The sequence below is a fragment of the Oncorhynchus mykiss genome, chromosome Y, assembly GCF_013265735.2.
Source record: "Oncorhynchus mykiss isolate Arlee chromosome Y, USDA_OmykA_1.1, whole genome shotgun sequence".
NCBI lineage: Eukaryota > Metazoa > Chordata > Actinopteri > Salmoniformes > Salmonidae > Oncorhynchus > Oncorhynchus mykiss.
Genome location: NC_048593.1, coordinates 36,244,877 through 36,316,965, shown reverse-complemented (window position 1 = coordinate 36,316,965; position 72,089 = coordinate 36,244,877). Strand labels below are relative to the sequence as shown.

General features: G+C 43.1%; 2 protein-coding genes and 1 pseudogene across 2 annotated transcripts; all 3 read right to left on the bottom strand.

The window, feature by feature from the left end:
• Positions 1 to 41,141: 41,141 nt before the first annotated feature.
• On the bottom strand, positions 41,142 to 42,333 carry LOC110509386 (claudin-4-like). Its single transcript, XM_021590283.2, has one exon. The coding sequence runs from the start codon at positions 42,271 to 42,273 to the stop codon at positions 41,200 to 41,202; it is 1,074 nt and encodes a 357-aa protein (XP_021445958.2). The 5' UTR covers positions 42,274 to 42,333; the 3' UTR covers positions 41,142 to 41,199.
• Positions 42,334 to 54,250: 11,917 nt separating this feature from the next.
• Positions 54,251 to 55,642, bottom strand: LOC110509385 (claudin-4-like). The gene has a single exon (XM_021590282.2). It carries the CDS (start codon positions 55,578 to 55,580, stop codon positions 54,591 to 54,593), a length of 990 nt encoding a protein of 329 aa, XP_021445957.2. The 5' UTR covers positions 55,581 to 55,642; the 3' UTR covers positions 54,251 to 54,590.
• A 14,221-nt stretch (positions 55,643 to 69,863) lies between these two features.
• LOC110509449 lies at positions 69,864 to 70,480 on the bottom strand (annotated as a pseudogene).
• Between the last annotated feature and the right edge of the window lie 1,609 nt (positions 70,481 to 72,089).

Below are 72,089 nucleotides of genomic sequence, written 5' to 3'. Positions count from 1 at the left end.
CAGAGCAATAGTCAATCATGAGGCATCAAAGCCAAAGGTTCTGAGTAATATTAAGAAATGATATAGATGGAAGGAATGTAGTTTGGAAACCTACCAAAAACAATTAGGCAACAACAAATTCAATCCCTTTTAGACAACTTTCTGGATAAAATGTTCCACTGTCATAGTAAAGGTGTAAACTTGGCAGTAGAAAATCTTAACAGTATATAACAGTATATTTGACCGATTTGATAGCTTCACTATCAAACCTAAATATCTCAAATAGAAAACCGAAGAAAATGAACAACAATGACAAATGGTTTGATGAAGAATGAAACAATCTAAGAAAGGAATTGAGAAACCTGTCCAACCAAAAACATAGAGACCCGGACAACCTGAGTCGACACATTCACTATGGTGAATAACTAAAACAATAGAGAAATACGCTAGGGAAAAAGAAGGAACAGCACGTCAGAAATCAGCTCAATGTAATTGAAGAATCCATAGACTCTAACCACTTCTGGGAAAAATTGGAAAACACTAAACAAACAACAATACGAAGAATTATGTATCCAAAATGGAGATGTATGGGTAAACCACTTCTCCAATATTTTTGGCTCTATAACAGAGAACAAACAACAAAAACGCATACATGATCAAATACAAATCTTAGAATCAACTATTAAAGACTACCAGAACCCACTGGATTCTCCAATTACCTTGAATGAGCTGCAGGACAAAATAAAAACCCTCCAACCAAAAAAGGCCTGTGGTGTTGATGGTATCCTCAATGAAATTATCAAATATACAGACAACAAATTCCAATTGGCTATACTAAAACTCTTTAACATCATCCTTATCTCTGACATCTTCCCCAATATTTGGAACCAAGGACTGATCACCCCAATCCACAAAAGTGGAGACAAATTTGACCCCAATAACTACCGTGGGATATGTGTCAACAGCAACCTTGGGAAAAATCCTCTGCATTATCCTTAACAGTAGACTCGTACATTTCCTCAGTGAAAACAATGTACTGTGCAAATGTCAAATTGGCTTTTTACCAAATTAACGTACAACAGACCACATATTCACCCTGCACACCTAATTTACAAAAAACAAACCAAAACAAAGGCAAAGTCTTCTCATGCTTTGTTGATTTCAAAAAAGCCTCCGACTCAATTTGGCATAAGGGTCTGCTGTACAAATAGATGGAAAGTGGTGTTGGAGGAAAAACATACGACATTATAAAGTCCATGTACACAAACAACAAGTGTGCGGTTAAAATAGGCAAAAAAACGACACATTTCTTCCCACAGGGCCGTGGGGTGAGACAGGGATGCAGCTTAAGCCCCAACCTCTTCAACATATACATCAATGAATTGGCGCGGGCACTAGAACAGTCTGCAGCACCCGGCCTCACCCTACTAGAATCTGAATTTAAATGTCTACTGTTTGCTGATGATCTGGTGCTTCTGTCACCAACCAAGGAAGGCCTACAGCAGCACCTAGATATTCTGCACAGATTCTGCCAGACCTCGGCCCTGACAATAAATCACAGTAAGACCAAAATAATGGTGTTCCAAAAAAGGTCCAGTCGCCAGGACCACAAATACAAATTCCATCTAGATACTGTTGCCCTAGAGCGCACAAAAAAACTATACATATCTTGGCCTAAACATCAGCGCCACAGGTAACTTCCACAAAGCTGTGAACGATCTGAGAGACAATGTAAGAAGGGCATTTGAAGCATTTGATGGCATTTCCATCAAAAAGGAACGTAAAATTCAGCATACCAATTAGGATCTGGCTAAAAATATTTGAATCAGTTATAGAACCCATTGCCCTTTATGGTCTGGGGTCAGCTAACCAATCAAGACTTCACAAAATGGGACAAACACCAAATTGAGACTCTGCATGCAGAATTCTGCAAACATATCCTCAGTGTACAAATAATGCATGCAGAGCAGAATTAGGCTGATACCCGCTAATGATCAAAATCCAGAAAAGAGACGTTAAATTCTACAACTAAAATTAAGCGATTCCCAAACCTTCCATAACAAAGCCATCACTTTTTTTTGTTGTTTTACCTCTATGTAACTAGGCAAGTCAGTTATTAAGAACAAATTATTATTTTCAATGATGGCCTAGGAACAGTGTGTTAACTGCCTTGTTCAGGGGCAGAACGACAGATTTGTACCTTGTCAGCTCGGGGATTTGAACTTGCAACCTTTACGGTTACTAGTCCTACACTCTAACCACGAGGTTAACCCTAATCTACGGAGAGATGATCTTGGAGAAGAGTCCCCTAAGCAAGCTGGTCCTGCGGGCTCTGTTCACAAACACTAACACACCCCACAGAGCCCCAGGACAGCAACACAATTAGACCCAACCAAATCATGAGAAAACAAAAAGATAATTACTTGACACATTGGAAAGAATTAACAAAAAACAGAGCAAACTAGAATACTATTTGGCCCTAAACAGAGAGTACACAGTGGCAGAATACCTGAGCACTGTGACTGACCCAAACTTAAGGAAAGCTTTGACTATGTACAGACTCAGTGAGCATAGCCTTGTTATTGAGAAAGGCCGCCGTAGACAGATCTGGCACTCAAGAGAAGACAGGCTATGTGCACACTGCCCACAAAATGAGGTGGAAACTGAGCTGTACTTCCTAACCTCCTGCCCAATGTATGACCATATTAGAGACACATATTTCACTCAGATTACACAGATCCACAAAGAATTTGAAAACAAACCTTATTTTGATAAACTCCCATATCTACTGGGTGAAATACCAAAGTGTGCTATCACATCAGCTAGATTTGTGACCTGTTGCCACAAGGTCAACCAGGGAAGAACAATCAACATTGTAAATACAACCCATATTTATGCTTATTTATCTTCCCTTTTGTACTTTAAGCACTTGTACATCGTTACAACACTGTATATACTGTATATATATATATACACATAGTATGACATTGTAATGTCTTTACTCTTTTGGAACTTCTGTGAGTGTAATGTTTACTGTTCACTTTTGTTGTTTATTTCACTTTTGTTTATTATCTACCTCACTTGCTTTGTTAAAACCTTTTATAACTAGGGGGCAGTATTTTCATTTTTGGATAAAAAATGTTCCCGTTTTGAACTGGATATTTTGTCACGACAAGATGCTCGACTATGCATATAATTGACAGCTTTGGATAGAAAACACTCTGACGTTTCCAAAACTGCAAAGATATTGTCTGTGAGTGCAACAGAACTGATGTTACATTTTTTTGAAAGCCCTGCATGCCAATGACTCCTTATATGGCTGTGAATAGGCTACGAATGAGCTTACGCTTTCTACGTATTCCCCATGGTGTCTACAGCATTGTGACGTCTTTTTACGCATTTATGTTGAAGAATAGCCGTAAGGGACCACATTGAGCAAGTGGTCACATGATGGCTCCCGCAGAAAATCTTGCATAAAGTACACAAGTAGCCATTTTTCCAATCGCTTCTAATGAGAAACCAATTGACCCGACGGATATATTATCTAATAGATATGTGAAAAACACCTTGAGGCTTGATTCTAAACAATGTTTGCCATGTTTCTGTCGATATTATGGAGCTAATAATGGAGCTGGAAAAAAGATCAGTGTTGTAGTGACTGCATTTTCCGGTCGATTTCTCAGCCAAACGGAGCTATTTCGCCTACAAAAATAATATTTTTGGAAAAAATGAACATTTGCTATCTAACTGAGAGTCTCCTGAGTGAAAACATCCGAAGTTCTTCAAAGGTAAATTATTTAATTTGATTGCTTTTCTTATTTTCGTGAAAATGTTGCCTGCTGCCAGCAGAGCCTAGCATAGCATTATGCCATGATAAACTTACACAAATGCTTGTCTAGCGTTGGCTGTAAAGCATATTTTGAAAATCTGAGATGACAGTGTGATTAACAAAAGGCAAAGCTGTGTCTCAATATATTTCATTTGTGATTTTCATGAATAGGAACATTTTCTAGGAAGATTTATGTCCGCTGCGTTATGCTAATTAGTTTGAGGCTATGATTACGCTCCCGCATGCGGGATGGGTAGTATCAATTAACATATGTTTTCCACGCCAATAAAGCCCCATGAATTGAGAAAAATTATATTGATAGATACAGTGCCTTGCGAAAGTATTCGGCCCCCTTGAACTTTGCGACCTTTTGCCACATTTCAGGCTTCAAACATAAAGATATAAAACTGTATTTTTTTGTGAAGAATCAACAACAAGTGGGACACAATCATGAAGTGGAACGACATTTATTGGATATTTCAAACTTTTTTAACAAATCAAAAACTGAAAAATTGGGCGTGCAAAATTATTCAGCCCCTTTACTTTCAGTGCAGCAAACTCTCTCCAGAAGTTCAGTGAGGATCTCTGAATGATCCAATGTTGACCTAAATGACTAATGATGATAAATACAATCCACCTGTGTGTAATCAAGTCTCCGTATAAATGCACCTGCACTGTGATAGTCTCAGAAATCCGTTAAAAGCGCAGAGAGCATCATGAAGAACAAGGAACACACCAGGCAGGTCCGAGATACTGTTGTGAAGAAGTTTAAAGCCGGATTTGGATACAAAAAGATTTCCCAAGCTTTAAACATCCCAAGGAGCACTGTGCAAGCGATAATATTGAAATGGAAGGAGTATCAGACCACTGCAAATCTACCAAGACCTGGCCGTCCCTCTAAACTTTCAGCTCATACAAGGAGAAGACTGATCAGAGATGCATCCAAGAGGCCCATGATCACTCTGGATGAACTGCAGAGATCTACAGCTGAGGTGGGAGACTCTGTCCATAGGACAACAATCAGTCGTATATTGCACAAATCTGGCCTTTATGGAAGAGTGGCAAGAAGAAAGCCATTTCTTAAAGATATCCATAAAAAGTGTCGTTTAAAGTTTGCCACAAGCCACCTGGGAGACACACCAAACATGTGGACGAAGGTGCTCTGGTCAGATGAAACCAAAATTGAACTTTTTGGCAACAATGCAAAACGTTATGTTTGGCGTAAAAGCCAACACAGCTGAATACACCATCCCCACTGTCAAACATGGTGGTGGCAGCATCATGGTTTGGGCCTGCTTTTCTTCAGCAGGGACAGGGAAGATGGTTAAAATTGATGGGAAGATGGATGGAGCCAAATACAGGACCATTCTGGAAGAAAACCTGATGTAGTCTGCAAAAGACCTGAGACTGGGACGGAGATTTGTCTTCCAACAAGACAATGATCCAAAACATAAAGCAAAATCTACAATGGAATGGTTCAAAAATGAACATATCCAGGTGTTAGAATGGCCAAGTCAAAGTCCAGACCTGAATCCAATCGAGAATCTGTGGAAAGAACTGAAAACTGCTGTTCACAAATGTTCTCCATCCAACCTCACTGAGCTCGAGCTGTTTTGCAAGGAGGAATGGGAAAAAATTTCAGTCTCTCGATGTGCAAAACTGATAAAGACATACCCCAAGCGACTTACAGCTGTAATCGCAGCAAAAGGTGGCGCTACAAAGTATTAACTTAAGGGGGCTGAATAATTTTGCACGCCCAATTTTTCAGTTTTTGATTTGTTAAAAAAGTTTGAAATATCCAATAAATGTCGTTCCACTTCATGATTGTGTCCCACTTGTTGTTGATTCTTCACAAAAAAATACAGTTTTATATCTTTATGTTTGAAGCCTGAAATGTGGCAAAAGGTCGCAAAGTTCAAGGGGGCCGAATACTTTCGCAAGGCACTGTACTTAGATACTGAGGGAGAGAGACTGAGAGAGAGGTAGAGAGAGAGAGACGTAGAGACTGAGGGAGAGAGACAGGGTGAGGTAGAGAGAGGAACTGAGGACAGGTAGAGTGAGATTGAGGGAAAGGTAGAGAGAGAGGGAGAAATGTGTGAAAAGAGAATGGAATAGAGCTAGAGGAGAATGAGAGAAGAGGAGTTCACAGAGAGCTAGCAGTCAGCAAGTGGGAAGTTGGTGGGAGTGTTAAGGTTAGGGTTAACTTAATGGTTAGGGTTAGGGAAAATAGGATTTTGAATTGGAATCAATTGTTTGATCCCCACAAAGGACAGTAAAACAAATGTGTGTGTGTCTGCCTGCATGTTAATCTGAATGGGTCTTTAACTATTCCCCACTCTTTCTCTCAGTGAATTAAAATAACAGTTAGAATAGTGATCCTCTGAACTACCAGATATCTACTTGGTATACATACTATGGCTCTGGGTGGTTCTAGAATCAAATCAAAATCAAGTCAAATCAAATTGTATTAGTTTCATGTGCCCAACACAACAGGTGTAGTAGACCTTACAGTGAAATGCTTACTTACAAGCCCCTAACCAACAATGCAGTTTCAAAAAAATATGTATAGGAATAAGAGATAAAAGTAACAAGTAATTAAAGAGCAGCAGTAAAAAATAACAATATATACAGGGGGGTGCCGGTACAGAGTCAATGTGTGGAGGCATGGGTTAGTTGAGGTAGTATGTACATTTAGGTAGAGTTATTAAAGTGACTATGCATAGATGACAACGGAGAGTGGCAGTGGTGTGGAGAGGGCAATGCAAATAGTCTGGGTAGCCATTTGACTAGATGTTCAGGAGTCTTATGGCTTGGGGTAGAAGCTGTTTAGAAGCCTCTTGGACCTAGACTTGGCGCTCCGGTACCGCTTGCCGTGTGGTAGCAGAGAGAACAGTCTATGACTAGGGTGGCTGGAGTCTTTGACAGTTTTTAGGGCCTTCCTCTGACACTGCCTGGTATCAAGGTCCTGGATGGCAGGAAGCTTGGCACAGTGATGCACTCTGCCTTTTGCACTACCCTCTGTAGTGCCTTGTGGTCTGAGTCTGAGCAGTTGCCATTCCAGGCAGTGATGCAACCAGCCAGGATGCTCTCAATGGTGCAGCTGTAGAACCTTTTGTGGATCTGAGGACTCATGCCAAATCTTTTCAGTTTCCTGAGGTGGAATAGGTTGTCGGGCCTGCTTCACGACTGTCTTAGTGAGCTTAGACCATGTTAGTTTGTTGATGATGTGGACACCAAGGAACTTGAAGCTTCAAGCTGCTTCACTGAAGCCACGTCGATGAGAATGGGGCCGTGCTCTGTCCTCTTTTTCAGGAAGTCCACAATCATCTCCTTTGTCTTGATCATGTTGAGGGAGAGGTTGTTGTCCTGGCACCACATGACCAGATCTCTGACCTCCTCCCTATAGGCTGTCTCGTTGTTGTAGGTGATCAGGCCTACCACTGTTGTGTCATTGGCCAACTTAATGATGGTGTTGGAGTAGTGAGTGAACAGTGAGTACAGGAGGTGGCTGAGCACGCACCCCTGAGGTGCCCCTGTGTTGAGGATCAGCGTGGCAGATGTGCTGTTACCTGCTCTTACCACCTGGGGCCGGCTCGTCAGGAAGTCCAGGTTCCAGTTGCAGAGGGAGGTGTTTGGTCCCAGGGTCCTTAGCTTATTGATGAGATTTGAAGGCATTATGGTGTTGAACGCTGAGCTGTATATACAATAAATCACATTCTCACATTGGTGTTCCTTTTTTCCAGGTGGGAAAGGGCAGTGTGGAGAGCAATGGATATTGCATCATCTGTGGATCTGTTGATGTGGTATTCAAATTGGAGTGGGTAAACGGTTTCTGGGATGATAGTGTTGATGTGAGCCATGACTAGCCTTTCAAAGCACTTCATGGCTGCGTGCTCCGGGTCAGTAGTCATTTAGGCAGGTTACTTTAGTGACATCGTTCAGCGTTGGAATGGCAATTTCTTCACTGTATTTGTGTCTTTATACATCTCACAAGACTGTTGAGAGGAAAGACATTGTCTGTGTCCCAAATAGCACCAAATTCCATACATACAGTAGCGCACGGCTTTTGACAAGAGACCTAGTAGTACATTTAGGACTTATGCATCCAATCGGCTGGTATATACCAAGCAGCTCTCTGACTATGAGTTCTGAAGTCTACTCTCACAGAGAAGCAGTGCCATCTAGTGACCCGCTGTAGAGACTACTGTCATGGACTGTTAACTCACTTGCTGTAGAGACTACTGTCATTGCCTGTTAACTCACCTGCTGTAGAGACTACTGTCATGGACTAATGACCTGAAGTAGAGACTACTGTCATGGACTAGTGACCTGATGTAGAGACTACAGTCATGGACAAATGACCTGATGTAGAGACTACTGTCATGGACTAGTGATCTGCTGTAGAGACTACTATCATGGACTAATGACCTGTAGAGACTACAGTCATGGACTAATGACCTGATGTAGAGACTACTGTCATGGACTAATGACATGCTGTAGAGACTACTGTCATGGACTAATGACCTGTAGAGACTACAGTCATGGACTAGTGATCTGATGTAGAGACTACTGTCATGAACTAATGACCTGATGTAGAGACTACAGTCATGGACTAATGACCTGATGTAGAGACTACTGTCATGGCCTGCTAGTACACACACACACACACACACACACACACACACACACACAGACACACACACACACACAACAATGAGAAGTGGAGAGAGGGTATTTTGAAAAGGAGTGCTGCCTCTAACAGGTGACTCTCCCAGGTAGCCACAGTTTGAAATCATGTCATAGTGCATGCCTGTGGGAGCAGAACCACACAGTTTGGTTAGCTGGAATTAGCTTCCTATTTGACAGCAAACAAGCGGAACACGGGCAGAGAGTCTGCCAAGTGATACTCTTTATCAACCTCCTGTGTGTGAGAGATGTAGAGAGAGAGGAAAAGAGAGAGAGAGATATGTGTGGTTAACTGAAACTCCCTGTAATGACTTCTGAGGAAAGGGAGGGGAGGGAGGGGAGGGGGGGGGGGAATGGGAGTGGGAGAAGGAGTGTACTGCCTCTGATCTGCCAGACTCACTAAACACAAATGCTTTGTTTGTTCATTGTTGGAGTGTGCCCCTGGCTATCGGTCAATTTAAAAGAATTATAAATGTGACTTCTGGTTTGCTTAATATGAGAAATCTGAAATGGTTTATACTTTGACTTTTGATACTTAAGTACATTGTAGCAATTCTATTTACTTTTCATACCTAACTATATTTAAAACCAAATCATTTTAGACTTTTGCTCAAGCAGGATTTTACTGGGTAACTCACCTGTAAGGTATCTTTACTCTTCTTTACTTTTACTCCAGTATGACAATTGAGTACGTTTTACACAGCCAAGCTGTCTGAAAGTTGACACGAATAAAACACAGTCAACCTGTCTGAAGGTTTACACTACTGAAACACAGTCAACCTGTCTGAAAGCTGACACTATTGAAACACAGTCAACCTGTCTGAAGGTTTACACTACTGAAACACAGTCAACCTGTCTGAAAGTTGACACTATTGAATCACAGCCAACCTGTCTGAAAGTTGACACTATTGAAACACAGTCAACCTGTCTGAAAGCTGACACTACTGAAACACAGTCAACCTGTCTGAAAGTTGACACTATTGAATCACAGTCAACCTGTCTGAAAGCTGACACTAATGAATCACATACAACCTGTCTGAAAGCTGACACTAATGAATCACAGACAACCTGTCTGAAAGTTGACACTAGTGAATCACATACAACCTGTCTGAAAGTTGACGCTAATGAATCACAGTCAACCTGTCTGAAAACTGACACTACTGAAACACAGCAACTGTGTCATGCTACTACTCCAAGTACTTTTGCCTGTCAGGGAAAATGTGTGGTGAAAAAGTCAATTATTATCTTGAGGAATGTAGTGAAAATAAAGTAAAACTTGTCAAAAAATATAGAGTACAGAGACCCCCCAAAATACTTAAGTAGTACTTTAAAGTATTTTTTACTTAATTAAGTACATTACACCACTGGAAATAATCAACTAACCATGGTCCTCTATATGGACCTTGATTAAATACTTAAATCAGGTGTGTTGGTGTTGGGAAGGAACAAAAGCTGCACAGCACATCTAGTAAATTTTTGGGGTTGGAGAATTATGTTATTCGTGCATAAGCCTAGTCCAGGGTAACAGCAATAAGCCTAGTCCAGGGCAACAGCAATAAACCTAGTCCAGGGTAACAGCAATAAGCCTAGTCCAGGGTAACAGCAATAAGCCTAGTCCAGGGTAACAGCAATAAGCCTAGTCAAGGGTAACAGCAATAAGCCTAGTCCAGGGTAACAACAATAAGCCTAGTCCAGGGTAACAGCAATTCACTTTACTATTGATTCAAAGTAAAACAATAATTTACAGGGCCCGTTTCCTGCACACAGATTAAGCCTAGTCATTGGACTAACGAGAATCTCCATTGAAGTATCTTTTCAGTCCAGGACAAGGCTTTTGGTCTGGGAAACCAGCCCATACACTGTAACAGCCTCTAATACAAGTCTTCTACTCTTCAGAAGTCTATTGACCAGCATTGGTCTAAACTATTTTCCTATTTGACTGAACAAACACTTTATTTGATAATATTAGCAATCAGGTGTGCTTTAACTGATTGTGCGATTGAATCCTTCCTCAGACACAGATTAAGTTTTGATTTAATAATGTTAACTTATCGTGGCTAATTCATGATTAGCCTGTCCATGGTGGAGTGGCCTGTCCGAGTGATACCAACGTGTGGTTGAGTGATAACGTGTACAAATAAACAAGATCGTATATTCTACACCAGCTTCCTTCTGTGGCTGTGGCAGCGTTGGAACAACCAGTCACACAACCTCACGTACTGAAAGGTACACCAGTACTGTAGGTAGTATGCTCACACGCGATAACATGCACACACACACGTACACGCACGTTTCACTTCCAATTAGGTCTTTATCTGACAGATAAAACGGAAGTGTCCTTGTTTTTGAAAGAAAGGCACCTTTTCTGTCTGTTAAAATAACATCAAAATGATCAGAAATACAGTGTAGACATTGTTAATGTTGTAAATGACTGAACACAGGAGTGATGGTTGCTGATAATTGGCCTCTGTCAGGTTCTAATTCTCAGAGTAAAAATCTCAACGAGCACTATGTCATGACTTCCGCCGAAGTTGTTCCCTCTCCTTGTTCGGGCGGTGTTCGGCGGTCGACGTCACCAACCTTTTAGCCATCACTGATCCATTTTTCATTTTCCATTGGTTTTGACTTGTCTTCCTTCACACCTGGTTCCAATACCATCAATGACATGTGTATTTAACCCTCTGTTTCCCCTCATGTCCTTGTCAGAGATTGTTTGATTGTGTGTTTGAGTATTATGTGTTGGTGCGCGACGGGTTTTGTTCCCACTTTTTATCATTTTTGTCATTTTGGTTTTGAAGTTTTGTGAAGCACTGATTTTAAACAACTCCGTTTATACCAAGTTCGATTCTCCTGCGCCTGACTTCCCTGCCTCCAACACGCACCCATTACACACTATGAAAGCTTAACCAAGTGTATTCTTCCCAGATGGTCAATACAGCTGCATTAGACAAAATATGTTTCCACCAACACAAGTATATATACTCCAATTTCAATGCACTCCTCCTTCTCTCCAACACTTACATCTTTAATGGTTCGACAGGAAGACGGTATGATGGGGAAATAAATCGTTGCTGCTCCCTTAAGGTGACCTGACCTGATCTCAACCCCCTTGATGCCTAATCCATGGCTCTCTCCCCTTATCAATGCCTGCCACATGTAATCACTTCCCTGCACTCAGTCTTTCAATAGGATCACTGATATAATGTAAACGTTATACATTACCCTCTCTCCCTCATGTTCATGAATAAGTATATTTCATATTCTCAGAACCCAATAATGCCTATGTAGATATTCCATAAAAAATCTGCCATTTCCAGCTTCAATAGTCATTGACAACATTAAACATATTTCAACCAGGCAGGTGCGACACGAAAGTCAATTGCCTTACCTTTGATGATCTTCTTCTGTTGGCACTCCAAAAGGTCCCAGTTACATCACAAATGGTCCTTTTGTTCGATAATGTCCTTTTATATCCATAAAAACTCAGTTTAACTGGCGCGCTTCAGTCAATAATCTACAGTTTCCCTCCATCAAAATACATACAAAATGAATCCCAAACGTTACTAATAAACTTTTCCAAACAAGTCAAACAACGTTTGTAATTTTTTATTTTAACCTTTACTTAACTAGGCAAGTCAGTTAAGAACAAATTCTTATTTTCAATGACGGCCTAGGAACAGTGCAGTGGGCAGCTGGGCAGCTGGGAGGAAGTGCTCTTGTTCCCCATGGACTTTACAGTGTCCCAAAACTTTTGGAGTTAGAGCCACAGGATGCAAATTTCTGTTTGAAAAAGCTAGCCTTTGCTTACACACTGACTGTGTGTATTGGTTCCTGACGTCCCTGAACAGTTGCATATTGAGGGGACTACTCGATGCTATATTGCAGTCCGCCACAGGATGTTTTTGTGCTGGTAAAGGGCAGTCAGGTCTGGAGTGAACCAAGGGCTATACCTGTTTTTTTTTTTTTGTTTGTTTTTTTAGAGGGTGGATCAGCTTAATATTGTGGAAAGAATGTTGCTTCCAATGTAATTGTCTGCATCATTTCCAATCCCCGATATTGTTTTGGTAAATATATCCATACATATCCATACAATTTTGCATATATATACACATATATACATACACATACCTATATAGACATACATACTTTTTAAAATAATATACCTTTATTATTATTCCCCGCAAACCCTACCGCCGATCCCCCAATTGAAGTAAACTAATAAACAATTATGCTTCTACCTTCAATCCATACATCTTATACACATTCTACAGACACAGTCTACTTTACAATAGTTCTCTCTTGTTTGTTCTTAGTCCTTGCTCTATTTCTGATGTCCATCCAGTTTGATTTCTATTTGTAACTACGCAATTTCACAAAAGTTCTGAACCTATATACATTTTACAGATCCCGTATGTTTTACATTGTTTATCTTGCTATTAGTCCCACCCTTCAGCTCCATTCAAACCCTCCCATCTGTCTCTCAACATCATCCATTTCGGATTTCTACTTGCCATATATTTTTCAACTGTGCTGTGATGCTTCACAAAAGAATTGAACCTTCCTCTTCTCATAGCTTCTAAAGATTATACATTTTAAAAAAATGTTTTTGCTAAAATAATTATTATATTATTGATTGATTGACTATGGCTTTTCAAATCACCCAGTATCGCTATTTGTAGTGTTTGTTCTAGGCAAATGTTGCAATTCTTCAGCCATTCCTGGACCTGTGACCAAAAAATGAGTTACATATGGACAATACCAAAATAAATGATCTAACGACTCTGCCTCCTCACAGCAAAATCTGCAGAGCTGGGAAGATGGTATCCCCCATATATATAACATTCTGTTAGTTGCAAGAATTTTGTATAGTAATTTATATTGAAACATTTGAAGTTTTGCATCAGGCGTTGTTTTGCGTATCAATTCATAAACCATGTGCCATGGAATGGGTACATCGAAAATCTCTTCCCAACTATTTTGCAATTTATGTGGCACAGCTGTCAGTTTTTTGGTCCTTAAATGAAATTGGTTTTCATTTTTTTATTTATCACACTTTTCTTTAACCATTTATGTTCTTTAATACAGGGCCGACATACAAGTTCCTTACTTTTTTCCCCTTCTACTTGCCTCTTCCATTTTTGTGGTAATGCTGCAATTAATTGGTTGTAATTTTGGGTAGAGCAGACATTTCCATATGTCTGTGTTAGCTGCATGTGTGACATAACTCCACCAGTCCTATTTATGATATCATTCACTAAAATTATGCCTTTTTTTAAAATGTCTTCGATAAATACAGTTTTTTTTAAATCAATTACTATATTTGAATTTAACCACAATATTTGTTGTACTATTTGTTCCGTCCTTTCAGATGGATTAAACTGAAATTGCAACCAACTTTCTAAGGCTTGTTTAAAAAATAAAGATATTTTGGAGATTATTTCCTTTTCAAACAACCGAAAGTGAGCAGTTATAATGTGAATAAAGGGGAAAAGGCCATTCCTGAATATAGGATGAGACATTCGTACCAATTGACTAGAGAACCAGTTTGGATATAAGTATAACTTTTGTATGACTGATGCCTTTAGTGAGAGGTCTAATGCTTTAATATTTAATAATTTCTGCCCACCGTTATATAAATAGGCCCTTTTAATTTGATCTGGTTTGCCTTTCCAAATAAAATTGAATATTTTTTGTTCATATAATTTAAAAAGCAGGTCACTAGGTGCCGGCAAAACCATAAGCAAATAAGGTCAACTTTGATATAACTAAGGAGTTAATCAGGGTGATTTTTCCACAAATAGACAGGTATTTTCCTTTCCATGGTAGCAAGATCTTATATATTTTTGCTAACTTTCTATAAACATTTATTGGAGTGAGATCATTTCTTTCTTTTGGGATTTGTATACCGAGTATGTCCACATCTCAGTCAGACCATTTAATTGGTAAACTACATGGTAATGTAAAATGTGGATTTTTTTTAGTGATCCAATACTTAATATGGTACATTTATCATAATTTGGTTTTAATCCAGAGGATAGCAAAAGTATCTAGATCCTCTAAGAGGCCGTGGGGAGACTCCAATTGTGGTTTTAAAAGAAAACATGAATCATCAGCTTACAGTGACACCTTAGTTTTTAGGCCACGGATTTCTAATCCCTTAATATTATTGTTTGATCTTAACAGCTAACATTTCGATGGCAATAATAAATAGATATGCCGATAGTGGACAACCTTGTTTTACTCCTCTTGACAGTTTAAAACTTTCTGAGATGTAGCCATTATTTACTATTTTACACCTAGGGTTACTATACATAACCCATTTTATAATAGATTCCCCAAAATTGAAATATTCTAGGCATTTATATATAAACTCCAGTCGTACTTTATCAAAAGCCTTTTCAAAATCAGTTATGAAAACCAGGCCTGGTGTTCCCGATATTGTCACGCCCTGACCATAGTTTACTTTGTATTTTCTATGTTTAGTGTTGGTCAGGACGTGAACTGGGTGGGCATTCTATGTTGGATGTCTTGTTTGTCTATTTCTATGTCTGGCCTGATATGGTTCTCAATCAGAGGCAGGTGTTAGTCATTGTCTCTGATTGGGAACCATATTTAGGTAGCCTGGGTTTCACTGTGTGTTTGTGGGTGATTGTTCCTGTCCTTAGTGTTTGTTTGCACCAGTTTAGGCTGTTTCGGTTTTCATTACGTTTATTATTTTGCACTGTTTGTATTTAGATTCGTGTTGCTATAGTCACAATAAACATGGATCGTAATCTACACGCCGCATTTTGGTCCGACTCTCCTTCTCATAAAGAAAACCGTTACAGAATCACCCACCACAAAAGGACCAAGCAGCGTGTCAACAGGCAGGAGCAGCGCGAGGAGAAGCGCAATAAGGATTTCTGGACATGGGAGGAAATCCTCGACGGGAGAGGACCCTGGGCTAAACCAGGGGAGTGTAGCCGCACTAAGGTGCAGCGGGTGAAGAAACAACAGGAACAGCCCAAGGAGGAGTACAGTATGGAGTATACTACTTGGGAGGAGATCGACAGGTGGGCGGCCGACCCAGGGAGAGTGCCGGAGCCCGCCTGGGATTCGCTGGAGCAATGCGAGGAGGGTTACCGTAGAATGGAGGCGGTGAAAGCAGAGAGGCGCTGGTATGAGAAGGCAGCACGGCGACGCGGATGGAAGCCTGAGAGGCAGCCCCAAAAATTTCTTGGGGGGGGGCTAACAGGGAGTATGGCTATGCCAGGTAGGAGACCTGGGCAGACTCCCTGTGCTTACCGGGGGGCTAGAGAGACCGGACAGACACCGTGTTATGCAGTGGTGCGCACGGTGTCTCCAGTGCGGGTGCATAGCCCGGTGCGGTATATTCCAGCTCCGCGTGTCTGCCGGGCTAGATTGAGCGTCGAGCCTAATGCCATGAAGCCGGCTCTACGCAGCTGGTCCCCAGTGCGTCTCCTTGGGCCGGTTTACATGGCACCAGCCTTGCGCTCGGTGTCTCCGGTTCGCCTGCATAGTCCAGTGCGGGCTATTCCACCTCGCCGCACTGGCAGGGCGACCGTGAGCATTCAACCAGGTAAGGTTGGGCAGGCTCGGTGCTCAAGAGCTCCAGTGCGCCTGCACGGTCCGGTTTTTCCAGTACCACCTCCACACCCCAGCCCTCCGGTAGCAGCTCCCCGCACAAGGCTTCCTGTGCGTGTCCTCGGCCCAGTACCACCAGTGCCAGCACCACGCATCAGGCCTATAGTGCGCCTCGCCTGTCCAGCGCTGTCGGAGCCCTCCTCCTCTCCAGCGCTGTCGGAGTCTCCCGCCTGTTTAGCGCTGTTAGAGCCTTCCTTCTCTACAGCGCTGCCGGAGTCTCCCGCCTGTTCAGAACTGCCAGTTAGCATAGAGCTGCCAGTTAGCATAGAGCTGCCAGTTAGCATAGAGCTGCCAGTTAGCATAGAGCTGCCAGTTAGCATAGAGCTGCCAGTTAGCATAGAGCTGCCAGTTAGCATAGAGCTGCCAGTCTGCAAGGAGCTGCCAGTCTGCAAGGAGCTGCCAGTCTGCATAGAGCTGCCAGTCTGCAAGGAGTTGCCAGTCTGCAAGGAGCCGCCAGAGCTGCCTGTCTGCAGGATGCCGCCAAAGCTGCCAGTCTGCAAGGAGCCGCCAGAGCTACCAGTCTGCAAGGAGCCGCCAGAGCTGCCAGTCTGCAAGGAGCAGCCAGGGCCGCCAGTCAGCATGGAGCAGCCAGGGCCGCCAGTCAGCATGGAGCAGCCAGGGCCGCCAGTCAGCATGGAGCAGCCAGGGCCGCCAGTCAGCATGGAGCAGCCAGGGCCGCCAGTCAGCATGGAGCAGCCAGTCAGCATGGAGCAGCCAGTCAGCATGGAGCAGCCAGTCAGCATGGAGCAGCCAGAGCAGCCAGTCAGCATGGAGCAGCCAGTCAGCATGGAGCAGCCAGAGCTGCCAGTCATCATGGAGCAGCCAGTCAGCATGGAGCAGCCAGAGCTGCCAGTCGACCAGACTCTCCCAGATCTGCCAGTCGACCAGACTCTCCCAGATCTGCCAGTCGACCAGACTCTCCCAGATCTGCCAGTCGACCAGACTCTCCCAGATCTGCCAGTCGACCAGACTCTTCCAGATCTGCCAGTCGACCAGACTCTTCCAGATCTGCCAGTCGACCAGACTCTTCCAGATCTGCCAGTCGACCAGACTCTTCCAGATCTGCCAGTCGACCAGACTCTTCCAGATCTGCCAGTCGACCAGACTCTTCCAGATCTGCCAGTCGACCAGACTCTTCCAGATCTGCCAGTCGACCAGACTCTTCTAGATCTGCCAGTCGACCAGACTCTTCTAGATCTGCCAGTCGACCAGACTCTCCCAGATCTGCCAGTCGACCCAGTCGACCAGACTCTTCCAGATCTGCCAGTCGACCAGACTCTTCCAGATCTGCCAGTCGACCAGACTCTTCCAGATCTGCCAGTCGACCAGACTCTTCCAGATCTGCCAGTCGACCAGACTCTTCCAGATCTGCCAGTCGACCAGACTCTTCCAGATCCGCCAGTCGACCAGACTCTTCCAGATCCGCCAGTCGACCAGACTCTTCCGGATCCGCCAGTCGACCAGACTCTTCCGGATCCGCCAGTCAGCCAGGATCTTCCGGATCCGCCAGTCAGCCAGGATCTTCCAGAACCGCCAGCCAGCCAGGATCTGCCGGATCCAACCACCTGCCTGAGCTTCCTCTCAGTGCTGAGCTTCTTCTCAGTGCTGAGCTTCCTCTCAGGGCTGAGCTACCCATCTGTCCCGAGTTACCTCTGTCCCGAGCTGTCCCTCTGTCCCATGTTATCATTGTGGTGGGTAACCTATTTAGGGACGTTTAGGAGGGGGATTAAAACTGTCATGGAGTGGGGTCCACGTCCAGCGCCAGAGCCGCCACCGCGGACAGATGCCCACCCAGACCCTCCCCTATAGGTTCAGGTTTTGCGGCCGGAGTCCGCACCTTGGGGGGGGGGGGTACTGTCACGCCCTGACCATAGTTTACTTTGTATTTTCTATGTTTAGTGTTGGTCAGGACGTGAACTGGGTGGGCATTCTATGTTGGATGTCTTGTTTGTCTATTTCTATGTCTGGCCTGATATGGTTCTCAATCAGAGGCAGGTGTTAGTCATTGTCTCTGATTGGGAACCATATTTAGGTAGCCTGGGTTTCACTGTGTGTTTGTGGGTGATTGTTCCTGTCCTTAGTGTTTGTTTGCACCAGTTTAGGCTGTTTCGGTTTTCATTACGTTTATTATTTTGCACTGTTTGTATTTAGATTCGTGTTGCTATAGTCACAATAAACATGGATCGTAATCTACACGCCGCATTTTGGTCCGACTCTCCTTCTCATAAAGAAAACCGTTACAGATATTTCATAGTTGTAACGGTTTTCTTGGTGAGAAGGAGAGTCGGACCAAAATGCAGCATGTCGATTGCGATTCATGTTTAATGAAAAAAAAACACACTAAACACAAACACTACAAAAACAATAAACGTAAAGAAAACCGAAACAGCCTATACTTGTGTAAAACTAACACAGACCAAGGACATCATGACACTAAGGACAATCACCCACAAACACACAGTGAAACCCAGGCTACCTAAATATGGTTCCCAATCAGAGACAATGACTAACACCTGCCTCTGATTGAGAACCATATCAGGCCAGACATAGAAATAGACAAACAAGACATCCAACATAGAATGCCCACCCAGTTCACGTCCTGACCAACACTAAAACAAGGAAAACACACACGAACGATGGTCAGAACGTGACAATAGTGTTCTATTGTTTCCAGTACTTGTCTTATATTATCTCCAATGTATTGTTCATGTAAAAAAAACTGTCTGATTAGGATTAATAATATCTGATACTTTTTAAATTCTATGTGCCAAGCATTTTGCTAGGATTTTTGCATCACAACACTGAAGTATAAGAGGTCTCCAATTTTTTAAATGGACTGGATCTTTATATATACCACTTGGGTCCTGTTTCAGTAATAATGATATCAGACCTTCTTGTTGCATGTCTGATAATCTACCATTTATATAGGGGTGGTTAAAACAAGCCAATAATGGTCCTTTGAGTACACAAAAAAAAGGTTTTGTATACTTCCACTGGTATGCAATCCAGCCCTGGAGTTTTCCCATCCTTAAAGGCCCCAATTGCCTCAAGCAGTTCCTCCTCTGTAATTTTGCCTTCACATGAGTCTTTCTGTACAGATATTAATTTTACATTATTATTAGGAAAAAAATCCATGCAATTAGTTTCAGTTAGTGGAGATGGAGGAGTCTGAAATGAAAACATATTCTTAAAGTACTTTACTTCCTCTTTCAAAATATCATTTGGTGAATCATGCGTGACTCCATCATTTGTAACAAGTTTTAATACATTATTTTTTGGTAGCATTTCTATATTGAAGATTGAAAAATAAGTTGGTGCATTTTTCCCCATATTCCATCCCGTTTGCTTTATTTTTGTAATATATTACACTAGATCTTTCTTGAATAAGTTCCTCCATTTCCTTTTGTTTTTCCTCTAACGTATTCTGAGCCTCTATGGTACAGTTGTTATTGCTATCTAACTGTACTGTTAGTCCTTCAATTTCCTTTGTTAATATGGACTCTTTTGACCTAAATTGCTTTTGTTTTGTAGAGTACTGAATTGCATTGCCTCTAAAGGCACATTTAAAAGTGTCCCATACAGTAAGGGGATCTGCTTTACCTATGTTATGTCTGAAAAAGTCAGTTATAAATTCTTCTGTCCTAGTTCTAAACAATTTATTATCTAGTAGGCTTTGATTAAATTTCCAATATCCTCACCCACGTGGAAATTCTGTAAGAGTAATATATATGCCAATTATGTGATGATCCAACCGCATTCTGTCCCCTATCAACACTTTTTAAACTTTTGGTGCCAGAGAGAATGGTATAAGAAAGTAGTCAAGGCGACTAGCTTGATTAAGCCTCCGCCATGTATATCTCACTAGGTCAGGGTATTTAAGCCTCCGCCATGTATATCTCACTAGGTCAGGGTATTTAAGCCTCCGCCATGTATATCTCACTAGGTCAGGGTATTTAAGCCTCCGCCATGTATATCTCACTAGGTCAGGGTATTTAAGCCTCCGCCATGTATATCTCACTAGGTCAGGGTATTTAAGCCTCCGCCATGTATATCTCACTAGGTCAGGGTATTTAAGCCTCCGCCATGTTTATCTCACTAGGTCAGGGTATTTAAGCCTCCACCATGTAAATCTCACTAGGTCAGGGTATTTAAGCCTCCACCATGTAAATCTCACTAGGTCAGGGTATTTAAGTATCCATATATTCACGTATTCCAATATATCCATGACATTCATGATTTCCTTAAATGCCTGAGGGTGATAGTTTGTAGTGTGATTTCCTTTCCGGTCCATAGAGGTATTTAAGACCGTATTAAAATCTCCCACCTTAATAATAGTGTCTAGTGTTGCTTGTAGAGTTGATAGATTCTTATATATTTTTTCAAAGAAGCTTGGATCATCATTATTCGGACCATATAGGTTAATAAGCCATATCTGTTTATTGTCCAATAACATATTTAAAATAATCAATCTACCTTGAGGATCTGTTTGGACAATTTGCACATTTGGATCAAAATTATTGTTAATTAAAACCATCACCCCTTTTGAATTTCTTTGCCCATGGGAAAAGTATATTTCGCCCTCCCAGTTCTTTTTCCACAAAACTTCATCTAAAACTGTTGAATGGGTTTCCTGTAAACAATATATATTATATTCCTTCTCTTTTAGCCAGGTAAATACTGATTATCTTTCCTTATTATCTATTAGGCCATTACAATTGTAACTGGCTATACTTATTTCACCACCTATCATAATGAGACATAACTTCCAATTATTTTTATCAAAATATATGTTTGCAAACGTATCATTAAAAAGTAACATAATGATTGAGTGTCTATATAGCTGTACCATTATCTTTGCCTTTCTACTAAATAAACCTCCAATTGGTCCCTACTATTCCACCCGCTAAAAGCCCTCCTCATCCCGAGTTGGTTTGTCATCCCAAAATTTAGTTCCTCATGATAGGACATTAACAAATCAAATGTATAATCTATTTTAAAACTGTTCCACCATGATAGGACGATAAATAAATAAGACGTATAATTCATTATACATTTCATTACTCACTCACTCAACTTACAAACATAACAAATAAAAATAAACATACACCACACCATCCACACATACTGCGCTTTCTGTTTACTTAGTTTTTATCTTCACTATGTTGAATTAGTGCTTGTGTGTAAATTAGTTATATGTGAAGATATATAGAAAGGCTATATTTTTTATTGTATTGTTACAATCCATAACCGGGCTAGAATTGTGTTTATTTTCCTCATCTATAAAATTACCATGGAGTAGTCTTTGTGTCTCTGAACAACTGGTTATCAATATATAGTTTATCAATGACGAGAGCTACTCGTTTCGCTTTTAATCTATTTTCTTACAAAAATTGGATACAGAACTTTGCGCCGTTCTGCAATTTCCTTCGGAAACTGATCATTCATTTTGGTCCCAGCAAGTCTTTTACCCAGGCTTTTAACCATTATTTTATCTTTAAATGAAGCAAATTTGGCAACGATTGGGCGGTCATACCTTTGGCCTCTCTGTCCGAAGCGGTCTACACGTTCAAGTTGGATTTTGTCGATAACTTCGTGTGGGATCTGAAGCGCTGTAAGGAGGAACTCTCTAACTACAGATTCAGGAACTTCTCCTTCTTTCTCCTGGATACGTGTAAGTACCAGATTCTCCCTCATTGATCTAGTTTGTATGTCCAGTAAAGGCTTCCTTCAGCACGGTGTTCTCCTTTTTAATTTCGTTCATTTCTGTTTCAATCTTATTGACTCTCCCTTTTAGCTTGTGTGTTTCCTTCTCCAATGTCGCAGGTTTTTCATCACTCATCTCGAGGCTTGCCTTCAACTCTTTTATATCCTTACTAACTAATTCAAGTATTCACAGTTTGTCATTTATTGATTTTAACAGATCAGTTTCGACCTTTACCATTCCCGGTGTTGAAATTATTAAATCGTCTGTGTCTGTAGAAGAGTCACGTTTCCGTTTTGAAATCGGTTCCCCTGTCTTACTCTCCGTCATGTTTGGGTGTTGCTTGTTTTCGTAATATTTGTCGATAAATGTCTCTAGTCTTAAGATTTGTTTTGTGTTATTATCAAGATTGAAGGTTATCACCCACCAGATTATGTAGTGCTAATATTTTTGTCTAACTTGCCAATATTGAATATTACGTTTTATCTTGAGGTGCCCTACATAACTTCGTTCAGTCCGCCATTACCTTTCTTAGTAGGCCCAAGACTGCCTCAATTTTTTATTTTCTAATAGGTAAATGTTGCACAATCCAGGTGGGGATAGCTTTTAGAGACGTCTAAAATAACCTGCTATTAGTTCTACATTTTTTGAAAGGGGCATGCTAATCTAAGATGGTGAGGAAATTACTTTTAAAGAACGACCGGGCATCCTTGACTGACGGGATGAGGTCAATATCCTTCCAGGATACCTGGGCCAGGTCGATTAGAAAGGACTGCTCACAGAAGTGTTTTAGGGAGCATTTGACAGTGATGAGGGGTGGTCGTTTGACCGCGGACCCATAGCGGATGCAGGCAATGAGGCAGTGATCGCTGAGATCCTGATTGAAAACAGTAGAGGTGTATTTGGAGGGCAAGTTGGTCAGGATAATATCTATGAGGGTGCCCATGTTTATGGATTTAGGGTTGTACCTGGTGGTTTCCTTGATAATTTGTGTGAGATTGAGGGCATCTATCTTAGATTGTAGGAATGCTGGGGTGTTAAGCATATCCCAGTTTAGGTCACCTAACAGAACGAACTCTGACGATAGATGGGGGGCAATCAATTCATATATGGTGTCCCGGGCACAGCTGGGAGCTGAGGGGGGTCTACAACAGGTGGCAACAGTGAGAGACTTATGTCTGGAGAGATTCATTTTTAAAATTAGAAGCTTGAACTGTTTGGGCATAGACCTGGAAAGTATGACAGAACTTTGCAAGATATCTCTGCAGTAGATTGCAACTATCTTGACGGAAAATATTGTAGTTGGGTATGGAAATCTCAGTACTTTTGGTGGCCTTCCTAAACCAGGATTCAGACACGGCAAGGACATCGGGGTTAGCGGAGTGTGCTAAAGCAATGAGTAAAACAAACATAGGGAGGAGGCTTCTTACTTATTTTCCACCATAATTTGCAAATAAATTAATAAAAAATCCTACAATGTGATTTTCTGGATTTTTCTTCTCATTTTGTCTGTCATAGTTGAAGTGTACCTATGATGAAAATTACAGGCCTCTCTCATATTTTTAAGTGGGATAACTTGCACAATTGGTGGCTGACTAAATACTTTTTTGCCCCACTGTATGTAGCCAAGTGATCATAGGGTCCAGTGTACAGCAATAGATGAAACAGGGAAACCTCTAGGTAGTTGTTACTAAGCTATCACGTGGGAGACCCGGCGTTTAAAGTTAGCAATCCGGGGTAAGTAGAAGCGTCTGCTCCGTCGTTCGGCAAAGGCCGGCTGAAGGCACAGCTGATGGAATTATGTCTGCGGACCAGTCGTGGTGGTACGGCGGGGCGCCATGTCGACAAAGGGTCCGGGCCAGATGGCGAAAGAGGTATTGTAGTTGTGGGAATTTTGTTTTCTAGCCGGGAGATGGCTCGGGGCTAGCTTCGGGGCTGGGTCACTCAGTTGATGATAGCTAGCTGTGATGATCAATGGTCCAGGGGTTTACAGCAGGACTCTGGCATTGTAGTGGAGAAAAACAGTCCGAGGCTGGCAGGTGTTATCCAGGCAAAAAAAACGGCTGGTGCCTGAGCAGAGGGTAAAGGCCGCTAGCAGTGGCTAACAATGACTAAATGGCTAGTAACTTAGCTAATTAGCTGGCTACTTTTTTGGCTATAGGGTCTAAAAAAAAATGCAGATCCGTGTCACATTGAGTGAGGCGGGATACCGGAAGCGGATTACCGGAAGGTATATTTATTTTAAAAATGAAAAAGAGATTGAAAATAAATTGGAATATATACCAAAATGAAAAAGAAAATCTAAAATGATGAAAAATACAAAATGTAAATGAGAGGACAACAAACCACGTCTGCACTGCTACACCATATTTGGTACTCAAGATGTCCTGTTACTCTTGATGCAGTTACAGCACTTGGTCCCAAAGACGGACCCCATCACTACCAGAGTTCCCGGGATGGAGGAGATGAAGGTGATCGTCATCAGAGCCCATATGATCCCACTGGAGGGTCCATAGGAAACTATTATACAAACAACACTGGGCACAAGGGAGACTATCCATCTAAAACCTCCCAGAAACATGGTTTAATCTCACTAGGTTCTTGATACAGCTGGTCACTTGGCCCTGATGATGGAGACTCCCAGAACCCAGAAGATGATGGTGATTATGGACATGGCTCTGACTGGCTGCAGGTTCTGGGGTAAGGCCAGCATGGAGTTGTAGACCTTACACTGCATCAGCCCCGTGCTCTGGACCAAAAAGCTCTTCTATAGCCCTGAGAGAGGTGAAGATGTTGGCTCCGATGAAGACAGTCACTCTCCAAACTCTCAAAACACAGACCACTATGGAGATTGCCCATCATTTTAATATCAAAGCAATACCCACCATCTCCTTCCACATTGAAATGTCTTATTTTACATTACACTGAAGTAGAGTTGAAGTCGGAAAGTTTACATACAGCTTAGCCAAATACATTTAAACTCAGTTTTTCACAATTCCTGACATTTCATCCAAGTAAAAATTCCCTGTCTTAAGTCAGTTAGAATCACCACTTTTTTAAGATAGTGAAATGTCAGAATAATAGTAGAGAGAATTATTTATTTCAGCTTTAATTTCTTTCATCACCTTCCCATTGGGTCAGAAGTTTACATACACTCAATTAGTATTTGGCAACATTGCCTTTAATTTGGTTAACTTGGGTCAAATGTGTCAGGTAGCCTTCCACAAGCTTCCCACAATAAGTTGGGTGAATTTTGGCCCATTCCTCCTGACAGAGCTGGTGTAACTGAGTCAAGTTTGTAGGCCTCCTTGCTCGCACACACTTTCAGTTCTGCCTACAAATTGTCTATAGGATTGAGTTCAGGGCTTTGTGATGGCCACTCCAATACCTTGACTTTGTTGACCTTAAGCCATTTTGCCACAACTTTGGAAGTATGCTTGGGGTCATTGTCCATTTGGAAGACCCATTTGCGACCAAACTTTAACTTCCTGACTGTTGTCTTGGGCTGTTGCTTCAATATATCCACATAATTTACCTCCCCATGATGCCATCTATTTTGTGAAGTGCACCAGTCCATCCTGCAGGCAGCAAAGCACCACCACAACATGATGCTGCCACCCCCGTGCTTCACGATTGGGATGGTGTTCATCGGCTTGCAAGCCTCCCCTTTTTTCCTGGTCAATGGTCATTATGGCCAAACAGTTCTATTCTTGTTTTGTCAGACCAGAGGACATTTCTCCAACAAGTACCATCTTTGTTCCCATGTGCAGTTGCAAACCATAGTCTGGCTATTTTATGGCGGTTTTGGAGCAGTGGCTTCTTCCTTGCTGAGCGGCATTTCAGCTCATGTTGATATAGGACTTGTTTTTACTGTGGATATAGATAATTTGTACCTATTCCCTCCAGCATCTTCACAAGGTCCTTTGATGTTGTTCTGGGATTGATTTGCACTTTTCTCACCAAAGTACGTTCATCTCTAGGAGACAGAACGCATCTCCTTCCTGAGTGGTATTACAGCTGCATGGTCCCATGGAGTTTTTACTTCCCCATACTAATGTTTGTACAGATGAACGTGGTACCTTCAGGCATTTGGAAATTGCTCACAAGGAACCAGACTTGTGAAGGTCTTTTTTTGATACTTTTCCTGAGTTCTTAGCTGACTTCTTTTGATTTTCCCATAATGTCAGGTAAATAGGCACTGAGTTTGAAGGTAGATAGGTTCTTGGCACTATGTTGAAAAAGCAGTCCCCTGGAGGATGAAGACAGAGTGAAAGCACACAGCAAACCTTTTTGTTTAACCTCTCTAGAGTAGGGGGCAGCATTCGGAATTTTGGATGAAAAGCATGTCCAAATTGAACGGCCTGCTACTCGGGCCCAGAAGATATGATATGCATATAACTGGTAGGTTTGGATAGAACACACTCTAAAGTTCCCAAACTGAGTTTGAGCCTGTGGATTACTGAAGAAAACACGCTAACAAAACTGAGGTTTTTTGGATATAAAGAGACTTCATCGAACAAAAGGAACATTTATTGAGTAAATTAATCTCTTTTGATTAACACCATATGAAGATCATCAAAGGTAAGGGATAATTTTATCTCTATTTCTGAGTTTTGTGATGCTTCTGCTTGGCTGGTTACTGTTTGTAATAATTTGTCAACTGGGCTATGTTCTGGGCTAGGTATGTTCTGGGCTAGGTATGCTTTCGCCGAAAAGCATTCTATAAATATGACACTGTGGTTGGTTTAACAAGAACTTAATCTTTAAACCTATTTAAAATATGTTTTGTTTTCTGAATAATATAATTTATAATGAGCATTTCTGTAATTGAATTTGACGCTCTGCAACCTCACTGGATGTTGGCCAGATGGGACGCTAGCGTCCCACATACCCTAGAGAGGTTAGTGCATGTTCTTCACAAAAAATGAGCCAAGGCCAATGAGTCTCAGGTTGACGAAATAAGTAGTTGTATCGTTTTTCTTTTAGTAAACATTGAAAATGGTTCCCAGAGACTTGAACACCACACAAAGGTCAAATATGTTGTTATGGAAACAACCTATTCATTCAGATGTGGGGCAGTGTGTGTTTGGGACACACTTGAGGGATATACTAGTGACATTCAGTTAGATTGAAACTACATGCTGAAAAACATTTAAGTTTGAAATAAAAAATTGTGAGGTTGGATACATGGACTGAATTAACTAAATAGACTAATGATAACAGTTTCATAAACATGTCTTGAAATAATTCTACACTATGATATATGCTTCAGTCAGAAGGTCCCAGTCACTGACTGGATTGTGGTTAACGTCGTGAGCATAAACAGGAAATGCACAGCAGCAACCAGGAAACACTTTGTGGTCAGATACAATTATTTTACTTGAACATCATTAACAGGGTTAAGAAATCAACCTCTGATTCAATTATTTCTCCAATTAAATTCATCCTACGTTAAAGAAACAAAGAGAAGTATCAATACTGGTATAGGACATCAGAGAGAAAACAGTCAGAATATGTCCCTTCGTTGCTGTCTCCTCAGAAACTTCTCCTCACAGTCTAAATTAACTGAATATTTGAACACAATATGGCATAAAATCCTCTTTGATGTGTTAATATGGCAAGGCGATCCCCTAGGGGAACTCCCCCCCCCCCCCCCCCCCCATTCAGCTGAAATTCAGCTGAAAAGGTGGCGCAGCAAATTAAAGATAAACATCTTGTTCATCTCCCATCATGTCGGATTTTTTAAATGTTTTACAGCGAAAACACAACATATATTTATGTTAGACCACCACCAAATAAATAAAAAAAGAAAAAAAAACAGAAATACTCATCATAAACTTTGACTAAAGATACATGTTATACATATAATTAAAGATGCACTGGTTTTTAATGCAACCGCTGTGTCAGATTTTTTAAAAACGTTACGAAAAAAGCCTACCATGCAATAATCTGAGACAGCGCTCAGACGTAAATATATTTCTCCACCATGTTGGAGTCAACAGAAATACGAAATTACATCATAATTGACCAAACTAAAACAGACATAAAAAAGGAACTAAGGTCAGGACGTGACAGAAAGAAAGAGAGAGAATTTGAGAGAGCATACTTAAATTCACACAGGACACCGGATAAGACAGGAGAAATACTCCAGATAAAACTGACTGACTGAGACTATTGCAGCATAAATATTGGTGGCTGAGATAGGAGGGGTCGGGAGACACTGGCCCACCCACTTTGTCAAAGCGCAGCCCCCACACCACTAGAGGGATATCTTCAACCACTAACGTACCATCCTGAGACAAGGCCGAATATAACCCACGAAGATCTCCCCCACGGCACAACCCAAGGTGGGGCGCCAACACAGACAGGAAGATCACGCCAGTGACTCAACCCACTCAAGTGACGCACCCTTCCTAGGGACGGCATGGAAGAGCACCAGTAAGACAGTGACTCAGCCCCTTTAATTGGGTTTGATGCGGAGAATCCCAGTGGAGAGAGGGGAACCAGCCAGGCAGAGACAGCAAGTGTGGTTAGTTGCTCCAGTGCCTTCCCGCTCACCTTCACACTCCTGGGCCAGACTACACTCAGTCATAGGTCCTACTGAAGAGATGAGTCTTCAATAAAGACTTAAAGGTCGAGACCGAGACTGCGCCTCTCACATGGATAGGCAGACCATTCCATAAAAATGTAGTCCTATTGGAGACAGCCCTGCCTCCAGCTGTTTGCTTAGCAATTCTAGGGACAGTAAGGGGGCCTGCTTCTTGTGACCGTAGCGGACGTGTAGGTATGTACATCAGGACCATATTGGAACGAGCCAGCCATGTAATGATTTGTAGGTTAACAGTAAAACCTTGAAATAAGCCCTTGCCTTAACAGGACGCTAGTGTGGAGAGGCTAGCACTGGAGTAATATGATCACATTTTTGGTTCTAGTCAAGATTCTAGCAGCCATGTTTAGCACTAACTGAAGTTTATTGAGTGCTTTATTATTCCGGTAGCTGGAAAGTAGAGCATTGCAGTAGTCTAACCTTGTGGCAAAAGCATGGATTAATGTTTCTGCATCATTTTTGTAGATGGAAAAAAGCTGTCCTTGAAACAGTCTTGATATGTTCGTCAAAAGAGAGATCAGGGTCCAGAGTAATGCCGAGGTCCTTCACAATTCTATTTGAGATGACTGTACAACCATCAAGATTAATTGTCAGATTCAACAGAAGATCTCTTTGTTTCTTGGGACCTAGAACTAGCATCTCTGTTTTGTCCAAGTTTAAAAGTAGACAATATGCCGCCATCCACATCATTATGTCTGAAACACAGGCTTTCAGGTAGGGCAATTTTGTCATCTGCATAGCAGTGAAAGTTAACATTATGTTTCCCAATGACATCACCAAGAAGTAAAATATATAGTGAAAACAATAGTGGTCCTAAAATGGAGCCTTGAGGAACACCGAAATTTACAGTTGATTTGACAAACCATTCACAGAGACAAACTGATATCTTTCTGACAGATAAGATCTAAACCAGGCCAGAACATGTCCGTGTAGACTAATTTGGGTTTCCAATCCCTCCAAAAGAATGTGGTGATCGATGGTATCAAAAGCAGCACTAAGGTCTAGAAGCACGAGGACAGATACAGAGCCTCGGTCTGACGCCATTAAAAGGTATTTTACCACCTTAACAAGTGCAACCTCAGTGCTATGATGGGGTCTAAAACCACACTGAAGTGTTTTGTATACATTGTTTGTCTTCAGGAAGGCAGTGAGTTGCTGCGCAACAGCTTTTTCAAATGTTTTTAAGAGGAATTGGAGATTTTGTATAGGTCGATAGTTTTTTATATTTTCTGGTTCAAGATTTGGCTTTATCAAGAGAGGCTTTATTATTGCCACTTTAAGTGAGTTTGGTACACATCCGGTGGATAGGGAGGTGTTTATTATGTTCAACTTAGGAGGGCCAAGCACAGGAAGCAGCTCTTTCAGTAGTTTAGTTGGAATAGGGTCCAGTACGCAGCTTGAAGGTTTAGAGGTCATAACCGCTTTCATCAATGTGTCAAGAGATATAATATTAAAAAACTTTAGTGTCTCCCTTGATCCTAGGTCCTGGCAGTGTTGTGCAGGCTCAGGACTACTGAGCTTTGGGGAAAAACGCAGATTTAAAGAGGAGTCTGTAATTTGCTTTCTAATGATCATGATCTTTTCTTCAAGGAAGTTAAAGAGTTTATCACTGCTGAAGTGAAAGCCATCCTCTCTTGGGGAATGCTGATTTTCAGTTAGCTTTACGACAGTATCAAAAATACCTTTGGGATTGTTCTTATTTTCCTCAATTAAGTTGGAAAAATAGGATGATAGAGCAGCAGTGAGGGCTCTTTGATAGTGCACGGTACTGTCTTTCCAAGCTAGTTTGAAGACTTCCAGTTTGGTGTAGTGCCATTTCCATTCAAATCAAATCAAATCAAATGTATTTATATAGCCCTTCGTACATCAGCTGATATCTCAAAGTGCTGTACAGAAACCCAGCCTAAAACCCCAAACAGCAAGCAATGCAGGTGTAGAAGCACGGTGGCTAGGAAAAACTCCCTAGAAAGGCCAAAACCTAGGAAGAAACCTAGAGAGTTATGTGGGGTGGCCAGTCCTCTTCTGGCTGTGCCGGGTGGAGATTATAACAGAATCATGGCCAAGATGTTCAAATGTTCATAAATGACCAGCATGGTCCAATAATAATAAGGCAGAACAGTTGAAACTGGAGCAGCAGCACGGTCAGGTGGACTGGGGACATTCCAATTTTCTGGAAGCTTGCTTCAGAGCTCGGGTATTTTCTGTATACCAAGGAGCTTGTTTCTTATGACAAATGTTTTTTTGTTTTTAGGGGTGCTACTGCATCTAGGGTATTACGCAAGGTTAAATTGAGTTCTTCAGTTAGGTGATTAACTGATTTTTGTTCTCTGACATCCTTGGGTAGGTGGAGAGAGTCTGGAAGGACATCTAGGAATCTTTTTGTTGTCTGAGAATGTATAGCATGGCTTTTGATGATCCTTGGATGGGGTCTGAGCAGATATTTGTTGAGATTGCAAATGTAATAAAATGGTGGTCCAATAGTCCGGGATTATGAGGAAAAACATTAATATCCACAACATTTATTCCACAGGACAAAAGTAGGTCCAGAGTATGACTGTGGCAGTGAGTAGGTCCGGAGAAATGTTGGACAAAACCCACTGAGTCCATGATGGCTCCAAAAGCCTTTTGGAGTGGGTCTGTGGACTTTTCCTGGTGAATATTAAAGACACCAAAAATGTGAATATGCTATGACTACAAGGTCCGATAGGAATTTAGGGAACTCAGTGAGGAACGCTGTATATGGCCCAGCAGGCCTGTAAACAGTAGCTATAAAAAGTGATTGATTAGGCTGCATAGATTTCATGACTAGAAGCTCAAAAGACGAAAAAGTATTTTTTTTATGTAAATTGAAATTTGCTATCGTAAAGGTTAGCAACACCTCCGCCTTTGCGGGATGCGCGGGGGATATAGTCACCAGTGTAACCAGGAGGTGAGGCCTCATTTAGCACAGTAAATTCATCAGGCTTAAGCCATGTTTCAGTCAGGCCAATCACATCAAGATTGTGATCAGTGATTAGTTCATTGACTATAACTGCCTTGGAAGTGAGGGATCTAACATTAAGTAGCCCTATTTTGAGATGTGAGATATTACAATCTCTTTCAATAATGACTGGAATGGAGGTCTTTATTCCAATGAGATTGCTAAAGCGAACACCACCATGTTTAGTTTTGCCCAACCTAGATCGAGGCCCAGACACGGTTCTCAATGGGTATAGCTGAGCTGACAACACTGACTGTGCTAATGGCAGACACCACTAAGCTGGCAGGCTGGCTAACAGCCTGCTGCCTGGCCTGCAACCTATCTCATTGTGGAGCTAGGGGAGTTAGAGCCCTGTTGTAAGGGATCTCGTCCTCCTCTTCCGAGGAGGAGTAGCAAGAAGGATCGGAGGACCACGTGGTTATGTGTCCAAGGTTTTTTTAATAACTACAATAGAACACTGGAACAAAACAATAAACGATGTGAACAAACAAAACAGTCCCGTGTGGTAACAAAACACTGATACGGAAAACACACACACACAACTCAAAAGTGAAACCATGCTACCTAAGTATGATTCTCAATCAGGGACAACGATTGACAGCTGCCTCTGATTGAGAATCATATCAGGCCGAACACAGAAAATCCCAAATTATAGAAAAACGAACATAGACAACCCACCCAACTCACACTCTGACCATACTAAAACAAATATATAATAACAGAACTAAGGTCAGAAGGTGACAGTACCACCCCCCCCCCCCCCCCCCCCCCCCCCCCCCCAAAGGTGCGGACTCCGGACGCTCTGGCAGCTCCTGGCTGACTGGCGGATCAGGACAGACTGGCGGCTCAGGACAGACTGGCGGCTCTGGCGGCTCAGGACAGACTGGCGGCTCTGGCGGCTCAGGACAGACGGGAGACTCTGGCGGCTCAGGACAGACGGGAGACTCTGGGACTCTAAAAAAATATTGAAACTTTGAAAATCCCATGGAGCACCATTAAATCCATTATAAAAAAAATGGAAAGAATATGGCACCACAACAAACCTGCCAAGAGAGGGCCGCCCACCAAAACTCACGGACCAGGCAAGGAGGATATTAATCTGTCACGACTTCCACCGATGGTGGTTCCTATCCCTGTTCGGGCGGTCGGCGTCGCCGGCCTACTAGCCATCACCGATCCATTTTTCCTTTTCTGTTTGTTTTTCTTTGGGTCTTTCACACCTGGTTTCATTTACTTTAATTTCTATGTGTATAATTACCCCTGTTGCCTGCTTTGCTTTGTGCGGGATTATCAGTTTCATGTTGCTCGTTGAGGTTGTGCCTCAGTTATTTTCACGTATATACCGATTGTGTATAAGTTTAACCTCTTGCGACAAGCAAACCCGTATCCAGGAGCGTAATCATAGCCTCAAACGCATTAGCATAACGCAGCGGACATAAATACGCAAAAAAAATCGCAAATTAAATTAAATAAATATATTCAAACACAAGCTTAGCCTTTTGTTAACAACACTGTCATCTCAGATTTTCAAAATATGCGTTACAGCCAACGCTAGACAAGCATTTGTGTAAGTTTATCTTGGCATAATGCTATGCTAGGCTCTGCTGGCAGCAGGCAACATTTTCACGAAAATAAGAAAAGCAACCAAATTAAATCATTTACCTTTGAAGAACTTCAGATGCTTTCACTCAGGAGACTCCCAGTTAGATAGCAAATGTTCCTTTTTTCCAAAAATATTATTTTTGTAGGCGAAATAGCTCACGTTTCTTCATCATGCTTGGCTGAGAAATCGACCGGAAAATGCTGCAACTATAATGGCAAACTTTTTTCAAAATTTGCTCCATAATATCGACAGAAACATGGCAAACGTTGTTTAGGATCCATCCTCAAGATGTTTTTAACATATATATTCGATAATATATCCGTCGAGGCAATTGGTTTCTCATTAGAAGCGATTGGAAAAATGGCTACCTCAGTATTTTAAGCGAGATTTTCTACGGAGACACCATGTGACCACATGCTATATATGGTCCCTTACAGCCATTCTTCAATGGAAATGCCTAAAAAGACGTCACAATGCTGTAGACACCTTGGGGAAAACGTAAGCTCATTCACAGCCATATAAGGAGTCATTGGCATGAGGCGGTTTCAAAAAATGCGGCACTTCCTGGTTGGATTTTTATCTGGGATTCGCCTGTAACTTCAGTTCTGTGGCACTCACAGATAATATCTTTGCAGTTTTGGAATCGTCACAGTGTTTTCTTTCCAAAGCGGTCAATTATATGCATAGTCGAACATCTTTTCGTAAACAAAATATCTTGTTTAAAACGGGAACGTTTTTCATCCAAAATGTTTAATAGCACCCCCGAATGCATAACTGGTTAATTAAGGAGCATTAGCCTGTAGAGACACCACACTCACCTTGGACCAGCTGGTGGACATGTCCATTCGGCTGGACAACTTCCTGGCTACCCGTGGACGTCCGGATCGGGCCCTGTCAGTTTCATCCCCCAGCACCTCCGCTCCAATGCCATGGAGCTAGGTGGTGCTGCAGCGAGGGCGACCGGAGGAGGAGCCCTTTCCTGTACCAGCTGTGGTCGTAAGGGCACACTGCTGACCGGTGCTGGAGGGGTTTTTCTGGGAGTCGAGACTGCAGGCCGAGCACTGTTCGGACACTCCAGGAGAGTCGGAACCAGGCTCACCCAGAGTCCCCTGTTGGTCACATGTATGTGTTGATATCTTTTCCTGAGTTTTCCCCTCAATCCCAGCATAAGGCGCTAGTAGATTCAGGCGCAGCCGGGAATTTTATTGACAACGGTTTTGCTCATAGTTTAGGGATCCCCCTTGTTCGGATTGATAAACCCTTCCCAGTGCACGCTTTAGATAGTCGACCATTAGGATCAGGGCTAGTCAGGGAGACACTGCACTTCCTGCACTTCCCAGGAGTCAAGTGTTTCCCCTGTCACAGGAGGAGACAGTGGCTATGGAGACATATGTCTCTGAATATCTGGGGCAGGGGTACATTCGGCCCTCCACATCACCTGCCTCCTCGAGTTTCTTTTTTTGTGAAGATGGAGGAGGGAGGTCTGCGTCCGTGCATTGACTATAGAGGTCTAAATTCCATCACGGTGGGGTACAGTTACCCGCTACCTCTCATTGCCAGGTGGATTGAGTCATTTCACGGGGCACGTTTCTTCACAAAACTGGATCTCAGAGCGTGTATAACTTGGTGCGTATCCGGGAGGGAGATGAGTGGAAGACAGCGTTTAGTACCACATCCGGCCAGTACCTCATCATGCTGTATGGGTTGAAGAATGCTCCATCAGTCTTCCAATCCTTTGTAGACAAGATTCTCAGGGACCTGCACGGGCAGGGTGTGGTGGTTTATATCGATGACATTCTAGTATATTCCGCTACACGCGCCGCACATGTGTCTCTGGTGTGCAAGGTACGGGCGACTGTTACATCAAGGCTGAGAAATGCTTGTTCTTCAAAAACTCTAAAATGTTGTTCCTTAACCTGAAGTGAACAAACATTTGCTGCTACCCAAGAGAAGTTCCTGGAAATCAAAATTGCTTCAGTTTTAAGTCTTTTGTAAGGAACATTTGTATGAACAATATTTTCCAGTTTCCAGAGTCTCCTTCCTAGGATATCGCATTTCCACATCAGGGTTGGTGATGGAGTGTGACCGCATTGCAGCCGTGCGTAATTGGCCGACTCCAATCACGGTAAAGGAGGTGCAGCGTTTTTTAGGGTTTGCCAACTACTACCAGAGGTTTATCCGGGGTTTTGGACAGGTGGCTGCTCCATTACTTCACTGCTGAAGGGGGGACTGGTGCGTCTGCAGTGGTCGACTGAGGAGGACAGAGCTTTTGGTCGCCTGAAGGCTCTGTTTACCTTGGCTCCTGTGCTGGCTCATCCGAATCCCTCTTTGGCCTTCATAGTGGAGTGCGACGTGTCTCTGAGGCTGGGATTGTTAGCTGTGCTCTCACAGCGCTCGGGTATGCCACCAAAGCTCCTCCTCTGTGCTTTCTTTTTGAGGAAGCTCAGCCCGGCGGAGCAAAACTATGACGTGGGGGATCGGGAGTTGTTGGCTGTCGTCAAAGCTCTAAAGGTGATAAGACATTGGCTTGAGGGGTCTCAACACCCTTTTCTCATCTGGACTGACCACTATAATCTGGTGTACATCTGGGCAGAGAGGAGACAGCCCACCTTGCCTGGCTAGGGTTCAATGTTTTTCACCCGATTTAGGTTTACTATATCATATATAGCAGGTTCCCAGAACACTAAGGCAGAAGCACTGTATGATACAGAGGAGCGGTCCATCGATCCCACTCTCATACTTCTGGCCTCTTGTCTGGTGGCACCGGTGGTGTGGGAGGTGGACACGGACATCGAGCTGGCGTCGCGTTCAGAGCCTACTCCACCACAGTGCCCAGCTGGACGGGTGTACGTACCGCTTGAGGTTCGCAACAGGTTGATCTGGTGGGCTCATATGTCACCCTCCTCTGGTCATCCGGGCATCGGTAGGACGGTGCGATGTCTTAGTGGGAAGGGTTTATGTGTCCTCCTGCTCGGTGTGCGCTCTGCGCAAGACTCCTAGGCACCTGCCCAGAGGGAAGTTACAACCCCTTCCTGTTCCACAGCGGCCTTGGTCACACCTGTCGGTGGACTTCCTGACCGATCTGCCTCCGTCACAGGGCAACACCACGATCCTGGTCATTGTGGATCGGTTTTCTAAGTCCTATCGTCTCCTCCCTTTGCCCGGTCTCCCTACGGCCCTAAAGACTGCGGAGGCCCTGTTTGCACAAGTCTTCCGGACCTACGGTGTGCCTGAGGATATAGTTTCTGATCGGGCTCCCCAGTTCACTTCCAGGGTTTGGATGGCGTTCATGAAGCATCTGGGGTCTCGGTCAGCCTCACCTCAGGTTTTCACCCTGAGAGTAATGGGCAGGTGGAGAGAGTAAACCAGGATGTGGGTAGGTTTCTGCGGTCGTATTGCCAGGACCGGCCAGGGGATTGGGCGAAGTTCATCCCATTGGCAGAGATGGCCCAGAACTCCGCTACTCCTCTACAAACCTATCGCCCTTCCAGTGTGTGTTGGAGTATCAGCCGGTCCTGGTACCGTGGCATCAGAGCGAAACCAAGGCTCCTGTTGTCGACGAATGGGCGAGGCGCTCGAGGGAGACCTGGGAGGCCGCCCACGGGTTCCTTAAACGGCCTGAATGGCGGCAGAAAACAAGCGCTGACCGCAACCGCAGTGAGGCCCCGGTGTTCGAACCGGGGGGGACCGGGTGTGGCTCTCGACCCGAAAGCTGCCCCTCCGCCTGCCCTGCCGGAAGCTGGGTCTGCGGTTTGAGGGGCCATTTAAAGTCCTGAGAAGAATAAATGAGGTGTGTTATAGGTTACAGCTTCCCCTTATTACCGTATTAACCCCTCGTTTCATGTGTCTCTCCTCAGGCCGGTGGTGGCTGGTCCACTTCAAGAAGCTGAGATGCAGGAGGTCCCTCCGCCCCTCCTGGACATCGAGGGGGTCCCGGCGTATGCAGTTCGGTCCATACTGGACTCGAGGTGTCGGGTGAGGGGCCTTCAGTACCTCGTGGATTGGGAGAGGTACGGCCCGAAGAAGAGATGCTGGGTGCCGCTGGAGGACGTATTAGACCCATCAATGCTGAGGGAGTTTCACCGCCTCCATCCGTATCGCCCTGCTCCTTGTCCTCCGGGTCGTCCACGAGGCCGGAGTCGGCGCACTGCGAGAGCCGCGCGTCTTGGGGGTACAGTCACGACTTAAACCAAAGGTGGTTCCTCTCCCTGTTTGGGCGGTGCTCGACGGTCGGCGTCGCCGTCCTAATAGCCATTTTTCCTTTTCCGTTTGTTTTGTCTTTGGTTCTTTCATACCTGGTTTCTTTTGCTTTGATTTCTGTGTGTATAATTACCTCTGTTGCCTGCTTTGGTTTGGGCGGGATTATTAGTTTCATGTTGCTCGTTGAGGTTGTGCCTCAGTTATTTTCCCGTATATACCGACTGTGTATAAGTTTAAGGAGCATTGTTTTTCCTCCTTCCGTGAGTAACTGTGTTCTCTTTTGTCGTGAGCTTTTATTTGGTATTGTACCTGACCCTATTGTTATGGACTTGCCTATTAAAAGACGTTCTTGGACATCTCTTCTCTCCTGCGCTTGACTCCTTCACCTACCTCCAAATACAATATTGCTACATAATCAGAGAGGCAACAAAGAGACTAAAGATAACCCTGAAGGAGCTGCAAAGCTCCACAGAATATTGGAGTATCTGTTGATTGGACTACTTCAAGCCGTGCACTCCACAGAGCTGGGTTTTACGGATGAGTGGCCAGAAAAAATGCCATTGCTTAAAGAAAAAAATAAGCTTAAATGTTTGGTGTTCGCCAAAAGGCATGTGGGAGACTCCCCAAACACATGGAAGAAGGTACTCTGGTCAAATGAGACTAATATTGAGCTTTTTGGTCATCAAGGAAAACGCTATGTCTGGCAAAAACCCAACACCTCTCATCACCCCGAGAACACAATGGCAGAATCATGCTGTGGGGATGTTTTTCATCATCGGGGACTGTGGAACTGGGTCAGAATTGAAGGAATGATGGAGGGTGCTAAATACGGGGACAATTTTGAGGGAAACTTGCTTCAGTCACCCAGAGATTTGAGACTGGGACGGAGGTTCACCTTCCAGCAGGACAATGACCCTAAGCATACTGCTAAAGCAACACTTGAGTGAATGTCTTGGAATGGTGTAGTCAACTTGAAGGAGATGCAGCGGTTTTGCCTTGAAGAATGGTAAAAAAATCCAGTGGCTAGATGTGCCGAGCTTATACCTCAAGACACAAAAGGTGGCTCTACGAAGTATTGACTTTGGGGGGGGGGGGGGGGGGGGGGGTGAATAGTAATGCACGCTGAAGTTTTTAGTTTTTTTCTTATTTCTGTTTGTTTCACAATAAAACATATTTTGCATCTTCAAAGTGGTAGACATGTTGTGTAAATCAAATGATACAAACCCTCAAAAGTCCAGCTTGTAAGGCAACAGAATGCACCAGGCTATGATCCCAACATAATATGACATAACCTCCTCTATGACCTGTTGAAGACAGAGCTGTTAGTGGGAGGTTGATTGAGTCGTCGTTGAGTCTGGCTGGTTCCTCTTGTAGATGCAGCATCAGAGTATGGTCTAAAGCAGGTTGTATTGGAAAAACTGCAGTTGGACATCCGTTATCAAGTAATGGACAACCACAAATTCAGAGGTGAGTTACAGGATACCAGCCAGGATGAAGAATATTCCAACAATAAACCTGGCCTTGACCCTGATCCTGTTACTTTTGATGCAGTTACAGCACTTAGTCCCAAAGATGGACCCCATCACTCCTAGAGATCCCAGGATGGTTACATATAGAATCAGAATTATTGGATCCCTATGGATTTTAAAACAAGAAAGAACAGCTTCTGGACAGAGATAGTAGTGGGAGGTTGATTTAGTCGTTGTCGAGTCTGGCTTCTTTCTCTTCAAGTTGCTGCAGCAGAGTATGGTCCCTCCTATCTGGAGCATGGAGCAGCTCATCTACAGAATTTAGCAAAGAATAACAAAAACTTACACGTGTTCTGGAAAGAATAGGTCAAGAAGACAGTGGTGAGATGCAGGATACCAGCCAGGATGAAGAATATTCCAATGATAAACCTGGCCTTAACCCTGTTCCTGTTATTCTTGATGCAGTTACAGCACCTGGTCCCAAAGATGGGCCACATCTCTCCTAGAGCTCCCAGGATAGAGGAGATGGAGGTGATCGTCATTAGAACCATCCATATGTCCCTATATGGGGGCTCAGAATAATACATTATAGAGATATAACAGACCATTAGGGAGACTATCCATTAACAAATTCCCATCATCAATTCAATGTCTCCCACATTGATGCACAGTATGACACCAACAATGAGCAGCAGGGAGGCCGCCACCCAGCCAAAGTACAGCGAGGCCCCCAACTCAATCTTTCCTTCGATCTGCATGCAGAATACGATGATGATAAATCTTGCTACCAAGGAAACAGAGATGAGGATGAAAATTCTGTCCAGGATGAAAAGTATTCCAGCGATAATTATCAACTTGTCCTGAGACGTTTTGTCTTTGTTGCAGTTGGTGATGGCAGTGAGGATCATGGCTCTGGCAGGCTGCATAATGTGGGGCAAATACCACATGGAGTGTGTACACCTCACACTGTGTCTGTCCCATGCCTTGGGTCACACAGCTCATCCACAGGCAATACAAGACCACCTCTGTGTTGGTAACGTTACCTACTATAAAGGTTATCTCTATCCAGGTGGGGAGAGCACAGATCATGGTGGTAAGTATTAATCCTATGACTCCCAGGGCGATGCCCACGACCTCCACCATTTCCACGGCATACACGATATCCATGCCCATCAAAATGCTACCTCCCTGACTGCGTCTCGCTCAGCATATTTGTTCACTCCAAAGTCTGTTCCTGAGGTCTTCTGTAAAAATGGAGAGCTGATCCACTCAGACAACGTCTGTAACTACTCTATGCTGTGATGTCACTTAAATATGATGTCATGGAAATGTCAATCCTTTTAATACGGATGTGGGGCAGGATGTGGATGTGACCCGAAATGGTGAAAAACTGTACTCAGTTTCAATCCTAATAAAACAACCTTGTCTATCGATATGGAATGTTGAGATCCAACCCAGAATAAACCATTAATTACCAAATAGGGGCATTTATAATATAATAACTATACAACAATGTTGTTTATACGTGATGAAAATGAAAGCTTCCCAATCTGAGTTTGGGATAAAGATGTAATAAAACCTGTTTTAGTCTTCCCTCAACCCAATACTTACCGTAACTATTAGTGGGGAAAATGCTAAACTGACTCATGATCAGCAACTTGGGGCAACTTCACCCAACACCCCAATGCCTGTTCTGAGGGGCAATGATAAAGGGACTGGGCCTAAATCGTACACATCAATAGATTGAAACTATATGCTGAAAAACCCTTGATTGTGAAATAAATAATTGTAAGGTTGGATTGATGTACTGAAATGAACTATACAATAGACTAAATAGACTAATGATTACTGTTTCATTGACAAGGCTTGAAATAATTCTACACTATGATATACTGTATGTTTCAGTTAGAATGTCCCGATCACTGACTGTAGGCTTGTTGGTGATATAGTGAACATAAACAGGAAATGCACAACAGCAACCAGGAAATATTTTGCAGTCAGATACAATTATTTTATTTTAACATATTTAACAGGGTTAAACATTCAACTACTGATTCAATTCATCTCTACTTAAATTCATCCCATTTTAAAGAAACATGAAGAGAAGTATCAGTATATATAGGACATCAGAGAGGAAACAGTGAGAAAATGTCCCTTCATTGCAGAGTCTCCTCAGAAACTCTCCTCCTAGTCTAAATTAACTAAATTTGATCACAATATGCCATAAACTCCCCTTTGACCTGTTAAAGACAAGGTGGAACCATAACAATGTTGCTTTCACACCTATCAGGTCCTTTCTGACTGGTAAACACTGAACAGAAAGGACAGGGGTTGTTTTATCATAGAATTACATATAGAATCACAATTATATTGTCTCCATTGTTTTCATTAAAAGAAAGTACGTCCTCTCTGTTAAAGCAGTAGCAGCAGCAGCTGCACCAGACTATGATCCCAACACAATATGACATAAAGTCCTATATGACCTGTTGAAGACAGAGCTGTTAGCGGGAGGTTGATTGGGTCATTGTTAAGTCTGGTTGGTTCCTCTTGAATATGGAGCAGCAGAGTATGGTCCCTCCTATCAGGAGCATGCAGGCGGACCAGCAACTCAATTCAGCTAACATAATAACCCAGTTGATTGGATGAATGACGAGATATGTGAGCTGCAGGTGGACATCCGTTATCAAGTAATGGACAATAACAAATTCAGTGGTGAGCTGCAGGATACCGGCCAGGATGAAGAACATTCCAACGATGAACCTGGCCTTGACCCTGGTCCTGTTACTCTTGATGCAGTTACAGCACCTGGTCCCAAAGATGGACCCCATCACTCCTAGAGCTCCCAGGATGGTGGAGATGAAGGTTGGCATCAGAAGCATCCATTTGTCCCTAAAGGGGGGCTCAGGAAAAAAACGGAATGGGCGCAATATATAGAGAGCACAGGGCACTAGGGAGGCTATCCATCCAAAGATTCCCATCATCCACCCAAAGACTCCCACAGTGATGCACAGTGTGACCCCTCCAATCAGGAGCAGGGCAGCCGCCACCCAGCCGAAGTACAGCGAGGCCCCCAACACAGCTTTGATCCGTTCGGAGGAGTATCTGATAATTGATCTAGCTACCATGGAAACAGGGATGAGGATGAGAATTCCGGCCAGGATGAAAAGTATTCCAGCGATAATTATCAACTTGGCCTGAGATGTTTTGTCTTTGATGCAGTCGGTGCACTTGGCACCAACCATGGAGAACATGACCCCCAGAACCCCCAGGATGATGGCAGTGAGGATCATGGCTTTGGCAGGCTCCAGAACATGTCCCCAATAGTTCCAAAGATCGGGAAAAAAACACATGGAGTTGTCCATCTCACACCGTGTCTGACCCGTGCCTAGGGTCAAACAGCACATCCACAGGCCGTTCAAGACCACCTTTGTGGTGACAACGTTACCTGCTATAAAGGTTGTCTCTATCCAGGTGGGGAGAGCACAGATCACAATGGTCAGTATTAATCCTATGACTCCCAGTGCGATGCCCACGACCTCCACCATTTCCACGACATACACAAAATCCATGCCCATTAAAATGCTGTCCTCCCGACTGCGTCTCGCTCAGCAGATACTTTCACTCTGAAGTTCGTTGCTGAGGCCTTCTGTAAGAATGGAGAGCTGATCCACTCAGACTACTTCTATAACTGCTCGATGCTGTGATGTCACTTAAATATGTTGTCATGGAAACATAATTCCTATTAACACGTATGTGGGGTAGGATGTGGTTGTGACCCAAATTGGTGAAAAACTTTACTCAGTTTAAAACTCTCAAGTTTATCAAAAAGTTATAAAACAGCCTTGTGTAGCAATGTGGAATGTTGAGATTCAACCTACAATAAACCAATAATTACCAAATAGGGATAATTATAATATAATAACTATCCAAACATGTTGTAAGGATGAGATGAAAATGAATGAAAGTTTCCCAATCGGAGTTTGGGCTAGTAATGTAACTATTAGTGGGGAAAATGCTAAACTGACCCAAGATCAGCAACTAGGGGAAACTTCACCTTACACCCCAAAGCTTGTTCTGAGGGGCAATGATGGAGGGACGGCCTCATAGTTTTTTAACCACATCCTGTATCTCTGTTTTCACATACAGAGTATATCAGCACAGTGCCCATGGAGGAGAGATGTGCCAGTAGATCTCGTACATAAAAACCAAGCACAGACACCCCTCCCCTCAATGAAGGCTATAAAAAAAATACAGTTTGACAGGCAGCAGACAGGGTAGTAACAGACAGGGTAGTAACAGACAGAGGAGTAAAGGACAGGTGAGGAACAGACAGGGTAGTTACGGTCAGGGGAGTCACAGACAGGGGAGTCACAGACAGGGTAGTTACAGTCAGGGTAGTAACAGACAGGGTAGTAACAGACAGAGGAGTAAAGGACAGGTGATTAACAGACAGGGTAGTTACAGTCAGGGGAGTTACAGTCAGGGGAGTTACAGTCAGGGGAGTCACAGACAGAGGAGTAAAGGACAGGTGAGTAACAGACAGGGTAGTAACAGACAGAGGAGTAAAGGACAGGTGAGTAACAGACAGGGTAGTAACAGACAGAGGAGTAAAGGACAGGTGAGTAACAGACAGGGTAGTTACGGTCAGGGGAGTCACAGACAGGAGAGTAACTGACAGGGGAGTAACAGACAGGTGAGTAACAGACAGGGTAGTTACAGTCAGGGGAGTTACAGACAGGGTAGTAACAGACAGGGGAGTAACTGACAGGTGAGTAACTGACAGGGGAGTAACAGACAGGTGAGTAACTGACATATTATTGGAATATGGAATATTGGAATATGGTTTTAGAGTAATGGAGTATAGAGCGCTGCATGTCGCCAGCGAAGAAGAGGGAGGTACAGCACCTGTGTACACCTGAACCAGTATGACCTGTTCCTTGGAGTACAGGTGTATTCATATATTACGCAACCACTACAGAGGTTGGTTTAAAGATATTAGGTCAGAGAGAGAGAGGGAGCGAGAGAAAGGGAGGAAGAGAGACTGAGGGAGAAGTAGAGAAAGTGAGAGTGAGAGAGAGACGTAGACACTGAGGGAGAGAGACTGAGAGAGAGAGAGGTAGAGACTGATCGAGAGACTGAGGGAGAGGAGGACTGAGGGAGAGGTAGAGAGAGAGAGAGAGAGAGATGTAGAGACTGAGGGAGACAGACAGAGAGTGAGAGAGGTAGAGACTGATCGAGAGAGACTGAGGGAGAGACTGGGGGAGAGAGACTGAAGGAGAGGTAGAGGGAGAGAGAGACGTAGAGACTGAGGGAGAGACACTGAAGGAGAGGTAGAGAGAGAGAGACTGGCTGAGAAACTATGCCTGCCTGTCTGTCTCGTCCCGACTCCTGACGTATTCATTACTATGGGCAGTTGGAGATTGAATCTGAATATTGAAACAATGTTGCAAATGTAAGAGAGACAGACAGCAATGTTTATAAAAATCTTTGTTGCTGAAAACTAAATGCTAGTCTCAAAGAAATCTGAGATAATGTCTAGATGCTTTTTAAAATGGAGATCAAGTTTATAAATGCCTGGCTGGGCTGTTGAGACAGTGGATTGCGCAGTTAGATGTAACAGAGGCATTTTAACGTCATAGATTTAGCCGGTGGTACCTTGTTGAATAGATACCAGCTGGAATACGGTTTTAACCATTCAGATTAGAAGCACCCATTGTATAATTTGGGAATAACCACTCTTCAATGTCCAATGTCTTTCTGTGTGTGTTCTTATGCCTAACTGTGGCTTGAGACTGTGAGATCAGAACAGAACAGTTCAGATCAGAACAGAACAGAACCCACAGAGTGTTCTCCAGAGGAGTTCACAGAGAGCTAGCAGTCAGCAAGTGGGAAGTTGGTGGGAGTGTTAAGGTTAGGGTTAGCTTAATGGTTAGGGTTAGGGAAAATAGGATTTTGAATTGGAATCAATTGTTTGGTCCCCACAAAGGGTAGTAAAACAAATGTGTGTGTGTGTGTGTGTGTGTGTGTGTGTGTGTGTGTGTGTGTGTGTGTGTCTGTCTGTCTGTCTGCCTGCCTGCCTGCCTGCCTGCCTGCTTGCCTGCCTGCCTGTTAAACTGTTCTGCCAGACCCACCTGTTCTGCCAGTCACATTCTGTTAAAGGTCCCAAAAGCACACACATCACTGGGTGGCTCCTCTTTTCAGTTCGCTGCAGCTAGCGACTGGAACGAGCTGCAACAAACACTCAAACTGGACAGTTTAATCTCAATCTCTTCATTCAAAGACTCAATCATGGACACTCTTACTGACAGTTGTGGCTGCTTTGTATGATGTATTGTTGTCACTACGTTCTTGACCTTTGTGCTGTTGTTTGTGCCCAATAGTGTTTGTACCATGTTTTTGTGCTGCTCCCATGTTGTGTTTCCACCATGTTGTTGTCATGTTGTGTTGCTACCATGCTGTGTTGTCATGTTGTGTTGCTACCATGTTTTTGTCATGTTGTGTTGCTACCATGTTTTTGTCATGTTGTGTTGCTACCATGCTGTGTTGTCATGTTGTGTTGCTACCATGCTGTGTTGTCATGTTGTGTTTCTACCATGTTGTTGTCATGTTGTGTTGCTACTGTGCTGTGTTGTCATGTTTTGCTGCCTTGTGATGTTGTTGTCTTTAGGTCTCTCTTTATGTAGTGTTGTGTCTCTCCTGTTGTGATGTGTGTTTAGTCCTATATTTATATTGTATTTTTTTAATCCCAAGCCCCGTCCCCACAGGAGGCCTTTTGCCTTTTGGTAGGCTGTCATTGTAAATAAGAATTTGTTCTTAACTAACTTGCCTAGTTAAATAAAGGTGAAATCAAATAAACAAAATATAAACTGCATGGGTCTTCAACTATTCCCCCACCCTTTCTCTGAGTGAAATAAAATAGAACTTAGAATAGTGATCCCCTGAACTACCAGATATCTACTTGGTGTACATACTATGGCTCTGGGTGGTTCTAGGAGAGTAGATAAAAAAAAACTGTATTTTGTACTAAGTACACCAAGGGCTTGGAGAAAATGAAAGCAATCCTGAAAAAGCACTGGTATATTCTGCAATCAGACAAAAAAAATTGCACACCTCTTCAAGGAGCCCCCACTGGTGGTCTATAAGCGTGGTCGCAATATTGGAGATAGTTTGGTGAGATCTGACATGCCCCCTGAGCTCACTCAGACACTCTTGACACCTATCCCAAATGGGAACTACAAATGTGGCTCACGCGCACAGTGTAATAGCACTATAAAAAGGTCTTTCTTCAGACACCCACATAAAGGTTGAATAATCCCTGTGAGGGGTATCATCTCATGCAAGACCAAGGGAATAATCTCTCTCATCACCTGTTCAAGTGGAAAAGTCTATGTAGGATAAACAAAAATACAATTATAACAACGCAGCTCAATCAGGTGTAAGAACATTGACTATCCATTAGCAGTTCACTTTGTTGAAGCTAACCATCCAATCTCCTCCCTCAAATACAAAGGCATTGAGCATGTTGCTCTACCAAGGAGGAGGTAACAATAAGATCCTACTACTACAAAGGGAGGCTTACTGAAAATCCTGTCTAAAAACATTGACCCCTAGTGGTCTGAATATTGACTTTGATCTCAGACCCTTCTTATGAATACTTTTTCCTTTATGAACAGTCTTACATATTTTAAAATTATTTTTACAGCTTATTAGCGTACACCTAATATGTTCCCCCTGTTGATGATGATCATGATATATTAAGGTTGAACCAATATTACATGTAACAAGAATGAAATATACGAAATTATGTGAAATTGAATAAAACAATAATGTATGTTGACGCTAATATGATGTACAATATTCCATTATGTTTCTATATGATAACAATGGCATAATATATTTAATATATTAATATTATATATATATATATATATATATATTATATATTATTAATATACAAAAAAATGTTTTTTTTTAACAGTTTTACTAATTAATTTAAATTTACATTATCATTATGACACACCCCTTACCACTGTCATTGGTTACACTAATTGCACTGTGTGTCCTCATAACCTGGTTCAAGTACTCATGACATCACCCTGAGGAAGGCACAGTGATGCCGTAACTTTGGTAAATACCCATTCAATAGCTGGGAGATACATGTGCCACGTTCTTTATTTTGATAGTTTAAGGTTCCAGAAGAGTGACATCGTTCAGCGTTGGATTGGCTTTTTCTTCACTGTATTTGTGTCTTTATACATCTCACAAGACTGTTGAGAATAAAGACATTTTCTGTGTCCCAAATAGCACCAAATACCCTACATACAGTGGTTCCTCCATGAAAGGTTGCGAGCTTACACCGCGGGACTTAGATGTACCCAGCGTCACGGCTTCATTGCTCCAGACCACCACAAGGGGGAGTTAGAGCACTCAATATGCATTTGGGTCCCATGGTTTTTATATGACCAATCATATGGAGTGGTTCCCAATGATGAATTTGACACGGGCCACCCGTCCCTGGTGACTTCAGCAACAATGGCTGACAAAACATTACGGGGAAGCAAATGTATGTAGTTATAACGTCATAACGAGTCAAGCAATAAATGTACAATTGAGAGGAATATGTTAGTTAATGTAGAGACAAACAATTGTGCATATTTTTTTGTCATTAAATTAATTTACGAAAATCACTATTTAGCAAGTTTTTTTTCAGCCATATCCAAAACCAGGTGTCTCAAACTCATTCATTATAGCAAGCAGGGAGCAGGTTTCGAACCCTCAACATTCTATCCCGAAGTCCAGCATGCTATCGACTGTGCCCAAATGTATTAATTGGGGTTGGGGCCGATTGTGGCTAAAAACACTTGGAATTGGAATCTTTAACATGTGGAAAGGGGAAGAAGTAATATTATTAGTTTTTCACAAGCGTAGCAGGATGGGCTGAACAATAGACTATTTGTAAGGACCAAGGTTTGTTGAAAGGAGTGGACCAAGGTGAGCGTGGTGAGTGTACATTTTCTCTTTATTTTAGAAATGATGCCGCTGTTATCATATATATCCAATAACGTTCCAACCGTAGCATTCGTCTTTGTCTACAGAGTAATGGAACGCATGGCGATATCATGAGAAAGGGCCTGACCAGGAACTGGCATTCTGACAGACCACTGACTCAAATAGCTGCCATCCAGCCCCACATCACACTAGAGACTTCATTACACGTTCTACTGACTGTTGACATCTAGTGGAAGGCGTAGGAAGTGCGAACAGATCCATATCTTACTGGGATGTGAATAGGTGATGAGTTGAAAATCAACCAGCCCCAGAATTTCCACTTCCTGTTTGGAAGTTTGCATGCCATATGAGTTCTGTTATACTCACATACATAATTCAAACAGTTTTAGAAACATCAGAGTGTTTTCTATCCAATAGTAATAATGTGCATATATTAGCATCTGGGACAGAGTAGGAGGCAGTTCACTATGGACATCCAAAGTGAAAATGACGCCCCCTGTCCCTAAAAAGTTAATCATGGAATCATTACACGTAGAGGTAAGGTTCTTCACCGAGGCAACAGGACAACCTCCTTCACTCAGCTATAGACGTATTCATATTCCTCTGGGTACAGTTGGTGCACTTTGTTCCTGAGATGGAGAATATCATCCCTAGAAACCTAGAATAATGGAGAAGTAGGTGATGAGCTGACTCAGACTGACCTCTCTGTGCTTTGGAAAGCAGGATGAATTATGTTGCATGCATGAACCTGGCCTTTACCCTGGTCCTGTTACTCTTTATGCAGTCGATGGAGACTCCCAGAAACCAGAAGAGAATGGCGATGATGTTCATGGCTCTGACAGTCCTGTGTTCTCTATAACCCTTCCCAGGTTACATGCAAGGTGACGATGTTGGCTCCGATGAAGGTAGCCACTCTGCCCAATGGTTTACTTAAATTTCATCACTAGTATCTTATATGATCTTATGTTACCATATCCCAGTGTTTCTCAATATAGTAAATACCCAGAACTGAATTAAGCTTCAGTCATGTCTTTGGCATCATTAAACTGAAGATTAAACTCTATCAAAAATTCTCTAATTATTATTACGTGATTAAACTACTTAATCACGTAACTGTAATTAACTAGGAAGTCGGGGAACCAAGGAAAATATTCAGATTACAAAGTTATAATTTTCCTAATATTACTTTCAGATATGTTAATATCTGATCACTTAGTCTTCTGATTAATGACGTATTATTAAACCTCATGTTAGTCTCATTCCAAACGTCGTAAATTGTTGGTTATCTGCACGAACCCAGTCTTCACTATGAGTCATCCATACATCAATTGTCTTAAATCACTTATTTACTAACTAAGTAATTCACAGAAATGCATAAACAAACAGTAGATAGTTACAAAGAAATGATAACAGTGTTTCCCTAGTGGGATAAACCGGTATCGCGGCTTGGTGGACACAAAGGGATGTGGGGGTCAACTGAGATGAGACACGACAAAGTTGATATTTATAGCAATTGAAATGCTAATCCTTTGCACATGAACACTCACTCAATCGGGAATAATTGCAATCAATACATATATTTACGCTCAGTGTGTCGTCGGGATCTCTGTTGAAAAGTTTGTTTCTGTTGGAGAGTTTGTCCGCCTTCTCTCTGTCGTGGTTAGAATGGTTAGTTCAGAGTGACATTCATTCATGTCATTATAGGATAGATGTTTCGGCGGTTGTCAGTCTTCGCATTCAATGATACTGAATTCCTAGCTGCAGACTAGTAATTAATATCAAAGACTTGTTCTTATTCTGTCGGTATCGATAGTCTAAGAGTTTAACCACATGGTATGGTTAAAAGATTCAGCCATCTACTCAAACCTTTGGTTTATGGTCTCCTCTCAAACTTTGGCCCTCTCGTTATCGAGGTAAGCTGGTCTCAACCTTATTCCTCTCGTAATTGAGTGAAACATGGTCTGTTGAGATTTTCTCAAGGTGAGGGTTTTATTAGGAAGAGCAAAAATGGGCCTGTCCCAGGACGCCAGACCATAACTGTGCTCATGGGCGGTCCTCTGATTTAGTTAAACTCCAAAGGGAATTGTAGTTTCCTTCATTAAACAGACCAAAATCACATTACACAATTTCACAAACAGTATCATCCTCACTCATTCATCTTATACAACAATTAGATTAGATTGTATAAACAGTGTTATGGTAATATGGCCGTATTGTCTCCCATGAGTTTCACAAAATTTTACCAAACGGACCAGTTCGTAGCTGGATTCTTCACCAATCTTTTATACCTTCTCCAGAACATACAGTGCCTTGCAAAAGTATTCGGCCCCCTTGAACTTTGCGACCTTTTGCCACATTTCAGGCTTCAAACATAAAGATATAAAACTGTATTTTTTTGTGAAGAATCAACAACAAGTGGGACACAATCATGAAGTGGAACGACATTTATTGGATATTTCAAACTTTTTTTAACAAATCAAAAACTGAAAAATTGGGCGTGCAAAATTATTCAGTCCCCTTAAGTTAATACTTTGTAGCGCCACCTTTTGCTGCGATTACAGCTGTAAGTCGCTTGGGGTATGTCTCTATCAGTTTTGCACATCGAGAGACGGACATTTTTTCCCATTCCTCCTTGCAAAACAGCTCAAGCTCAGTGAGGTTGGATGGAGAGCATTTGTGAACAGCAGTTTTCAGTTCTTTCCACAGATTCTCGATTGGATTCAGGTCTGGACTTTGACTTGGCCATTCTAACACCTGGATATGTTTATTTTTGAACCATTCCATTGTAGATTCTGCTTTATGTTTTGGATCATTGTCTTGTTGGAAGACAAATCTCCGTCCCAGTCTCAGGTCTTTTGCAGACTCCATCAGGTTTTCTTCCAGAATGGTCCTGTATTTGGCTCCATCCATCTTCCCATCAATTTTAACCATCTTCCCTGTCCCTGCTGAAGAAAAGCAGGCCCAAACCATGATGCTGCCACCACCATGTTTGACAGTGGGGATGGTGTGTTCAGCTGTGTTGCTTTTACGCCAAACAGAACGTTTTGCATTGTTGCCAAAAAGTTCAATTTTGGTTTCATCTGACCAGAGCACCTTCTTCCACATGTTTGGTATGTCTCCCAGGTGGCTTGTGGCAAACTTTAAACTACACTTTTTATGGATATCTTTAAGAAATGGCTTTCTTCTTGCCACTCTTCCATAAAGGCCAGATTTGTGCAATATACGACTGATTGTTGTCCTATGGACAGAGTCTCCCACCTCAGCTGTAGATCTCTGCAGTTCATCCAGAGTGATCATGGGCCTCTTGGCTGCATCTCTGATCAGTCTTCTCCTTGTATGAGCTGAAAGTTTAGAGGGACGGCCAGGTCTTGGTAGATTTGCAGTGGTCTGATACTCCTTCCATTTCAATATTATCGCTTGCACAGTGCTCCTTGGGATGTTTAAAGCTTGGGAAATCTTTTTGTATCCAAATCCGGCTTTAAACTTCTTCACAACAGTATCTCGGACCTGCCTGGTGTGTTCCTTGTTCTTCATGATGCTCTCTGCGCTTTTAACGGACCTCTGAGACTATCACAGTGCAGGTGCATTTATACGGAGACTTGATTACACACAGGTGGATTGTATTTATCATCATTAGTCATTTAGGTCAACATTGGATCATTCAGAGATCCTCACTGAACTTCTGGAGAGAGTTTGCTGCACTGAAAGTAAAGGGGCTGAATAATTTTGCACGCCCAATTTTTAAGTTTTTGATTTGTTAAAAAAGTTTGAAATATCCAATAAATGTCGTTCCACTTCATGATTGTGTCCCACTTGTTGTTGATTCTTCACAAAAAAATACAGTTTTATATCTTTATGTTTGAAGCCTGAAATGTGGCAAAAGGTCGCAAAGTTCAAGGGGGCCGAATACTTTCGCAAGGCACTGTATATGTTGTTCAGACCTCAAGATCTGGAAGAAATTGAGGTGGAAGAAATTCCTTTGTTCTCTTTATGAAAACTCACTCTCTCTATATGGGGAGGCAGGGGCGGCAGGGTAGCCTAGTGGTTAGAGCGTTAGACTAGTAACCGAAAGCTGACAAGGTACAAATCTGTTGTTCTGCCCCTGACCCACTGTTCCTAGGCTGTCATTGTAAATAAGAATTTGTTCTTAACTGACTTGCCTAGGTAAAATAAAAAAAATAAAAATATACTGTGGCCATGAGGAGATAATCTCCTCCAGGAATTTACAACCTGAGGTCACAGCAGCCTGAGTGTAGGAGACAGAGAGAGGGGGATGGTAATTGCTGTACCCAAAAATGGCAATATTGCGCAAGATCCCCTAAGACTTTTTGAAGACTATGAAGTGTCATGACGTTTCCCTATTTGGGTACATCTTTCAGATGTGGGGCAGTATGTGTTTGGGACACACTTGAGGGAGATACTAGTGACATTCAGTTAGATTGAAACTACATGTGGAAAAACATTTATGTTTGAAATAAATAATTGTAAGGTTGGATTCATGGACTGAAATGAACTATACAAAAGACTAAATGGACTAATGATAACAATTTCATGGACTTGTGATCTTTGTGGGCTATACTCAGCCTTGTCTCAGGATGGTAAGTTGGTGGTTGTAGATATCCCTCTAGTGGTGTGGGGGCTGTGCTTTGGCAAAGTGGGTGGGGTTATATCCTTCCTGTTTGGCCCTGTCCGGGGGTGTCCTCGGATGGGGCCACAGTGTCTCCTGACCCCTCCTGTCTCAGCCTCCAGTACTTATGCTGCAGTAGTTTATGTGTCGGGGGGCTAGGGTCAGTTTGTTATATCTGGAGTACTTCTCCTGTCCTATTCGGTGTCCTGAGTGAATTTAAGTGTGATCTCTCTCTAATTCTCTCTTTCTCTCTTTCTCTCTCTCGGAGGACCTGAGCCCTAGGACCATGCCTCAGGACTACCTGACATGATGACCCCTTGCTGTCCCCAGTCCACCTGGCTGTGCTGCTGCTCCAGTTTCAACTGTTCTGCCTTATTATTATTGGACCATGCTGGTCATTTATGAACATTTGAACATCTTGGCCATGTTCTGTTATAATCTCCACCCGGCACAGCCAGAAGAGGACTGGCCACCCCACATAGCCTGGTTCCTCTCTAGGTTTCTTCCTAGGTTTTGGCCTTTCTAGGGAGTTTTTCCTAGCCACCGTGCTTCTACACCTGCATTGCTTGCTGTTTGGGGTTTTAGGCTGGGTTTCTGTACAGCACTTTGAGATATCAGCTGATGTACGAAGGGCTATATGAATAAATTAGATTTGAATTATTAGAAAATGGAAGAAGTTCAAGATGACGGTCAATCACCCTCGGTCTGGGGCTCCATGCAAGATCTCACCTCGTGGGGTATCAATGATCATGAGGAAGGTGAGGGATCAGCCCAGAACGACACGGCAGGACAAGGTCAATGATCTAAAGAGAGCTGGGACCACAGTCTCAAAGAAAACCATCAGTAACACACTACGCTGTCATGGATTAAAATCCTGCAGTGCACGCAAGGTCCCCCTGCTCAAGCCAGCGCATTTCCAGGCCCATCTGATGTTTGCCAATGACCATCTGGATGATCCAGAGGAGGAATGGGAGAAGGTCATGTGGTCTGATGAGACAAAAATAGAGCTTTTTGGTCTAAACTACACTCGCCGTGTTTGGAGGAAGAAGAAGGATGAGTACAACCCCAAGAACACCATCCCAACCGTGAAGCATGGAGGTGGAAACATCATTCTTTGGGGATGCTTTTCTGCAAAGGGGACAGGATGGGGCCATGTATCGCAAGATCTTGGCCAACAACCTCCTACCCTCAGTAAGAGCATTGAAGATGGGTCGTGGCTGGGTCTTCCAGCATGACAACGACTCGAAACACACAGCCAAGGCAACTAAGGAGTGGCTCCGTAAGAAGCATCTCAAGGTCCTGGAGTGGCCTAGCCAGTCTCCAGACCTGAACCCACTAGAAAATCTTTGGAGGGAGCTAAAAATGCGTATTGCCCAGCGACAGCCCCGAAACCTGAAGGATCTGGAGAAGGTCTGTATGGAGGAGTGGGCCAAAATCTCTGCTGCAGTGTGTGCAAACCTGGTCAAGAACTACAGGAAACGTATGATCTTTGTAATTGCTAACAAAGGTTTCTGTACCAAATATTAAGTTCTGCTTTTCTGATATATCAAATACCTATGTCATGCAATAAAATGAAAATTAATTAAAGATCATAAATGTGATTTTCTGGATTTTTGTTTTAGATTCCGTCTCTCACAGTTGAAGTGTACCTATGATAAAAATTACAGACCTCTACATGCTTTGCAAGTAGGAAAACCTGCAAAATCGGCAGTGTATCAAATACTTGTTCTCCCCACTGTATATGTTTCAGTCAGAAGGTCCCAGTCACTGACTGTAGGATTGTGGTTAACGTGGTGAGCATAAACAGGAAATGCACAGCAGCAACCAGGAAATGCTTTGTAGTCAGATAGTTTTTTTTATTTGAACAACTTTAACAGCATTAAACAATCAACTTTTTATTTAAATCTATTCTAAATCTAAATTTATTCTACTTAAATTCATCCCATTTTAAAGAAACAGAAAGAGAAGTATCAATACGAGTATAGGAAATCAGAGAAGAAACAGTGAGAATACGTCCCTTCATTGCAGTCTCCTCAGGAACTTCTCCTCACAGTCTAAATTAATTTAATATATGAACACAACATGTCAAAAAAGTCCTCTTTGACTGGTTAAAGACAAGGTGGAACACCTAATCTGATCCCTTCCAATATTCTAACACTGAACAGAAGGGATAGAGAAGATTTTTCATAATATAATCAGAATGATTGGATCCCTATGGTTTTTAAAACAAGAAAGTACAGCTTCTGGACAGAGATGTTAGTGGGAGATTGATTTAGTTGTTGTCGAGTCTGGCTTCTTCTTCAAGGTGCTGCAGCAGAGTATGGTTCCTCCTATCAGGAGCATGGAGGCGGCCCATCTACTGTGTTCAGCAAAATATATCAAACCCCTACTCCAGTATTCTGGAAATTTAGGTGACAAGTAATAGTTCAAGAAGACAGTGGTGAATTGCAGGATACCAGCCAGGATGAAGAATATTCCAACAATGAACCTGGCCTTGACCCTTGTCCTGTTACTCTTGATGCAGTTACAGCACCTGGTCCCAAAGATGGACCCCATCACTCCTAGAGCTCCCAGGATGGAGGAGATGGAGGTTGTCATCAGAAGCATCCATGTGTCCCTATAGAAGTCCAATCTTAACAATACATAGATACAACAGGGCACGAGGGAGACTATCCATCCAAAGATTCCCATCATCCATCCAAAGACTCCCACATTGATGCACAGTATGAACCCTGCAATGAGGAGCAGGGCGGCCGCCACCCAGCCAAAGTACAGCGAGTTCCCCAACTCAAAGTTTCCTTTGGACTGTATGAAGTAGTTGATTTGGACGGTTATTGTTACCATGAATAAAGTGATGAGGATGAGAATTCCGGCCAGGATGAAAACAATTCCAGCGATAATTATCAACTTAGTCTGAGACGTTTCATCTTTGATGCAGTTGGTGCACTTGGCTCCGACCATGGAGATTGTGACCCCCAGAACCCCCAGGATGATGGCAGTGGGGAACATGGCTCTGGCAGGGTCAAATATGGAGTTGTACACCTCACACTGTGTCTGTCCCATGTCTTGGGCCACACAGCTCATCCACAGGCCGTACGTTACCACCTCTGTGGTGGTAACATTAGCCTCTATGATGGTTATCTCTATCCAGGTGGGGAGTGCACAGACCACGATGGTAAGTATTAATCCTATGACTCCCAGGGCGATGCCCACGACCTCCACGGTAAACACGAAATCCATTCCCATCAAATGCTGTCTCCCTGACTGCGTCTCATTCAGCAAATGTGTTTACTCAAGTTCGTTGCTGACTCCTGTAAGAATGCGGCGCTGTTCCACTCAGACGACCTCTATCACTGTTCAATTCTGTGATGTCACTTAAATATGTTGTCACGGAAACGTAAATCCTATTAATAAAAATGTGGGGCAGGATGTGGCAGCGACCCGAATAGGTAAAAAAAAAACTCTACTCAGTTCAAACTCATAAAACAGCATTGTGTAACAATATGGAATGTTGAGATCCAACCCAGAATAAACAAATTAATACCAAATAGGGATCATTATAATAACTATACAACAATGTTGTTGTGATGTGATGAAAATTAAAGTTTCCCAATCTGAGTTTGGGCTGAAGAGGTATTAAAACCTGTTTTAGTCTTCCCTCAACCCAATCCTAACCTTAACCATTAGTGGGGAAAATGCTAAACTGACCCATGATCAGCAACTATGGGCAACTTTACCCGATACCCCAAAGCCTGTTCTGAGGGGCAATGATAAAGGGACTGGGCCTAACAGTACACATCAATAGATTGAAACTACATGCTGAAAAACGCTTGACTGTGAAGTAAACAATTGTGAGTTTGGATTTATGGACTGAAAGGAACTATACAATAGACTAAATACACTGTGGCAGACCAGGGAGTTTGGTCAATACTTTTACACAGATCAGACATGGACAGAGTATTATTAGCTCAGTTTCAAGGGTCTTTATTAAATAATAAATCAAAAGAAAAGGATAGGTCTCCCCATGAAACCCTCTCCGGGATACCGTCTTTTGGGCTTCGGGTCTTGCTGTATCCTGTCGGGCACATGAACTACAACTCCCTCGTGTTAGCTCGGGCACCGTCTCCAACTACACGGAAGTCACCTTACTTCCCCACCTTACTTCACCAACTCCCCAATCAGCCCCAATTAGTCCTGGGCGGAGAGACCGTTGAGACCTGACATGTCCAGCAGATGGAGCCATCGGCTCGTGATGTATACTCAGTCTGTCACCGGGCCTCGACGAGTTTCCCCCTGGTGGATGATCTGCTGTAGGCCACAAGACTAATGATAACAGTTTCATAGATAAGGCTTGAAATAATTCTACATTATGATATATGTTTCAGATCAAATCAGTCGAATGAAGCACAGCAACTGGACGCAAACCATAGTTTGCAGTGCATCAGTACCACTGTCATGGAGGACGTAAACTCAAGTACCGAAGTAACAACTGAGGTTGAACCAACAACAGGAGTGGAACTCACCCAGCCTCCCAGACCTGCAGTCGAGAGGAGACTACCAGGGCACAGACCGTATGTGAAGTGGCTTGGCGCCAGTGACAAGAAGTTGTGTGAAACAGTGAACACTGACCTTACCTTGACCCTCGAGAAACTTCGAGGCACAGTGGAGAAGAAGGACACCATCACAACCCTGGTGAAGTCGTACTTCCAGGATCTGCAGTTCTGCTTCACCACCTCAGAGTTCACCACCTCATGGCAGTGCCTGAATGTAGGTATAATGGCGGGATGTACCATTTCTCCGTTGGCATTCATAATGGCAATGGAGGTTATCATCAGATCCTCAAAATGGGTTGCTGGTGGACAGCGAGTCGACTCTGGTTTCCGCCTCCCTCCACTCAGAGCCTACATGGACGACATTACAACATTGACCACCACTGTCCCATGCACCAGGAGACTGCTCAGAAAACTTGAGGAGAACATCAGCTGGGCCCGTATGAAGATTAAACCATCCAAGTCACGCAACATCTCGAATGTGAAGGGAGTACTCTCTGCCCTGAAATTCTTCATCGGAGATGACCAAATCCCAACAGTGTCTGAGCAGCCGGTAAAAAGCCTTGGAAGGTGGTATGATGCAAGCCTGAAGGACAAAGCCCAGGTGCAACAGCTACGCAAAGACATCAGTAGTAGCCTACAGTCGATCGACAACACCCAGGCCTGGTGTCTGCAGTTTGGTCTCCTAGCCCGGGTGTTGTGGCCCCTAGCAGTGTATGAGGTTCCAATCTCAACAGTGGAGAAGATGGAAAGAGGAGTCACAGGCTACTTAAAGAAGTGGCTCGGAGTTCCACGACGCCTTACCACCATAGGCCTCTATGGAGATGGTGTCCTCAAGCTGCCCCTCACCAGTCTAACAGAGGAATTCAAGTGTGCAAAAACCAGGCTCCAGATGACACTGAATGAATCTCGAGACCCAGTGGTGAGCAACAACGCGCCGTCCTTGGAAACTGGGCGCAAATGGAGGCAACAGCAGCCCTCAGACATGCTGACATTGTGGGTCATGTTCAGCAAGGGAGAGGAGGCCTTGGGCTAACTAGCCGTGCTGCTTGGAGTAAGGCCACTCCACCAGAGCGGCGGAAGATGGTAGTGCAGGAAGTATGCCATCAGGAGGAGGCTGCAAGGTGAGCCAAACAGGGACAGTGGACTCGATGGGACAGTGTGGAGAAGAGGAAGATCAGCTGGAAGGATCTGTGGCCATGGAAGCGAGGCGGTTGAGCTTTTCCATCAGAGCATATGATGTCCTTCCAACACCAGTTAATCTTCACCAATGGTATGGTGAAAATCTGGACTGTGCCCTCTGTTCCATGCCAGCCAACCTCAGGCACATTCTCACAGGGTGTAAAACAAGCCTCACCCAAGGACGCTACACTTGGCGTCACAACCAAGTCCTTAAAAACCTTGCGTCCGCCATGGAGGACAAGCGAGCTGCCACCAACTCCCTACCACCCCCAGCAGCATCACACCCCTTACGGAAGATCTTTGTCCGCGAAGGGGCTAAACCACCGAAGAGCAGCTCTACACCATTAGAGCGAGACCAGCTGCGCTTGGCCCGCGACTGGAAAATGCTAGCTGACATTGGCAACTTGTGTTTCCTCCGGAGATCGCAACCACCACATAAGACCTGACATGGTGCTCTGGTCCCGTTCGCTCAAGAAGGTCTTCATCATTGAGCTCACAGTACCCTGGGAGGACTCAGTAGATGAGGCTTATGAGCGAAAACATCTGCGCTATGCCGATCTAGCTGCCAAAGCACGGCATCCTGACTGGAACACAGAAGTCTGACCAGTGGAGGTGGGCTGCAGAGGTTTTGTGACAACATCTACAACCAGACTGCTTAGAGACCTGGGAATTAAATTCACACAGGACACCGGATAAGACTCCCATTCGGAGTCAGTGTCACTGTGAAAGAAAATGTTCAGTTAGAATAGTTTCATATATGAGCCCTGTATCAACAGGTATAATAAACAGATATATATAGAGAGAGTACAGGGAACATAAGGTTGAAAATATTATTATGACCTGCTAGATCTACTGTCTCTTTTAAATTATGACATTTCAGCTAAATCTACTGTCTCTATTATAATATGACAGACCAGCTAGATCTACTGTCTCTTTTGAATTATGACATTTCAGCTAAATCTACTGTCTCTATTACAGTGCCTTGCGAAAGTATTCGGCCCCCTTGAACTTTGCAACCTTTTGCCACATTTCAGGCTTCAAACATAAAGATATAAAACTGTATTTTTTTGTGAAGAATCAACAACAAGTGGGACACAATCATGAAGTGGAACGACATTTATTGGATATTTCAAACTTTTTTAACAAATCAAAAACTGAAAAGTTGGGCTTGCAAAATTATTCAGCCCCTTTACTTTCAGTGCAGCAAACTCTCTCCAGAAGTTCAGTGAGGATCTCTGAATGATCCAATGTTGACCTAAATGACTAATGGTGATAAATACAATCCACCTGTGTGTAATCAAGTCTCGCGATACATGGCCCCATCCTGTCCCCTTTGCAGAAAAGCATCCCCAAAGAATGATGTTTCCACCTCCATGCTTCACGGTTGGGATGGTGTTCTTGGGGCTGTACTCATCCTTCTTCTTCCTCCAAACACGGCGAGTGTAGTTTAGACCAAAAAGCTCTATTTTTGTCTCATCAGACCACATGACCTTCTCCCATTCCTCCTCTGGATCATCCAGATGGTCATTGGCAAACATCAGACGGGCCTGGAAATGCGCTGGCTTGAGCAGGGGGACCTTGCGTGCACTGCAGGATTTTAATCCATGACAGCGTAGTGTGTTACTAATGGTTTTCTTTGAGACTGTGGTCCCAGCTGTCTTTAGGTCATTGACCTTGTCCTGCCGTGTAGTTCTGGGCTGATCCCTCACCTTCCTCATGATCATTGATACCCCACGAGGTGAGATCTTGCATGGAGCCCCAGACCGAGGGTGATTGACCTGAGAATGGTCCTGTATTTGGCTCCATCCATCTTCCCATCAATTTTAACCATCTTCCCTGTCCCTGCTGAAGAAAAGCAGGCCCAAACCATGATGCTGCCACCACCATGTTTGACAGTGGGGATGGTGTGTTCAGGGTGATGAGCTGTGTTGCTTTTACGCCAAACATAACGTTTTGCATTGTTGCCAAAAAGTTCAATTTTGGTTTCATCTGACCAGAGCACCTTCTTCCACATGTTTGGTGTGTCTCCCAGGTGGCTTGTGGCAAACTTTAAACAACACTTTTTATGGATATCTTTAAGAAATGGCTTTCTTCTTGCCACTCTTCCATAAAGGCCAGATTTGTGCAATATACGACTGATTGTTGTCCTATGGACAGAGTCTCCCACCTCAGCTGTAGATCTCTGCAGTTCATCCAGAGTGATCATGGGCCTCTTGGCTGCATCTCTGATCAGTCTTCTCCTTGTATGAGCTGAAAGTTTAGAGGGACGGCCAGGTCTTGGTAGATTTGCTTGCACAGTGCTCCTTGGGATGTTTAAAGCTTGGGAAATATTTTTGTATCCAAATCCGGCTTTAAACTTCTTCACAACAGTATCTCGGACCTGCCTGGTGTTTTCCTTGTTCTTCATGATGCTCTCTGCGCTTTTAACGGACCTCTGAGACTATCACAGTGCAGGTGTATTTATACGGAGACTTGATTACACACAGGTGGATTGTATTTATCACCATTAGTCATTTAGGTCAACATTGGATCATTCAGAGATCCTCACTGAACTTCTGGAGAGAGTTTGCTGCACTGAAAGTAAAGGGGCTGAATAATTTTGCACGCCCAACTTTTCAGTTTTTGATTTGTTAAAAAAATTTGAAATATCCAATAAATGTCGTTCCACTTCATGATTGTGTCCCACTTGTTGTTGATTCTTCACAAAAAAATACAGTGTTATATCTTTATGTTTGAAGCCTGAAATGTGGCAAAAGGTCGCAAAGTTCAAGGGGGCCGAATACTTTCGCAAGGCACTGTATAAACAGCTGAATCTGCGCGTTTACCAAACAATGCAGTGCGTAATATGTGTTTCTCCTTCAGGTATGAAACTTCAATAGCGAATCACTCACTTTACGCTGGAGCTTACTACATGGCCTATTGCCGTTTACCTCAGCTCATTGGCTATCTACACAGCTAGATTTCAAGATGATCAGTGGTCATTGGGTCAAAAGACAGTCAATCAACGAAACAGCGGGCAAGTCATTGGTGCACAATGATGTCATGACTTGTTGTCTTCAAATCGGTTTCTTTCAGTCAATATGTCCCGCGAAATGGCCCATCATGTTTGATTGTGTTACAAACAAACCAGTTGATTGCAGTGAAACCAAACATGACTGGAAAAGTCACGTTCTGTGTGGGTTATTTACCTGGAATGTGTCGTCGAAAATGGAATGAGACGGAATTCACGACACAAGCGGTTCACAAAATGTTTCGTGTTAGGCTATAAAAACTGATTTTATCAAACAAAAGATCATTCATTGTGTAAGAATGAGCATTGGAATTGCAAACAGACGAAGATCGTCAAAGGTAAACAATTTATTTTAATGCAGTTTGTGATTATGTTACGCCTGTGCTGGTTAAAAGTGTTGTTTTTTATGCGGCTCTATGCTCAGATAATCGCATCGTATTCTTTCGCAGTAAATCATTTTTTAAATCTGACAACGCAGTTGGATTAGCAAGATTCTAGGCTTTCGATACATGTGAGACACTTGTATTTTCATGAATGTTTAATATGACTATTCATGTAGCGATCACCGTATGCTGGTGGAATTTCAGCCCGCTAGCGGGTTCCGTGCGCAAAGAGGTTAAGAGTTTATTCAGAAGATAACAGATCAATAAACATTATTTCGTGGTGCTCCGACTTTCTAGTTAATTACATTAACCTGATTAGCTTAATCAGGGAATATTAATTACAGAGAAATTATTTTACAGAATAGCATGTCATATCACTTAATCCGGCACAGCCAAAGACACGACAATAGAGAAAAAGTAGAGTCGCAATTCAATGGTTCAGACACGAGAGGAATGTGGCAGGGTCTACAGTCAATCATGGAGTACAAAAAGAAAACCAGCCCCGTCGCGGATCCCATTGTCTTGCTCCCAGACAAACTAAACAACTTCTTTGCTCACTTTGAGGACAATACAGTGCCACCGACACGGCCAGCTACTAAAACCTGCGGTCTCTCCTTCACTGCAGCCAACGTGAGTAAAACATTTAAACGAGTTAACCCTCACAAGGCTGCCGGCCCCGAAGGCATCCCTAGCCGCGTCCTCAGAGCATGCGCAGACCAGCTGGCTGGAGTGTTTACGGACATATTCAATCAATCCCTATCACAGTCTGCTGTTCCCACATGCGTCAAGAGGGCCACCATTGTTCCTGTTCCCAAGAAAGCTAAGGTAACTGAGCTAAATCACCCCGTAGCAGTCATTTCCATCATCATGAAGTGCTTTGAGAGACTAGTCAAGGATCATATCATCTCCACCCTACCTGACACCCTAGACCCACCCACTCCACACCTGACACCCTAGACCCACTTTGCCTACCGCCCCAATAGGTCTCGACCCCGCCCTGTGCAACTGGGTCCTGGACTTTCTGAAGGGCCACCCCCAGGTGGTGAGGGAAGAAACAACATCTCCACCCCGCTGATCCTCAATACTGGGGCCCCACAAGGGTGCGTTCTCTGCCCTCTCCTATACTCCCTGTTCACCCATGACTGCGTGGCCATGCACGCATCCAACTCAATCATCAAGTTTGCAGACGACACGACAGTGGTAGGCTTGATTACCAAACACGACGAGACGGCCTACAGGGAGGAGGTGAGGGCCCTCGGAGTGTGGTGTCAGGAAAACAACCTCACACTCAACGTCAACAAAATAATGGAGATGATCGTGGACTTCAGGAAACAGCAGAGGGAACACCCCCCCCCCCCCCCCCCCCCCCCATCCCCAGCCCCCCCCCCCCCCCCCCCCCCCCCCCCCTATCCACATCGACGGGACAGTAGTGGAGAAGGTTGACAGCTTTAAGTTCATCGGCGTACACATCACAGACAAACTGAAATGGTCCACCCACACAGACAGCGTAGTGAAGAAGGCGCAGCATTGCCTCTTCAACCTCAGGAGGCTGAAAACATTTGGCATGTCACCAAATAAACTCACAAACTTCTACAGATGCACAATCGAGAGCACCCTGTCGGGCTGTATCACCGCTTGATTCGGCAACTGCTCCGCACACAACCGCAAGATTCTCCAGAGGGTAGTGAGGTCTGCACAACGCATCACCGGGGCCAAACTGCCTGCCCTCCAAGACACCTATGCTACCCGATCACAGAAGGCCAAAAATATCATCAAGGTCAACAACCACCCGAGCCACTGCCTGTTCACCCCGCTATCATCCAGAAGGCGAGGTCAGTACAGGTGCATCAAAGTCGGGACCGAGAGACTGAAAAACAGTTTCTATCTCAAGGCCATCAGACTGTTAAACAGCCACCACTAACATTGAGTTGCTTCTGCCAACACACTGACTCAAATCTCTAGCCACTTTAATAATAAAAAAATGGATGTAATAAATGTATCACTAGTCACTTTAAACAATACCACTTTATATAATGTTTACATACCCTACATTAGGGGCGGCAGGGTAGCCTAGTGGTTAGAGCGTTGGACTAGTAACCGGAAGGTTGCAAGTTCAAATCCCCAAGCTGACAAGGTACAAATCTGTCGTTCTGCCCCTGAACAGGCATGACCCACTGTTCCTAGGCCGTCATTGAAAATAATAATTTGTTCATAACTGACTTGCCAAGTTAAATAAAGGTAAAATAAAACTTACTCATCTCGTTTGTATATACTGTACTTTATGGCATTGCCTATGCCGTTTGGCCATCGCTCATCCATATAATCTCATTCATTCCTTTACATTTGTAGTTGTTGTGAAATTGTTAGATTACTTGTTAGATATGCATGGTCGGAACTACAAGCACAAGCATTTCGCTACACTCGCATTAACATCTGCTAACCATATGTATGTGACCAATGCCATTTGATTTGATTTGAAATCCTATTTTCCCCAACCCACTAACTTTAAACATCAGCTATCTGAGCAGCTAACCGATCGCTGCAGCTGTACATAGTTCATCTGTAAATAGCCCACCCAATCTACCTACCTCATCCCCATATTGTTTTAATTTACTTTTCTGCTCTTTTGCACACCAGTATCTCTACTTGCATATCATCATCTGCTCATCTATCACTCCAGTGTTAATCTGCTAAAATGTAATTACATCTCTTCTATGGCCTATTTATTGCCTTACCTCCTCACGCCATTTGCACACACTGTATATAGACTATATTTTATTTATATTGTGTTATTAACTGTACGCTTCTTTATTCCATGTGTAACTTTGTGTTGTTTGTGTCGCACAGCTTTGCTTTAGCTTGGCCAGGTCTAGCCTATCTGGTTAAATAAAGGTGAAATTAAAAAATACAATTTAAAAAACTAACCATAACCTTAACTCCCCCACCAACTTCTCACTTGCTGATTGCTAGCTCTCTGTGAACTCCTCTGTTCTGATCTAAGAGTCTCTAGCCACAGTTTGGCCTAAGAACACACACAGAAAGACATGGGACATTGAAGAGTGATTATTCTCCAAGTATGCCTCTTCTCTCTCTATTCCATTCTCTCCACATACTTGTCCCTCACTCTCTCTCTCTCTCTCTCTCTCTCTCTATTCCATTCTCTTCACATATGTATCCCTCTCACTCTTCTCTCTCTCTATTCCATTCTCTTCACATATTTGTTCCTCTCTCTCTCTCTTTCTCTCCCTCTCCCTCCAATGTAAATTCAATTTAAGGGCTTTATTGGCATGGGAAATATATGTTTAAATTACCAAAGCAAGTGAAATAGATAATAAACAAAAGTGAAATGAACAATAAAAAATGAAGAGTAACCATTACACTCACAAAAGTTCAAAAATAATAAATGTCATATTATGTCTATATACAGAGTTGTGATGATGCGCAAATAGTTAAAGTACAACATGCTAAATAAATAAACATACATATAGGTTGTTTTTACATTGGTGTTTGTTCTTCACTAGTTGCCCTGTTCTTGTGGCAACAGGTCACACATCTTCCTTCTGTGACTGCATACTGTGGTTTTTCACCAAATAGATATGTGAGTTTATCAAAATTTGATTTATTTTCTAATTCTTTGTGGGTCTGTGTAATCTGATGGAAATATGTGTCTCTAATACGGTCATAGATTTGGCATGTTAGGAAATGCAGCTCAGTTTCCACCTCATTTTGTGGGCAGTGTGCACATAGCCTGCCTTCTCTTGAGAGCCAACAGCTTTCTCAATAGCAAGGCTATGCTCACTGAGTCTCTACAGAGTCAAAGATTTCCTTAATTTTGGTCACAGTGGCCTAGTAATCTGACACTGTGCACTTTCTGTTTGCTTTGTTGTTTTGTAAATTATTTTCAGTGTGTAAAGTAAATATATTTTTGTTTTCCCATGATTTGGTTGGGTCTAATTATGTTGCTGTCCTAGGGATCTGTGGTGTCTGTGTTTTTGAACAGGATTAGCTTGCTTAGGGGGCTCTTCTCCAGGTTTATCTCTCTATACGTCATGGCTTTGTTATGGAAGTTTGGGAATTGCTTCCTTTAAGGTGGTTTTAGAATTTTTTGCAAGAATATTTTTGCATAATTCTGCATGCAGTCTCAATTTGGTGTTTGTCCCATTTTGGGAATTATTGGTTGGTGAGTGGACCCAAGGCCTCAGAAACAGAAAGGGCATGTGTTCTACAACTGATTCAAGTATTTTTAGCCAGATCGTAATTGGAATGTTTAATTTGATGTTCCTTTTTGATAGCAAAGAAGGCCAAGTCACCGCTTTGTGGAGGTAAAATGCGGCGCTGATGTTTAGGCCAAGGAATGTAAAAAATGTTGTGTAATCTAGGGCAACAGTGTCTTGATAGATTTTATATTTGTGGTCCTGGCAACTAGACCTTTTTTGGAACACTATTTCTTTGTCTCACTGAGATTTACTGTCAGAGCCCAGTCTGACAGAATCTGTGCAGAAGATCTAGGTGCTGCTGTAGGCACCAGATCATCAGCAAACAGTAGACATTTGACTTCAGATTCGAGGGTGAGGCCAGGTAAAGCAGATTGTTCTAGTGCCCTCACCAATTTGTTGATATACAATTGAAGTCAGAAGTTTACATTCACTTAGGTTGGAGTCATTACAACTTGTTTTTCAACCACACCAGAAATGCCTTGTTAAATTCATCCCGTTTTATAGAAACATAAACAGAAGTATCAAACTTTGGGTCCAAGTGTTGTACCTGCATCAAGAGTAACAGGACCAGGGTCAAATCCAGGTTTATCACTGGAATATTCTTCATCCGGGATGTAAACCTGCAGTTTACCACTGTCTTCTTGACCTATTACTTGAAGCATAATTTTCCTGAATACATGTGGGAGGTTTTGTATTTTCTGCTGAATTCAAAAGATGGTCTGCCTCCATGCTCCTGATAGGAGGGACCATACTCTGCTGCAGCACCTTGAAGAGGAAGTAGCTAGCCTTGACAAAAACTACCTTCTTGTTACAAAAACTATAGGAATCCAATAATTGTATGATTCTACGATGAAAAATGGTCTCCATCCTATCTGTTCAATGTTATAATATTGGAAGGGACCAGATAGGTGTGAAAGCAACATAGTTATTGTTCCATCTTGTCTTTAACAGGTCAAAGAGGAGTTTATGACATATTGTGTTCAAATATTCAGTTCATTTAGACTGGGAGTTCCTGAGGAGACTGCAATGAAGGGACATATTCTGACTGTTTCCTCTCTGACGTCCTATTGATACTTCTCTTTATGTTTCTTTAAAATTGATCCAAGATGGTGTAGCAGTCAGACGTATTTTTGTTCTCGTCTTGTCGTGTCCCATGTATATATCTTTTTAGATCTTTCTTCTTCGCATATATTTATTTATATTTTTCTGAATCTCAACTTCAACATACTCTCCTGCAATCCGCCCCAACCAATGTGGTATGGATCTGCTATTTCTTTACTTCTGAACCGGAACCCCAACAGAAGCTATCCAGCTAACTAGCTAGTAGCCAGCTAGCCACTGCTAGCGGTCATCAGCTACTATTATCCCGGACAACTCTCGCCAGTCTGCACAGCGCGACTCAACCCAGAGCAAATTGGATTTATTTTTCTCCATATCTCCAGATTCCTACCGCAAGCTCTGAACCTTTTCACCTGGATCATCGCAGCTAGTTAGCTGCTTTCTGAGTGGCCACTCCTGTCTAACGTCTCTGTCCAGAAGCAAGAACCAATTGTCCTGGAGCTAGCCTCGCTAGCCTTGCTATCTCCCAGCTAGCCGAAGAGGTCCATCAGCCACTCCTTGGGCTACAATACCTATTTTGCCAATCGGCCTGGACCCCGCCGACCCATCACGACTGGACTACCGACGTAATTCGCCCGAGGGGGTTTATCAACTGGCTCCTTCATCGCGACGTCCCCTGACTGCCCATCTGCTAGCCTGCCAGCCGTGGCCCGCTAGCTGTCTAGAGCATATCAGACTGTTAGCTTAAGAGGCCCATCGGACAAATTCTTTGGCCACTATACCTATTCTGCCAATTGGCTTGGACCCTTCTACCACACAGAGCCCTGCTGATCCACGACAACTGGTCTGCAGATGTAACAGCACGAGGGGGCTACAACAGACTTTTTCCATCGCGACGTCCCTCTAAGGCCCTTCTGCTAGCTTGCTTGCCCCGGCCCGCTAGCTACCTGAATCGCCGTGTCTCCGGCCCGAGCCACTCACTGTACCGCTATGATCACTCGGCTACGCATGCCTCTCCCTAATGTCAATATGCCTTGTCCATTTCTGTCTTGGTTAGTAATTATTGCCTTATTTCACTATAGGGCCTCTAGCCCTGCTCAATACGCCTTAGTTAACCCTTTAGTTCCACCTCCCACACATGCAGTGACCTCACCTGGTTTAAATTATGTTTTTAGGGACATTATATCTCTCATCGTCACTCAGTGCATGGGTTTACCTCTAATGTATTCTAATACTACCATACCTTTGTCTGTACATTATGCCTTGAATCTATTTTTCTGTGCCAAGAAACCTGCTCCTTTTACTCTCTGTTCCAAACGTACTAGACAACCAGTTCTTATTGCCTTTAGCCAAAACTTATCCTACTCCTACTCTGTTCCTCTGGTGATGTGGAGGTTAATCCAGACCCTGCAGTGCCTAGCTTCACTCCCATTCCCCAGGCGCTCTCATTTGTTGACTTATGTAACCGTAAAAGACTTGGTTTCATGTATGTTAACATATGAAGCCTCCTCCCTAAGTTTGTTTTATTCGTTGCCTTAGCACACTCTGTCAACCCAGATGTCCTAGCTGTGTCTGAATCCTGGCTTAGAAATGTCCATTTTCCGACAAGATAGAACTGCCAAAGGGGGCGGAGTTGCAATCTACTGCAGAGATAGCCTGCAGAGTTCTGTCTTACTATCCAGGTCTGTGCCCAAACAATTTGAGCTCCTACTTTTAAAAATCCACCTTTCCAGAAACAAGTCTCTCACCATTGCCGCTTGCTACAGACCACCCGCTGCCCCCAGCTGTGCCCTGGATACCATATGTGAATTGATTGCCCCCTATCTTTCTTCTGAGCTCGTGCTGTTAGGTGACCTAAACTGGGACATGCTTAACACCCCGGCCATCCTACAATCTAAGCTTGATGCCTTCAATCTCTTTCAAATTATCAATGAACCTACCAGGTACAACCCCAAATCCGTAAACACGGACACCTCATAGATATCATCCTTACCAACCTGCCCTCCAAATACACCTCTGCTGTCTTCAACCAGGATCTCAGCAATCACTGCCTCATTGCCTGCATCCGTAATGATCTGCAGTCAACCGACCACCGCTCATCACGGTCAAACGCTCCCTAAAACACTTCAGCGAGTAGGCCTTTCTAATCGACCTGGCCCGGGTATCCTGGAAGGACATTGACCTCATTCTGGTCTTGTTGTTATTTTTTTTTATTTCACCTTTATTTAACCAGGTGGGCTAGTTGAGAACAAGTTCTCATTTGCAACTGTGACCTGGCCAAGATAAAGCATATCAATTGGACACATACAACAACACAGAGTTACACATGGAATAAACAAAACATACAGTCAATAATACAGTAGAAAAAAATAAGAAAAAAAGTGCAAATGAGGTAAGATAAGGGAGTTAAGGCAATAAATAGGCCATGGTGGCGAAGAAATTACAACGTAGCAATTAAACACAGGAATGGTAGATGTGCAGAAGATGATGTGCATGTAGAGATACTGGGGTGCAAAGGAGCAAGATAAATAAATAAACACAGCATGGGGATGAGGTAGATAGATGGGCTGTTTACAGATGGGCTATGTACAGGTACAGTGATCTGTGAGCTGCTCTGACAGCTGGTGCTTAAAGCTAGTGAGGGAGATATGAGTCTCCAGCTTCAGTGACTTTTGCAGTTCATTCCAGTCATTGGCAGCAGAGAACTGGAAGGAAAGGCGACCAAAGGCTAGTAGTCTGGCTAGTTCCTCTTGAAAATGCAGCAGCCCTGTCTGGTCCCTCCTATCAGGAGCATGGAGGCGGACCAGCTAGGTCGTATCGGATAAACCAGACAAGATATGTGAGCTGCATGTGGACATCCATTATCAAGTAATGGAAAACCTCAAATTCAGTGGTGAGCTGCAGTATAACGGCCAGGATGAAGAATATTGCAACGATAAACCTGGCCTTGACCCTTGTCCTGTTACTCTTGATGCAGTTACAGCACCTGGTCCCAAATATGGACCCCATCACTCCTAGATCTCCCAGGAAGGAGGAGATGGAGGTGATAGTCATCAGAACCATCCATATGTCCATATTTTGGGATTCGGGATAATTCCCTACAGAGATATACCAGGCCACTAGGTAGACTAAACATCCAAAGATTCCCACAGTGATGCACAGTATGACCCTCCAATCAGGAGCAGGGCGGCCGCCACCCAGCCGAAGTACAGCGAGGCCCCCAATTCTGTCTTTTTTTCTATCTGCGTGGAATGGTCGATGATTGATATTGCTAGCAAGAAAACAGGGATGAGGATGATAATTCCGGCCAAGATGAATTGTATTTCAGCAAAATGTATCAACTTGTCCTGAGACGTTTCGTCTTTGACGCAGTTGGCTCACTTGGCACCGACCATGGAGACCACGACCCCCAGAACCCCCAGGATGATGGCAGTGAGGATCATGGCTCTGCCGGCCTGCAGAACATCGGGCAAATACCACCCAATGGAGTTGTACACCTCACACTGTGTCTCTCCCATGCCTTGGGTCACACAGCTCATCCACAGGCCGTACAAGACCACACCTGTGTTGGTAAAGTTAGTTGCTATGAAGGTTGTCTCTATTCAGGTGGGGAGAGCACAGATCACGACGGCCAGTATTAATCCTAGGACTCCCATGGCGATGCCCACGACCTCCACCATTTACACGATATCCATGCCCATCAAAATGCTATCTCCCTGACTGTGTCTCGCTCAGCTGATTTGTTCACTCCGAAGTTTGTGATAAAGTAATTTATATGTTTAAAGTAATGACTAAAGAATTCCCCCCTGAAACGTATAAGACTATGTGAAATGTATTCTAATTATAAGACGATGTGAAATGTATTAGAATTATAAGACTATAATCCAATAATGTATGTGTGAGACAAGTTAAAGAAATGGATGGTTGAGAAAACAAAGGACAATTGAACTACACATGACCTGGTTGTAACTCTGACAACTGATAACAGGACAGAGGGCCTTTCCAAGGCACCTCCAATCTAGGGAGGACAGGCACGGGGAGAAACTGCCAGGCAGGTGGGGGTAAGAGTTATAAAATGACTGTGTATGCATTGTTTGACTTCAGCGCTCTCTGGATAAACTACAACTAACCTTTTGCAGAATCTTAGTCTTTGCGTAATTATTATTAAACCCAGAGTCTTACAAACCTCGGGAATTGGTCAAAGCTTAAAGTATCGTTTAGTTACCATCATTATCATCATTGGGGTGGAAAATCTCGTGACAGGTTGTTCTCGTGACAGGTTGTTGATCAGTAGGGGCAACATCCCCCCTAGACCCCGAAGCCTGTTCTGAGGGGCAATGATAAAGGGACTGGGCCTCATAGTACACATCAATAGATTGAAACTATATGCTGAAAAACCCTTGATTGTGAAATAAATAATTGTAAGGTTGGATTGATGTACTGAAATGAACTATACAATAGACTAAATAGACTAATGATTACTGTTTCATTGACAAGACTTGAAATAATTCTACACTATGATATACTGTATGTTTCAGTTAGAATGTCCCGATCACTGACTGTAGGCTTGTTGGTGATGTAGTGAACATAAACAGGAAATGCACAACAGCAACCAGAAAATGTTTTGCAGTCAGATACAATCATTTTATTTAAACATATTTAACAGGGTTAAAAAATCAACTACTGACTCAAATCTTTCTCCACTTAAATTCATCTCATTTTTTGTCCCATTTTAAAGAAACGTAAAGAGAAGTTTTAATATGGGCATAAGAAACATTGAGAATTTAACCCTTCATTGCAGATTCTCCTCAGGAATTTCTCCTCGCAGTCTAAATGAACTGAATATATGTCATAAACTCCTCTGTGACCTGTTAATCACAATGTAGAAAAATACCAATACCATGATTACTGTAATCAGGTTATAACCTTCGTATGCTTGCAATGTGCAATGATAGAAAAGTACTTGGTATTGGAGATGTACTGCTTTACTTCTCAGGCTGAGAACTGCCTACATCTATTGATAGTCACGTAGCCTCAAGGCCGAGATGTTCCGAAAGCAGCAAAGCGTCTGAGACTACACAGGTGTGGTTGATGGCTAATAGCAGAGTGAGAAACCACAGTCTAGACATGTTTTTCTCATCTTAGATACTTTGTACCTAATCCAATGTATCAATGTTAAGGTATGGTTGACAGTAGGTTGTCCACACCAACTAGTATAAGGAGTGATGTCTCCTGTTTCGCCACACAGATCTATACTATAGACTACTGAGGTATTATGTATGTGAATCTCTGTCTGCAATTGCATTTTATTACTAACGACTTTAATACCAAGATTCCTGTGTCTGTGTCATCTA

What these genes read in the sequence shown, in the direction of transcription:
- LOC110509386 (XM_021590283.2), bottom strand. Translation starts at nt 42,273, where the DNA reads ATGGGCATGGATTTTGTGTATGTCGTGGAAATGGTGGAGGTCGTGGGC.
- LOC110509385 (XM_021590282.2), bottom strand. Translation starts at nt 55,580, where the DNA reads ATGGGAATGGATTTCGTGTTTACCGTGGAGGTCGTGGGCATCGCCCTG.